General features: G+C 42.2%; 5 protein-coding genes and 1 pseudogene across 9 annotated transcripts; 3 read left to right on the top strand and 3 right to left on the bottom strand.

The window, feature by feature from the left end:
- Positions 1-9812: 9812 nt before the first annotated feature.
- On the bottom strand, positions 9813-12098 carry LOC117449549 (tripartite motif-containing protein 16-like). Its single transcript, XM_034087297.2, has one exon. It carries the CDS (start codon positions 12006-12008, stop codon positions 10338-10340), a length of 1671 nt encoding a protein of 556 aa, XP_033943188.1. The 5' UTR covers positions 12009-12098; the 3' UTR covers positions 9813-10337.
- A 6716-nt stretch (positions 12099-18814) lies between these two features.
- On the bottom strand, positions 18815-20739 carry LOC117449553 (tripartite motif-containing protein 16-like protein; annotated as a pseudogene).
- Positions 20740-27084: 6345 nt separating this feature from the next.
- LOC117449547 (tripartite motif-containing protein 16-like) lies at positions 27085-30158 on the bottom strand. The gene has a single exon (XM_034087296.2). It carries the CDS (start codon positions 29281-29283, stop codon positions 27610-27612), a length of 1674 nt encoding a protein of 557 aa, XP_033943187.1. The 5' UTR covers positions 29284-30158; the 3' UTR covers positions 27085-27609.
- Positions 30159-32149: 1991 nt separating this feature from the next.
- Positions 32150-37627, top strand: sarnp (SAP domain containing ribonucleoprotein). Of its 4 annotated transcripts, none has more exons than XM_034087322.2 (11): positions 32150-32260; positions 33646-33775; positions 33983-34026; positions 34120-34184; positions 34885-34936; positions 35132-35205; positions 36073-36116; positions 36286-36314; positions 36406-36474; positions 36560-36667; positions 36775-37627. In XM_034087322.2, exons 1-11 carry the CDS (start codon positions 32228-32230, stop codon positions 36814-36816), a joined length of 690 nt encoding a protein of 229 aa, XP_033943213.1. In that variant the 5' UTR covers positions 32150-32227; the 3' UTR covers positions 36817-37627. The 4 variants fall into 4 exon arrangements, with proteins under 4 accessions (XP_033943213.1, XP_033943214.1, XP_033943215.1 ...); XM_034087323.2 differs by having other exon boundaries at positions 36289-36314; XM_034087324.2 differs by having other exon boundaries at positions 33646-33745.
- Positions 37628-39284: 1657 nt separating this feature from the next.
- On the top strand, positions 39285-45778 carry ccnt1 (cyclin T1). Of its 2 annotated transcripts, none has more exons than XM_034087293.2 (9): positions 39285-39463; positions 40334-40415; positions 40500-40628; positions 41879-41939; positions 42609-42671; positions 42794-42839; positions 42987-43150; positions 43270-43340; positions 43450-45778. In XM_034087293.2, exons 1-9 carry the CDS (start codon positions 39291-39293, stop codon positions 44683-44685), a joined length of 2025 nt encoding a protein of 674 aa, XP_033943184.1. In that variant the 5' UTR covers positions 39285-39290; the 3' UTR covers positions 44686-45778. The 2 variants fall into 2 exon arrangements, with proteins under 2 accessions (XP_033943184.1, XP_071059816.1); XM_071203715.1 differs by having other exon boundaries at positions 39287-39463; positions 42609-42670; positions 42784-42839.
- A 1205-nt stretch (positions 45779-46983) lies between these two features.
- On the top strand, positions 46984-60669 carry kansl2 (KAT8 regulatory NSL complex subunit 2). The gene is made up of 9 exons (XM_034087304.2): positions 46984-47093; positions 48192-48450; positions 52364-52536; positions 56021-56135; positions 56723-56886; positions 57008-57171; positions 58441-58537; positions 59154-59407; positions 60330-60669. The coding sequence occupies exons 2-9, from the start codon at positions 48200-48202 to the stop codon at positions 60552-60554; spliced, it is 1443 nt and encodes a 480-aa protein (XP_033943195.1). The 5' UTR covers positions 46984-47093; positions 48192-48199; the 3' UTR covers positions 60555-60669.
- Positions 60670-60948: the final 279 nt, after the last annotated feature.

Raw genomic sequence — 60948 nt, forward strand, 5'->3', positions numbered from 1 at the left:
GCACCTTGGACATAATACAAGAGGAACATCCTTTTTTATTTTTGAAAGACAAACCTTTATTAATTATCCAAACATTTAATTTGATCACACATTCCATCAGTAAAGTCTGTTCAATGATTTCATGTTCAGATTCACTTCATCCACACCATACATGTGATTAATCTCAGCTATTTCAAACAGAATAATACATGATTTCCTTATTGATTGTTATCATGATAATTAATGTTCTATAAAACATCAGAGTACCCACTTTCTATTTGGATAACAACAACAACAAAAATTAGTCTGCAAAATAATAACTGTAATATTATACAAGTTATATCCCAAACAAAGACTCTAAGCTATTGACAGGAGAATAATAAATGATTTACTTATTGATTATGATCATGACAGTAAGTAATATCATTTTAAATAAACATGTTATGATGAAATAAGTGGTATAACCATCTGGGTACCTCATTTGTTAGTTAATTTGGGCAGCAACAATAATATTTAATCCGTCAAAATAATACATGTGATGATAAATGTCTCTATTGTTTTAGAAAGTGGCCAGAATAAAATATCTACAATGAAAGAAGCTCTGGTGCTTTCTCTCCTAAGACTCATGCTTTACAAGAGAAACAACAACATGAATCAAAAGAAATATCCAACAAATATTTAGAGCAAACTTTACATTTCCATGCAGAGAAATATGAGTTGAGGTGAACAGAAATCCTCCGGAGCAGTGACAGTCTCCATGGCTACACAGACACAGGAAGGAGCGCCGCCTGAAGAAACTCCAGCATCTACAGAACAACTCACGAGAAGAAGTTAAAGCACATCCCATCATGTTTGATTGACAGCTGATCTCTGTGCAGTGAAGACATGAACACTCAGCTCTCAGCTTCTTAAACTCTGTGTGTCCATCATTGTTGCTCGCTGACGTGACGGCGGCCCTGTCAGCAGTCAGAGACAAGCTACAGGACGTCCTGAGAGAGGAATGGACAAACGTCTCACCGACTGAAGTGGATGTGTTACCGTCAGCAGCAGAGCCCACCACCAGAGCTGGGTTCTTAAGATACTCACAGGAGATCACTCTGGATCCAAACACAGCATACACATGGCTGGTATTATCTGAGGGGAGCAGAAAAGCAACAGTCATGGAACCACAGTATTATTCTAGTCACCCAGACAGATTCACTGTACGGCCTCAGGTCCTGAGTAGAGAGAGTCTGACTGGACGTTGTTACTGGGAGGTGGAGTGGAGAGGGAGAGGAGTTTGTGTAGCAGTCGCATACAAGAATATCAGCAGAGCAGGGAGGGGGACTGAAAGTAGATTTGGATACAATGATAAATCTTGGTCCTTAGAGTGTGACCTAAACAGTTATTCATTTCGTTACAACAGTATCCAAACTCTCGTCTCAGGTCCTCTGTCCTCCAGAGTAGGAGTGTACCTGGATAACAGAGCAGGTGTTCTGTCCTTCTACAGCGTCTCTGAAACCATGACTCTCCTCCACAGAGTCCAGACCACGTTCACTCAGCCGCTGCATGCTGGAGTTTGGCTTGGTTATGTTGGAGACACAGCTGAGTTCTGTAAACTGAAATAGCCTGAAGTCATTTGAGGAACTCTTCTACTTCTTAAACTCTGTGTGTCCATCATTGTTGCTGAGAGCTGAGTGTTCATGTCTTCACTGCACTGAGATCAGCTGTCAATCAAACATGATGGGATGTGCTTTAACTTCTTCTTGTGAGTTGTTCTGTAGATGCTGGAGTTTCTTCAGGCGGCGCTCCTTCCTGTGTCTGTGTAGCCATGGAGACTGTCACTGCTCCGGAGGATTTCTGTTCACCTCAACTCATATTTCTCTGCATGGAAATGTAAAGTTTGCTCTAAATATTTGTTGAATATTTCCATTGATGCAGTTATATTGAGTTATTTCTCTTTGAATGCCTGAGTCTTTAGCAGAGCTTCTTTCATTGTAGATATTTTATTCTCACTGCTCTGGAAAAAACATTTATAATGACGTGTATTTTCACAGACTAAATGTTATTGCTGTTTCCAAATCGACTAACAAATGAGGAACTTTGATGTTAATAAAATGTGTTTGATCAGAAAATGTCCAGTCACAGTTTTTTTTAGTTGCTAACACACACATCTCACATAAAGCATAATCATTTGAACTCTCACTCAAAGAGCAAAACCTCAGCTCAAATCTCCAAATCTCTAAACACACTTTCAGCTCTGCACCCAGTTTGCAGTTCAACTCGGCACTTTGTGCAAAACACTGCACACGGTTCTCTATAAGACACAGACATCTGACATATTCACTTGTTTGCCATTTTCAAAACACTGCCATTAAAAATGCTACACACATGAACCAAGCAACAAATACACATGCCACATGACCGCAAACACCAAACTGCTTTATTGCTGATTCAGCAATCAGGATGTAAGCACTAGAAAAAGGCTTCATGTAAGAACTCTATAAAAACAACAACAATGGATATATGGACAGCAGCAAGAGGAAGAGAGAGAGGGAGGATAAGAGAGAGAGGGAGGATAAGAGAGAGAGGGAGGTTAAGAGAGAGAGGGAGGATAAGAGAGAGAGGGAGGTTAAGAGAGAGAGGGAGGATAAGAGAGAGAGGGAGGTTAAGAGAGAGAGGGAGGTTAAGAGAGAGAGAGGGAGGATAAGAGAGAGAGGGAGGATGAACTGAAGTCATTTGAATAGATATTTTCAGCATAACGGTTGAAGCTGTTTGACCGTCAGGCTTCAGGTGATGCTTCTTCTACATCTTGATAAAGGAGCTGAGGTCAGACCCAGTGAGGTGGTAAAATGCAGACTACGTATTTTTCTCTCCTCTGTTTTTTCTAAACATATTTTTTGTATTTCTTTTTCACCAAAGTTTTCATTTCCATTTACTGTATTTGACACAGGCATCATTTGTGTTCACACAACTATATGTGTTGTGCAGGAATGTTGCACCAATTAGTTTCGGAGAAAGAGAAAAGGATAACAACTGTATATTTGTGTTTCTGCACATATTTTTGTAGATTTGAATAATCTTTATATGCAGAATTCTCTACAGACAGATCACCATAAAAGATGAGTGTGTGTAGTTGGTTGGACAAAGAGTCGTGTACAGGGCTGGCCCTAGACTTTTTGGGGCCCTAAGCGAGCTTTGGCTTGGGGGCCCCTCTCCCTCTAGCGCAGGGGTGGCCAGCCCGCGGCTCTCGAGCCGCATGCGGCTCTTTGCCTAGTTTCATGCGGCTCTTCAGTTCATATCGAATTGTGTGAGTTTGGGGGAGAGACACTGACTCCTGACAAGTGTTGCACGGTGTACCGATACTTGAAAGGCACCGCGATACCCTGCCGTTAAAAATGTTACGATTCCTCCGTTTCATTCGTATCGGTACTTTAAGAATGATGGGGAAAAGTACTCCGATGAGAAAGCGCCGTTTTACTAAAGAGCCGTGTGTGTTCAGCGCTCTGCTTCCACTCCCTGCACTGTAGCCGTGCCTGCAGTCCCTCCCTCTCAAGCACGCTCTAAGTCCCTCCCCTCTCCAGTGCACGCGGCCACGCGCTAGCTGCCAGAGCATGTGAGAAAACGAGAAGCATGGCTGCAAGTGGGAGTGCAACTGCCGCTGCGCCTCAGCTTTTTGACAAAAAAAGACGCCAGAAGCGAAATGTGGAAGTATTTGAGCTATATCTCTGACAGTGAGGGCAAGCCTACGGACACCACGAGGCCTGTCTGTAAGACATGTATTAATTTTATTTAATACGAATTCTTGTCATTTATTTTATTTATTGTTCTAATTGTTTAAAAGTTTGTGTTAAGGTTCTGGTTCTGGTGTGAAATAAAGCACAATAATTACATTTAAGACTGTTTCCCTTTTTTTAAGAAAAGTATCAAAAAAGAATCGGAATCGCAATTCTTGACTTGGTATCGAAACCAAAATGTTGGTATCGTGACAACACTACTCCTGACAGTTAAACCTGATATTTAGTAGGTCTGTTAAGTATTGAGTGCTGATAATTCGGACGAATTTTGGCCGACACATTTTGTAGTAACAATGGATATATGGACAGCAGCAAGAGGAAGAGAGAGAGGGAGGATAGGAGAGAGAGGGAGGATACACTTAAATCAGTTGAAGAGTTACAGTTTTTTAAAATTGCTAAAACAAATGTTTTGCTCATTTTGTCAAAACCCTTAACACAAATCACAAAACCACAAACCCAAAGTGCAAAACACCTCATACATCTTGCAAAATGAAGCACTGCTCCCAGAACTACATAAACACTTACCAAAACCAAACTTCTGCACCAAATGGCACACACTTCACTTATAGTACACGACCAGAGCCGGCCCGACTCATTAAGCGACATAAGCGGCCGCTTGGGGCCCCTCAGTCACTAAGGGCCCCCTAGCAACAACAACAAAAATATGAAAAAAAAGAAATGATCTCAGTACACCGTCGCCGTGATAAGTATGTTTAATTAATGTTGTTAATATGTTGTTAATATATTGCCTACTCTCAAAGTCATGTATTATATTATTGAGTCAATAATATAATACATTAACCGTTATTTACCTGAACCTCATCATGACACTAGAGAGGACGGCAGGAATGTAATTTCCCTTGTTCAGTGAATGCAACAGAGGCAAGACACCAGACCAACCAGAGAGTTGAATGGAAATAAACATCCGTCTGACAGGTTCCCATCTCAGCGGCTGATAGCATTGCCTCTAAGGTAGCAAGCCACCTGGGTTCATTCAGTGGTAACATAAGGGCAAACATAAAAAACCTTGGTGTAATTTTCGATCAATCTGCTACTACACAAACACATCAAACTTCTGACCCGTACCTGTTTTTTCCATCTCAGGAACATTGCCAAGCTCAGAGGGGTTCTATCCAACGCAGAAATGGAGATGGCTATCCATGCCTTTTTTTCATCCCGGCTTGATTATTGTAATGCTCTGTTCTCCTGCCTCAACAAAACCGGTTACAACAGGTCCAAAATGCTGCAGCCAGATTACTCACTCACGCACAAAAAACATGCCACATCACTCCGATTCTTTCTGCCCTGCACTGGCTCCCTGTCCATCTCAGAACCCAATTCAAAGTATTGGTCTTCACATATAGAGCTGTCCATGGCCAAGCCCCAGCCTACATCAATGACCTGATCCACCCTCACATCACAAACCGGGCCCTGAGGTCCTCTGAGCAAGGCCTCCTAAGGGTGCCCCGAACCATGCAGGCTAAAGACTAAGGGGGACCGTGCCTTTGAGGTGGTGATCCCAAGGCTTTGGAACAAACTCGCCCAGATAATAAAAACCTCTGCCTCAATAGAGATGTTTAAGGGGCAGTTAAAGACCCACCTTTTCCGACAGGCTTTTGGGTCGTCAGAGGAGGTGAGTTAGTAGCTGTCTTTTATTGGTGTTTTATCCTATGTTTTATCCTATGTATTACCTGCTGCTGTTTTATGCCTTTTATTCTGCATTTTATAGTTGTACTTTGAATTGTGTCCTGTGTACTGTACTGTAAAGCACTTTGTACATCTGTGTTGAGAAGGGTGCTATATAAATAAAGTTGTGCTTACTTACCTATCCTATGAGCTGTGACAATGTATAAACTGTCAGTCGGACTCAGAGTTTTTGAAGATGGACATAAGAACATTTTTTCTTAAAAAAGACGAAAATTCTCAAGTGGTGGCTCACACAACAACCCCAGAGCCACCACCTGAGCCAGGTAAACAAGGTATGTAAATGTCAGTAAACTTCCAAGTTATGCGAACATGTAAGCAAAGCATAAATTACAGCTACGTTGACGTTACTTTGAATCGTGGGGTAAGCTAAACCGTTAGCAAGTAGCTATAGCTAGCCAGATATATTAAATAAACACTTTGTCATACAATCTAAATGTTATGTTTTTTAGCGTTACCTGGTGATTTCAAAGGAAGCTCTCTGGTAAATGTTGACTTACTGTTCAACATGAAGCTAGAAGCTACCTTACAGTGCACAGTTGTTCCGGAGTACTGTCAGTTAAAGTGTTTCATAGTTAGCTTAGCTAAGCATCAACCTCGCACTGAAATATGTGGATGTTATGTGACAGTATTTCTGAGAAAAAGTCAGCTGAAATGGTGGCATAGTTGCCAGTGCTTTACGTGTCGACAGCATGTTTGAACGTATTTGCAGCAGTAAATGTGGCTGTTTGGCCACTGACGTTGCCATAACAACACCTGAATTTAAATGTGCAACCTCTTTTTGTGACAGATTTTTGCATGAAATTATAATTCTTCTGAATGATATTCCTATTGACAGCTAGTTTCTATGTGAACTTTATGAGATGTACAGCCAGAGAGAATAAATGAAAAACGGATATGAAATACTATATGAGAAAACAAGAATACAGTTTTAAAGGGGAGTGATTTGTAAAATATCCATAAAGAAAAATCTGTTTACAGTTCTGTTTCATATAGGTCTTGAGAGATGTATCCATAGATCTCTTAATGTTGTTCTCAAAGTGCACCAGATTGATGCTTTTAACTTCCATATTTAAAAAAAATTAAAAATTAAAAAGGGTGAAACAAAACAACAAAAACAATAAAAAACGATTTAAAAACAATTAAAACAACATAATAAAAGCTGTGACATTCATGCCGGCATGGCATAATGTGGGGGATTTAAAAATCTAGTTAAAGGCTATTCTAAAAAGATGCGTTTTTAGGCCTTTTTTGAAAGCCTCCATAGTTTGTGGTGTCCTCAGCTGGCTTGGGAGGGCATTCCACAGTCTCGGAGCAGCGGAGCAGAAGGCTCGGTCTCCCATGGTCTTCAGTTTTGTCCTTGGTGGGATGAGGAGGTTTGCCTTTGCTGAACGTAGGTTCCTCGTGGAGGTTTGTGGGGAGAGCAATTCCTTGATGTAGGAGGGAGCATTTCCATATATGCACTGATGAGTAGGGTTGGGTATCGTTTGAATTTCCACGATTCCGATTCCGATTCCGATTCTACTTTTCGATTCCGGTTCTTAACGGTTCTCGATTCCGATTCTTTGAGGGGCAGGGTAAAAAAATGATACATGCTTCTTCCACCAAAAAAATTACATTTATTCGAGAAACTTTTACACAGGTTAGTTTAAAGTAATATTCACATTAATCAGTCTGTTTATATTCACTGCTATGTAACTTTAACCTGAGAACCACTGCTACAACAGTGCAACAGTCCAACTTTTAAAAACAGTTCTTGTTGAGAAAAACAAGCATATCTGCCTCTCAGGCATACCGGGAAGAAATGTTTGAACATTTTGAAGTAAAATGCTTCAATCTGGTGCACACGCAGAATTACTAGAGACTAGATCTAGGGGGTATAACTCTAAACACCCATATGAAAAAGATCGGTTTACATTTTAATAATTAAATAACAAATAGCCTACATGTAACGCATTTTATTTTTGTTGTTCATTCATATCTTATTTTACTATTTTATTTATGCATATGTTTTTATCTCTCCAGTTTAAAACGATGTGTCTGGTTTACTGTCCTATAGTATACATTGGAATGATTTCAAACCTGTTTTATCCCAATCATTATAAAAGAGTGCCTTGGAAATATGTGTTTACATAAATTGTGATCAAAACGTTTGAGACCCACTGAGATAACTTAGACTAAAGTGAACTATTTAAACCCTCAGAGTCCTTTACCTCACTGAGCTGTAGTTATCAGCCTCTCAGTATGACTGGAGAGGACTCTCCCTCCACATCATTGTAGAAACATCTTCTTCTTATATCCATCAGAGCAGCTAGCACCAGATGCTAATAACAACAGCGCCCTCCCTTTCTCCCTAGCTCACTCGCACTTTGGCTGTGAGCTGCGGTTGCCAGATAAGCCAACATCCCCCATTTTCATCACTTGCAGCGCCCATCGTACAGGGCAAATGAAAAGTGTAGCCGGGGTGAAAAGGGTGTTACATTTACTTAATTATGAATGTTGTTACATCAAGGCCGAAAATTAGGATGAGCACCAACGGTCAAAACATTTTTTTCTTCTCCCAGAGCTGTCAGCGCAGCGCCTCCACAGATCTGGCGCCCTAGGCGAACATCTATAACGCCAGTGCAACGGGCCGGCCCTGGTCTCAGGTTACACTGTAGGAAATGTCCCGCCCCGCTGCAGTCATGCAGTAGGCTACGGAGAGCGGCGAGAAACATTTCCTCAGGAATCGAAAAGCGGAACCGAAATTCACATTTCTAAATGATGCCGTTGGAATCGAAATGTTGGAACCGGTTCCGAACCGGAACCGGTTCTCGGTACCCAACCCTACTGATGAGTGAAGAGGGTGATTTTGTAGTCAATCCTGAGTGAGACCGGGAGCCAGTGCAGTGATTTGAGGATGGGTGTGATGTGTTCGTACTTCCGCACTCTCATCAGGATGATGTGTTTACATGCTTATTTATACAATATGTGTGCTTCTGCTAACATCATAAGATAAAGTTGGTTCCGTGTTGTGTGTAGTGAGAACGCGCTAGAGGGAGAGGGGCCCCCAAGCCAAAGCTCGCTTAGGGCCCCAAAAAGTCTAGGGCCGGCCCTGTACACGACTCTTTGTCCAACCAACTACACACTGTGGTGCTTTATCTAAAGCACACTTATCTTTTATGGGGATCTGTCTGTAGAGAATTCTGCATATAAAGATTATTCAAATCTACAAAAATATGTGCAGAAACACAAATATACAGTTGTTATCCTTTTCTCTTTCTCCCAAACTAATTGGTGCAACATTCCTGCACAACACATATAGTTGTGTGAACACAAATGATGCCTGTGTCAAATACAATAAATGGAAATGAAAACTTTGAGGACAAATAAATACATATAATCTTTTTAGAAAAAATAGAGGAGAGAAAAATACGTATCTGCATTTTACCACCTCACTGGGTCTGACCTCAGCTCCTTTATCAAGATGCAGAAGAAGCATCACCTGAAGCCTGACGGTCAAACAGCTTCAACCGTTATGCTGCAAATATCTATTCAAATGACTTCAGTTCATCCTCCCTCTCTCTCTTATCCTCCCTCTCTCTCTTATCCTCCCTCTCTCTCTTAACCTCCCTCTCTCTCTTAACCTCCCTCTCTCTCTTATCCCCCCTCTCTCTCTTATCCTCCCTCTCTCTCTTAACCTCCCTCTCTCTCTTATCCTCTCTCTCTTATCCTCCCTCTCTCTCTTAACCTCCCTCTCTCTCTTATCCTCTCTCTCTTATCCTCCCTCTCTCTCTTAACCTCCCTCTCTCTCTTATCCTCTCTCTCTCTTATCCTCCCTCTCTCTCTTAACCTCCCTCTCTCTCTTATCCTCCCTCTCCCTCTTAACCTCCCTCTCTCTCTTATCCTCTCTCTCTCTTATCCTCCCTCTCTCTCTTATCCTCCCTCTCTCTCTTATCCTCCCTCTCCCTCTTGCTGCTGTCCATATATCCATTGTTGTTGATAGAGTTCTCACATGAATCCTTTTTCTAGTGCTTACATCCTGATTGCTGAGTCAGCAATAAAGCAGTTTGGTGTTTAGGTCATGTGGCATGTGTATTTGTTGCTTGGTTCATGTGTTTAGCATTTTTAATGGCAGTGTTTTGAAAATGGAAAACAAGTGAATATGTCAGATGTCTGTGTCTCACTTAGAGAACCGTGTGCAGTGTTTTGCACAAAGTGCCGAGCTGAACTGCAAACTGGATGCAGAGCTGAAAGTGTGTTTAGAGTTTTGGAGATTTGAGCTGAGGTTTTGCTCTTTGAGTGAGAGTTCAAATGATTATGCTTTATGTGAGATGTGTGTGTTAGCAACTGAAAAAAAACTGTGACTGGACATTTTCTGATCAAACACATTTTATTAACATCAAAGTTCCTCATTTGTTAGTCGATTTGGAAACAGCAATAACATTTAGTCTGTGAAAATACACGTCATTATAAATGTGTCTTCTTTTTTCCAGAGCAGTGAGAATAAAATATCTACAATGAAAGAAGCTCTGCTGCTTTCTCTCTAAAGACTCAGGCATTCAAAGAGAAAGAACTCAATATAAATGTATCAATGGAAATATTCAGCAAATATTTAGAGCAAACTTTACATTTCCATGCAGAGAAATATGAGTTGAGGTGAACAGAAATCCTCCGGAGCAGTGACAGTCTCCATGGCTACACAGACACAGGAAGGAGCGCCGCCTGAAGAAACTCCAGCATCTACAGAACAACTCACGAGGAGAAGTTAAAGCACATCCCATCATGTTTGATTGACAGCTGATCTCAGTGCAGTGAAGACATGAACACTCAGCTCTCAGCAACAATGATGGACACACAGAGTTTAAGAAGTAGAAGAGTTCCTCAAATGACTTCAGGCTATTTCAGTTTACAGAACTCAGCTGTGTCTCCAACATAACCAAGCCGAACTCCAGCATGCAGCGGCTGAGTGAATGTGGTCTGGACTCTGTGGAGGAGAGTCATGGCTTCAGAGACGCTGTAGAAGGACAGAACACCTGCTCTGTGATCCAGGTACACTCCTACTCTGGAGGACAGAGGACCTGAGACGGGAGTTTGAATACTGTTGTAACAAAATGAATAACTGTTTAGGTAACAATCTAAAGACCAAGATTTGTCATTGAGTCCAAATCCACATTCAGTCTCCCTCCCTGCTCTGATGATATTCTTGTATGCGACTGCTACACGAACATATATCCCTCTCCACTCCACCTCCCAGTAACAACGTCCAGTCAGACTCTCTCTACTCAGGACCTGAGACCATCCAGTGAATCTGTCTGGGTGACTAGAATAAGACTGTTCTTGTCCCATGAGTGTTGCTTTTCTGCTCCCCTCAGATAATACCAGCTGTGTGTATGCTGTGTTTGGATCCAGTGTGATCTCCTGTGAGTATCTTAAGAACCCAGCTCTGGTGGTGGGCTCTGCTGCTGACAGTAAAACATCCACTTCAGTCGATGAGACGTTTGTCCATTCCTCTCTCAGGACGTCCTGTAGTTTGTCTCTGACTGCTGACAGGGCCGCCGTCACGTCCTCAAAGTAGCTCAGAGGCCGGATGTTGATGCTGGAGGAGTGTGTAGCTTCACTGAGGGGGGCTGGCAGTGAGGGGTAGCTGAGCAGAAACTGGTTGTGGTCCTCTGTGTGAGACAGCAGCTTGAGCTCAGCGTCTCTCCTCTTCAGCTCCCTGATCTCCTGCTCCAGCTTCTCCTGGAGCTCTCTGACTCGACTCACTTCTCTCTCCTGCTGGGATCTGAGCTGCTGCTTCACATCAGAGCTTCTCTTCTCCATGAGACGGATCAGCTCAGTGAACGTCTTCTCACTGTCCTCCACTGCTTTATCAGCAGAGCCATTGACGGCCTGCACCTCCTGCTGAAGCAGCTTCACCTCCTTCTCTCCGTCCTGGATCCTCTGCTGGATGTTCAGTCGACTCCCCTCCAGCTCTCTCTGCCTCTCAGTCCTCTCTGCTGCAGCTGACACCGTGTCGTGGCCTTTGTGTTCGTCCACAGAGCAGAGAGAACAGATACTCTGCTGATCAGTGCGGCAGAACAGCTTCTTCACCTCGTCGTGACGAGAGCAGATGTTCTCCTGGAGCTTCTTGGAGGGCTCCACCAGCTTGTGTTTTTTAAAGACAGGTAATTCATAATGAGGCTGGAGGTGTTTGTCACAATAAGAGGCCAGACACACGAGGCAGGACTTACAGGCTCTCAGCTTCCTCTCAGTGCAGACATCACAGGCCACATCTCCAGCTCCAGCATAGCAGAGGTCAGCAGGAGCAGCTGGGGGTCCAGTCTTCTTCAGCTCCTCCACTAAAGCTGCTAGCATGGTGTTCTTCAGCAGGACAGGCCTCGGTGTGAAGCTCTGCCTGCACTGAGGGCAGCTGTGGGTCTTCTTCTCATCCTCTCCATCCCAGAAGCCTTTAATACACTTCATACAGTAGCTGTGTCCACAGGTAGTCGTCACCGGATCCTTCAGTAGATCCAGACAGATGGGACAAGATAAGATTTCCCGGCCCAGCTGAACTCCTTTCTGCGCCATTTCAGCTCTCAGTGGGAGCGAGTGTGTGAGTTTCACTTCCTGAGAGCTGAAACTATGAGCTGTGATCTGAACAACACGTGTGTGGGCGGTGAATTTGGCTTATCAGCTCTTGTACTTTACCCGCATGTCGGTTACACCCAGTGTGGATCTAAAGGGGAGGAACCAGGACATACAGAGTGGAGCTGGCTGTGTCTGAGAGCAGGAAGAAGAGGGAGGGCTCATCAAACTCTGATTCATTCCAGGAGGAGGAGCAGACACTCTGAACTGTTTCCTCATTCACAAACGGAGCCTCGCTTACAACCTGCTCTACATTTGAAAACAGTCTTCAGCTGAAAAATATGTCCGGTCCCCTCAGGCTTTTGTAGCAGACAGCTCCGAACTACCAGTAAAGGTAGTACGTTACAGTTTCAGTTGCTAACACACACATCTCACATAAAGCATAATCATTTGAACTCTCACTCAAAGAGCAAAACCTCAGCTCAAATCTCCAAAACTCTAAACACACGTTCAGCTCTGCACCCAGTTTGCAGTTCAACTCGGCACTTTGTGCAAAACACTGCACACGGTTCTCTAAGTAAGACACAGACATCTGACATATTCACTTGTTTGCCATTTTCAAAACACTGCCATTAAAAATGCTACACACATGAACCAAGCAACACATACACATGCCACATGACCACACACACCAAACTGCTTTATTGCTGACTCAGCAATCAGGATGTAAGCACTAGAAGAAGACTTCATGTAAGAACTTTTTACAACAACAAATCAAATCAAATCAAGTTTTATTTATATAGCACATTTATAAACGATTTTTGGTCGAGCCAAAGTGCTGTACATAAAATAAAAATAGCCTACAGTAGAGACACTTTACAGCAAATACAACAGCACAGATTGTTCAGAATATCAGTATGAGAAAAACCACACCCTCTGTCCTTAGACCCTCACATCGTACAAGGAAAGACTTCCAGAGAAAACCCACAGTTTAAGGGAAAATGGGAGAAACCTCAGGGAGAGCAACAGAGGAGGGATCCCTCTCCCAGGACGGACAGACGTGCAATAGATGCCGTGTGTAAATTGAAGAGATAATACATTTTACAGCATATAGACCGAATGTTAGGAAATGCATGTGTCTGTAATGAGAAGATGAATCCACGAGGATGTCAGCTACAATCCTGTGGAAGCCATCAGGGAAGCAGCATGACGAGACCCAAGGCAGGACCGCAGAGACAGGACAACAATGGTTATATGGACAGCAGCAAGAGGAAGAGGGAGGACAAGAGAGAGAGGGAGGAATGTAATTTCCCTTGTTCAGTGAATGCAACAGAGGCAAGACACCAGACCAACCAGAGAGTTGAATGGAAATAAACATCCGTCTTATTGGCTGACAGGTACCTATCTCAGCGGCTGATAACATCGCCTCTAAGGTAGCAAGCCACCTGGGTTCATTCAGTGGTAACATAAGGGCAAACATAAAAAAACCTTGGTGTAATTTTCGATCAATCTATGCTACTACACAAACACATCAAACTTCTGACCCGTACCTGTTTTTTCCATCTCAGGAACATTGCCAAGCTCAGGGGGGTTCTATCCAACGCAGAAATGGAGATGGCTATCCATGCCTTCATTTCATCCCGGCTTGATTATTGTAATGCTCTGTTCTCCTGCCTCAACAAAACCGGTTACAACAGGTCCAAAATGCTGCAGCCAGATTACTCACTCGGTCCAAAAACACATGCCACATCACTCCGATTCTTTCTGCCCTGCACTGGCTCCCTGTCGATAACATATAGAGCTGTCCATGGCCAAGCCCCAGCCTACATCAATGACCTGATCCACCCTCACATCACAAACCGGGCCCTGAGGTCCTCTGAGCAAGGCCTCCTAAGGGTGCCCCGAACCATGCAGGCTAAAGACTAAGGGGGACCGTGCCTTTGAGGTGGTGGTCCCAAGGCTTTGGAACAAACTCCCCCAGATAATAAAAACCTCTGCCTCAATAGAGATGTTTAAGGGGCAGTTAAAGACCCACCTTTTCCGACAGGCTTTTGGGTCGTCAGAGGAGGTGAGTTAGTAGCTGTCTTTTATTGGTGTTTTATCCTATGTTTTATCCTATGTATTACCTGCTGCTGTTTTATGCCTTTTATTCTACATTTTATAGTTGTACTTTGAATTGTGTCCTGTGTACTGTACTGTAAAGCACTTTGTACATCTGTGTTGAGAAGGGTGCTATATAAATAAAGTTGTACTTACTTAACTATCCTATGAGCTGTGACAATGTATAAACTGTCAGTCGGACTCAGAGTTTTTGAAGATGGACATAAGAACATTTTTTCTTAAAAAAGACGAAAATTCTCAAGTGGTGGCTCACACAACAACCCCAGAGCCACCACCTGAGCCAGGTAAACAAGGTATGTAAATGTCAGTAAACTTCCAAGTTATGCGAACATGTAAGCAAAGCATAAATTACAGCTACGTTGACGTTACTTTGAATCGTGGGGTAAGCTAAACCGTTAGCAAGTAGCTATAGCTAGCCAGATATATTAAATAAACACTTTGTCATACAATCTAAATGTTATGTTTTTTAGCGTTACCTGGTGATTTCAAAGGAAGCTCTCTGGTAAATGTTGACTTACTGTTCAACATGAAGCTAGAAGCTACCTTACAGTGCACAGTTGTTCCGGAGTACTGTCAGTTAAAGTGTTTCATAGTTAGCTTAGCTAAGCATCAACCTCGCACTGAAATATGTGGATGTTATGTGACAGTATTTCTGAGAAAAAGTCAGCTGAAATGGTGGCATAGTTGCCACTGCTTTACGTGTCGACAGCATGTTTGAACGTATTTGCAGCAGTAAATGTGGCTGTTGGCCACTGACGTTGCCATAACAACACCTGAATTTAAATGTGCAACCTCTTTTTGTGACAGATTTTTGCATGAAATTATAATTCTTCTGAATGATATTCCTATTGACAGCTAGTTTCTATGTGAACTTTATGAGATGTACAGCCAGAGAGAATAAATGAAAAACGGATATGAAATACTATATGAGAAAACAAGAATACAGTTTTAAAGGGGAGTGATTTGTAAAATATCCATAAAGAAAAATCTGTTTACAGTTCTGTTTCATATAGGTCTTGAGAGATGTATCCATAGATCTCTTAATGTTGTTCTCAAAGTGCACCAGATTGATGCTTTTAACTTCCATATTTAAAAAAAATTAAAAATTAAAAAGGGTGAAACAAAACAACAAAAACAATAAAAAACGATTTAAAAACAATTAAAACAACATAATAAAAGCTGTGACATTCATGCCGGCATGGCATAATGTGGGGGATTTAAAAATCTAGTTAAAGGCTATTCTAAAAAGATGCGTTTTTAGGCCTTTTTTGAAAGCCTCCACAGTCTGTGGTGTCCTCAGCTGGCTTGGGAGGGCATTCCACAGTCTCGGAGCAGCGGAGCAGAAGGCTCGGTCTCCCATGGTCTTCAGTTTTGTCCTTGGTGGGATGAGGAGGTTTGCCTTTGCTGAACGTAGGTTCCTCGTGGAGGTTTGTGGGGAGAGCAATTCCTTGATGTAGGAGGGAGCATTTCCATATATGCACTGATGAGTAGGGTTGGGTATCGTTTGAATTTCCACGATTCCGATTCCGATTCCGATTCTACTTTTCGATTCCGGTTCTTAACGGTTCTCGATTCCGATTCTTTGAGGGGCAGGGTAAAAAAATGATACATGCTTCTTCCACCAAAAAATTACATTTATTCGAGAAACTTTTACACAGGTTAGTTTAAAGTAATATTCACATTAATCAGTCTGTTTATATTCACTGCTATGTAACTTTAACCTGAGAACCACTGCTACAACAGTGCAACAGTCCAACTTTTAAAAACAGTTCTTGTTGAGAAAAACAAGCATATCTGCCTCTCAGGCATACCGGGAAGAAATGTTTGAACATTTTGAAGTAAAATGCTTCAATCTGGTGCACACGCAGAATTACTAGAGACTAGATCTAGGGGGTATAACTCTAAACACCCATATGAAAAAGATCGGTTTACATTTTAATAATTAAATAACAAATAGCCTACATGTAACGCATTTTATTTTGTTGTTCATTCATATCTTATTTTACTATTTTATTTATGCATATGTTTTTATCTCTCCAGTTTAAAACGATGTGTCTGGTTTACTGTCCTATAGTATACATTGGAATGATTTCAAACCTGTTTTATCCCAATCATTATAAAAGAGTGCCTTGGAAATATGTGTTACATAAATTGTGATCAAAACGTTTGAGACCCACTGAGATAACTTAGACTAAAGTGAACTATTTAACCCTCAGAGTCCTTTACCTCACTGAGCTGTAGTTATCAGCCTCTCAGTATGACTGGAGAGGACTCTCCCTCCACATCATTGTAGAAACATCTTCTTCTTATATCCATCAGAGCAGCTAGCACCAGATGCTAATAACAACAGCGCCCTCCCTTTCTCCCTAGCTCACTCGCACTTTGGCTGTGAGCTGCGGTTGCCAGATAAGCCAACATCCCCCATTTTCATCACTTGCAGCGCCCATCGTACAGGGCAAATGAAAAGTGTAGCCGGGGTGAAAAGGGTGTTACATTTACTTAATTATGAATGTTGTTACATCAAGGCCGAAAATTAGGATGAGCACCAACGGTCAAAACATTTTTTTTTTCTCCCAGAGCTGTCAGCGCAGCGCCTCCACAGATCTGGCGCCCTAGGCGAACATCTATAACGCCAGTGCAACGGGCCGGCCCTGGTCTCAGGTTACACTGTAGGAAATGTCCCGCCCCGCTGCAGTCATGCAGTAGGCTACGGAGAGCGGCGAGAAACATTTCCTCAGGAATCGAAAAGCGGAACCGAAATTCACATTTCTAAATGATGCCGTTGGAATCGAAATGTTGGAACCGGTTCCGAACCGGAACCGGTTCTCGGTACCCAACCCTACTGATGAGTGAAGAGGGTGATTTTGTAGTCAATCCTGAGTGAGACCGGGAGCCAGTGCAGTGATTTGAGGATGGGTGTGATGTGTTCGTACTTCCGCACTCTCATCAGGATGATGTGTTTACATGCTTATTTATACAATATGTGTGCTTCTGCTAACATCATAAGATAAAGTTGGTTCCGTGTTGTGTGTAGTGAGAACGCGCTAGAGGGAGAGGGGCCCCCAAGCCAAAGCTCGCTTAGGGCCCCAAAAAGTCTAGGGCCGGCCCTGTACACGACTCTTTGTCCAACCAACTACACACTGTGGTGCTTTATCTAAAGCACACTTATCTTTTATGGGGATCTGTCTGTAGAGAATTCTGCATATAAAGATTATTCAAATCTACAAAAATATGTGCAGAAACACAAATATACAGTTGTTATCCTTTTCTCTTTCTCCCAAACTAATTGGTGCAACATTCCTGCACACACATATAGTTGTGTGAACACAAATGATGCCTGTGTCAAATACAATAAATGGAAATGAAAACTTGAGGACAAATAAATACATATAATCTTTTTAGAAAAAATAGAGGAGAGAAAAATACGTATCTGCATTTTACCACCTCACTGGGTCTGACCTCAGCTCCTTTATCAAGATGCAGAAGAAGCATCACCTGAAGCCTGACGGTCAAACAGCTTCAACCGTTATGCTGCAATATCTATTCAATGACTTCAGTTCATCCTCCCTCTCTCTCTTATCCTCCCCTCTCTCTCTTATCCTCCCTCTCTCTCTTAACCTCCCTCTCTCTCTTAACCTCCCTCTCTCTCTTATCCTCCCTCTCTCTCTTATCCTCCCTCTCTCTCTTAACCTCCCTCTCTCTCTTATCCTCTCTCTCTTATCCTCCCTCTCTCTCTTAACCTCCCTCTCTCTCTTATCCTCTCTCTCTTATCCTCCCTCTCTCTCTTAACCTCCCTCTCTCTCTTATCCTCTCTCTCTCTCTTATCCTCCCTCTCTCTTAACCTCCCTCTCTCTCTATCCTCCTCTCCCTCTTACCTCCTCTCTCTCTTATCCTCTCTCTCTTATCCTCCCTCTCTCTCTTATCCTTCTCTGCTGTCCATATATACATTGTTGTTATAAAAAGTTCTCACATGAAGACTTTTTCTAGTGCTTACATCCTGATTGCTGAGTCAGCAATAAAGCAGTTTGGTGTTTGAGGTCATGTGGCATGTGTATTTGTTGCTTGGTTCATGTGTGTAGCATTTTTAATGGCAGTGTTTTGAAAATGGCAAACAAGTGAATATGTCAGATGTCTGTGTCTTCACTGAGAGAACCGTGTGCAGTGTTTGCACAAAGTGCCGAGTCTGAACTGCAAACTGGGTGCAGAGCTGAAAGTGTGTTTAGAGTTTTGGAGATTTGAGCTGAGGTTTTGCTCTTTGAGTGAGAGTTCAAATGATTATGCTTTATGTGAGATGTGTGTGTTAGCAACTGAAAAAAACGGTGACTGGACATTTTCTGATCAAACACATTTTATTAACATCAAAGTTCCTCATTTGTTAGTCGATTTGGAAACAGCAATAACATTTAGTCTGTGAAAATACACGTCATTATAAATGTGTCTTCTTTTTTCCAGAGCAGTGAGAATAAAATATCTACAATGAAAGAAGCTCTGCTGCTTTCTCTCTAAAGACTCAGGCATTCAAAGAGAAAGAACTCAATATAAATGCATCAATGGAAATATTCAGCAAATATTAGAGCAAACTTTACATTTCCATGCAGAGAAATATGAGTTGAGGTGAACAGAAATCCTCCGGAGCAGTGACAGTCCTCCATGGCTACACAGACACAGGAAGGAGCGCCGCCTGAAGAAACTCCAGCATCTACAGAACAACTCACGAGGAAGAAGTTAAAGCACATCCCATCATGTTTGATTGACAGCTGATCTCAGTGCAGTGAAGACATGAACACTCAGCTCTCAGCAACAATGATGGACACACAATGAGTTTAAGAAGCAGAAGAGTTCCTCAAATGACTTCAGGCTATTTCAGTTTACAGAACTCAGCTGTGTCTCCAACATAACCAAGCCGAACTCCAGCATGCAGCGGCTGAGTGAATGTGGTCTGGACTCTGTGGAGGAGAGTCATGGCTTCAGAGACGCTGTAGAAGGACAGAACACCTGCTCTGTGATCCAGGTACACTCCTACTCTGGAGGACGGAGGACCTGAGACGGGAGTTTGGATATTGTTGTAACAAAATGAATACCTGTTTAGGTAACAATCTAAAGACCAAGATTTGTCATTGTTTCCAAATCCACTTTCATCCCCCCCTGCTCTGCTGATATTCTTGTCTGCGACTGCTACACAAACTGCTTCCCTCTCCACTCCACCTCCCAGTAACAACGTCCAGTCAGACTCTCTCTACTCAGGACCTGAGGATATATGAATCTGTCTGGGTGACTAGAATAAGAGTGATTGGTCCCATGAGTGTTGCTTTTCTGCTCCCCTCAGATAATAACAGCTGTGTGTGTGCTGTGTTTGGATCCAGAGTGATCTCCTGTGAATATTGTAAGAACCCAGCTCTGGAGGCGGGCTCTGCTGCTGACAGTAAAACATCCACTTCAGTCGATGAGACGTTGGTCCATTCCTCTCTCAGGGCGTCCTGTAGTTTGTCTCTGACTGCTGACAGGCCCGCCGTCACGGTCCTCAAAGTAGCTCAGAGGCCGGATGTTGATGCTGGAGGAGTGTGTAGCTCCACTGAGGGGGGCTGGCAGTGGAGGGGTAGCTGAGCAGAAACTGGTTGTGGTCCTCTTGTGTGAGACAGCAGCTTGAGCTCAGCGTCTCTCCTCTTCAGCTCCCTGATCTCCTGCTCCAGCTTCTCCTGGAGCTCTCTGACTCGACTCACTTCTCTCTCCTGCTGGGATCTGAGCTGCTGCTTCACATCAGAGCTTCTCTTCTTCTCCATGAGACGGATCAGCTCAGTGAACGTCTTCTCACTGTCCTCCACTGCTTTATCAGCAGAGGCCATTGACGGCCTGCACCTCCTGCTGAAGCAGCCTTCACCTCCTTCTCTCCGTCCTGGATTCTCTGCTGGATGTTCAGTCGACTCCCTCCAGCTCTCTCTGCCTCTCAGTCCTCTCTGCTGCAGCTGACACCTGTGTCGTGGCCTTTGTGTTCGTCCACAGAGAAGAGAGAACAGATACTCTGCTGATCAGTGCGGCAGAACAGCTTCTTCACCTCGTCGTGACGAGAGCAGATGTTCTCCTGGAGCTTCTTGGAGGGCTCCACCAGCTTGTGTTTTTAAAGACAGGTATTCATAATGAGGCTGGAGGTGTTTGTCACAATAGAGGCCAGACACCCGAGGCAGGACTTACAGGCTCTCAGCTTCCTCCCAGTGCAGACATCACAGGCCACATCTCCAGCTCCAGCATAGCAGAGGTCAGCAGGAGCAGCTGGGGGTCCAGTCTTCTTCAGCTCCTCCACTAAAGCTGCGAGCATGGTGTTCTTCAGCAGGACAGGCCTCGGTGTGAAGCTCTGCCTACACTGAGGGCAGCTGTGGGTCTTCTTCTCATCCTCTCCGTCCCAGAAGCCTTTAATACACTTCATGCAGTAGCTGTGTCCACAGGAAGTCGTCACCGGATCCTTCAGTAGATCCAGACAGATGGAACAAGAGATTTTGCGGCCCAGCTGAACTCCTTTCTGCGCCATTTCAGCTCTCAGTGGGAGCGAGTGTGTGAGTTTCACTTCCTGAGAGCTGAAACTATGAGCTGTGATCTGAACAACACGTGTGTGGGCGGTGAATTTGGCTTATCAGCTCTTGTACTTTACCCGCATGTCGGTTACACCCAGTGTGGATCTAAAGGGGAGGAACCAGACATACAGAGTGGAGCTGGCTGTGTCTGAGAGCAGGAAGAAGAGGGAGGGCTCATCAAACTCTGATTCATTCCAGGAGGAGGAGCACACTCTGAACTGTTTCCTCATTCACAAACGGAGCCTCGCTTACAACCTGCTCTACATTTGAAAACAGTCTTCAGCTGAAAAATATGTCCGGTCCCCTCAGGCTTTTGTAGCAGACAGCTCCGAACTACCAGTAAAGGTAGTACGTTACAGTTTCAGTTTGCTAACACACACATCTCACATAAAGCATAATCATTTGAACTCTCACTCAAAGAGCAAAACCTCAGCTCAAATCTCCAAAACTCTAAACACACGTTCAGCTCTGCACCCAGTTTGCAATTCAACTTGGCACTTTGTGCAAAACACTGCACACGGTTCTCTAAGTAAGACACAGAAATCTGACATATTCACTTGTTTGCCATTTTCAAAACACTGCTATTAAAAATGCTACACACATGAACCAAGCAACACTACACATGCCACATGACCACACACACCAAACTGCTTTATTGCTGACTCAGCAATCAGGATGTAAGCACTAGAAGAAGACTTCATGTAAGAACTTTTTACAACAACAAATCAAATCAAATCAAGTTTTATTTATATAGCACATTTAAACGATTTTTGGTCGAGCCAAAGTGCTGTACATAAAATAAAAATAGCCTACAGTAGAGACACTTTACAGCAAATACAACAGCACAGATTGTTTCAGAATATCAGTATGAGAAAAACCACACCCTCTGTCCTTAGAACCCTCACATCGTACAAGGAAAGACTTCCAGAGAAAACCCACAGTTTAAGGAAATGGGAGAAACCTCAGGAGAGCACAGAGGAGGGATCCCTCTCCCAGGACGGACAGACGTGCAATAGATGCCGTGTGTAAATTGAAGAGATAATCATTTTACAGCATATAGACCGAATGTTAGGAAATGCATGTGTCTGTAATGAGAAGATGAATCCACGAGGATGTCAGCTACAATCCTGTGGAAGCCATCAGGGAAGCAGCATGACGAGACCCAAGGCAGGACCGCAGAGACAGGACAACAATGGTTATATGGACAGCAGCAAGAGGAAGAGGGAGGACAGAGAGAGAGGGAGGAATGTAATTTCCCTTGTTCAGTGAATGCAACAGAGGCAAGACACCAGACCAAACCAGAAGAGTTGAATGGAAATAAACATCCGTCTTATTGGCTGACAGGTACCTATCTCGCGGCTGATAACACATCGCCTCTAAGGTAGCAAGCCACCTGGGTTCATTCAGTGGTAACATAAGGGCAAACATAAAAAAACCTTGGTGTAATTTTCGATCAATCTATGCTACTACCAAACACATCAAACTTCTGACCGTACCTGTGTTTTTTTCCATCTTCAGGAAACATTGCCAAGCTCAGGGGGGTTCTAGCCAACGCAGAATGGAGATGGCTATCCTGCCTTCATTCATCCCGGCTTGATTATGGTAATGCTCTGTTCTCCTGCCTCAACAAAACCGGTTACAACATGTCCAAAATGCTGCAGCCAGATTACTCACTCGGTCCAAAAACACATGCCACATCACTCCGATTCTTTCTGCCCTGCAACTGGCTCCTGTCGATAACATATAGAGCTGTCCATGGCCAAGCCCCAGCCTACATCAATGACCGATTCCACCCTCACAGTCACAAACCGGGCCCTGAGGTCCTCTGAGCAAGGCCTCCTAAGGGTGCCCCGAACCATGCAGGCTAAAGACTAAGGGGGACCGTGCCTTTGAGGTGGGTGGTCCCAAGGCTTTGGAACAAACTCCCCCAATAATAAAAACCTCTGCCTCATAGAGATGTTTTAAGGGGGCAGTTAAAGACCCACCTTTTCCGACAGGCTTTTGTGGTCGTCAGAGGAGGTGAGTTAGTAGCTGTCTTTTATTGGTGTTTTATCCTATGTTTTATCCTATGTATTACCTGCTGCTGTTTTTATGCCTTTTATTCTACATTTTATATTTACTTTGAATTGTGTCCTGTGTACTGTACTGTAAAGCACTTTGTACATCTGTGTTGAGAAGGGTGCTATATAAATAAAGTTGTACTTACTTAACTATCCTATGAGCTGTGACCATGTAATAAACTGTCAGTCGACTCAGAGTTTTTGAAGATGGACATAAGAACATTTTTCTTAAAAAAGACGAAAATTCCAAGTGGTGGCTCACACAACAACCCAGAGCCACCACCTGAGCCAGGTAACAAGGTATGAAAATGTCAGTAAACTTCCAAGTTTATGCGACATGTAAGCAAAGCATAAATTACAGCTACGTTGACGTACTTTGAATCGTGGGGTAAGCTAAACCGTTAGCAAGTAGCTATAGCTAGCCAGATATATTAATAAACACTTTGTACATACAATCTAAATGTTATGTTTTTTAGCGTTACCTGGTGATTTCAAAGGAAGCTCTCTGGTAAATGTTGACTTACTGTTCAACATGAAGCTAGAAGCTACCTTACAGTGCACAGTTGTTCCGGAGTACTGTCAGTTAAAGTGTTTCATAGTTAGCTTAGCTAAGCATCAACCTCGCACTGAAATATGTGGATGTTATGTGACAGTATTTCTGAGAAAAAGTCAGCTGAAATGGTGGCATAGTTGCCACTGCTTTACGTGTCGACAGCATGTTTGAACGTATTTGCAGCAGTAAATGTGGCTGTTTGGGCCACTGACGTTGCCATAACAACACCTGAATTTAAATGTGCACCTCTTTTTGTGACAGATTTTGCATGAAATTATAATTCTTCTGAATGATATTCCTATTGACAGCTAGTTTCTATGTGAACTTTATGAGATGTACAGCCAGAGAGAATAAATGAAAAACGGATATGAAATACTATATGAGAAAACAAGAATACAGTTTTAAAGGGGAGTGATTTGTAAAATATCCATAAAGAAAAATCTGTTTACAGTTCTGTTTCATATAGGTTCTTGAGAGATGTATCCATAGATCTCTTAATGTTGTTCTCAAAGTGCACCAGATTGATGCTTTTAACTTCCATATTTAAAAAAAATTAAAAATTAAAAAGGGTGAAACAAAAACAACAAAAACAATAAAAAACGATTTAAAAACAATTAAAACAACATAATAAAAGCTGTGACATTCATGCCGGCATGGCATAATGTGGGGGGATTTAAAAATCTAGTTAAAGGCTATTCTAAAAAGATGCGTTTTAGGCCTTTTTGAAAGCCTCCACAGTCTGTGGTGTCCTCAGCGGCTTGGAGGGCATTCCACAGTCTCGGAGCAGCGGAGCAGAAGGCTCGGTCTCCCATGGTCTTCAGTTTTGTCCTTGGTGGGATGAGGAGGTTTGCCTTTGCTGAACGTAGGTTCCTCGTGGAGGTTTGTGGGGAGAGCAATTCCTTGATGTAGGAGGGAGCATTTTCCATATATGCACTGATGAGTAGGGTTGGGTATCGTTGAATGTCCACGATTCCGATTCCGATTCCGATTCTACTTTTCGATTCCGGTTCTTAACGGTTCTCGATTCCGATTCTTTGAGGGGCAGGGGTAAAAAAAATGATACATGCTTCTTCCACCAAAAAAATTACATTTATTCGAGAAACTTTTACACAGGTTAGTTTAAAGTAATATTCACATTAATCAGTCTGTTTATATTCACTGCTATGTAACTTTAACCTGAGAACCACTGCTACAACAGTGCAACAGTCCAACTTTTAAAAACAGTTCTTGTTGAGAAAAACAAGCATATCTGCCTCTCAGGCATACCGGGAAGAAATGTTTGAACATTTTGAAGTAAAATGCTTCAATCTGGTGCACACGCAGAATTACTAGAGACTAGATCTAGGGGGTACAACTCTAAACACCCATATGAAAAAAGATCGGTTTACATTTTAATAATTAAATAACAAATAGCCTACATGTAACGCATTTTATTTTGTTGTTCATTCATATCTTATTTTACTATTTTATTTATGCATATGTTTTTATCTCTCCAGTTTAAAACGATGTGTCTGGTTTACTGTCCTATAGTATACATTGGAATGATTTCAAACCTGTTTTATCCCAATCATTATAAAAGAGTGCCTTGGAATATGTGTTTACATAAATTGTGATCAAAACGTTTGAGACCCACTGAGATAACTTAGACTAAAGTGAACTATTTAAACCCTCAGAGTCCTTTACCCTCACTGAGCTGTAGTTATCAGCCTCTCAGTATGACTGGAGAGGACTCTCCCTCCACATCATTGTAGAAACATCTTCTTCTTATATCCATCAGAGCAGCTAGCACCAGATGCTAATAACAACAGCGCCCTCCCTTTCTCCCCTAGCTCACTCGCACTTTGGCTGTGAGCTGCGGTTGCCAGATAAGCCAACATCCCCCATTTTCATCACTTGCAGCGCCCATCGTACAGGGCAAATGAAAAGTGTAGCCGGGGTGAAAAGGGTGTTTACATTTACTTAATTATGAATGTTGTTACATCAAGGCCGAAAATTAGGATGAGCACCAACGGTCAAAACATTTTTTTTTTCTCCCAGAGCTGTCAGCGCAGCGCCTCCACAGATCTGGCGCCCTAGGCAAACATCTATAACGCCAGTGCAACGGGCCGGCCCTGGTCTCAGGTTACACTGTAGGAAATGTCCCCGCCCCGCTGCAGTCATGCAGTAGGCTACGGAGAGCGGCGAGAAACATTTCCTCAGGAATCGAAAAGCGGAACCGAAATTCACATTTCTAAATGATGCCGTTGGAATCGAAATGTTGGAACCGGTTCCGAACCGGAACCGGTTCTCGGTACCCAACCCTACTGATGAGTGAAGAGGGTGATTTTGTAGTCAATCCTGAGTGAGACCGGGAGCCAGTGCAGTGATTTGAGGATGGGTGTGATGTGTTCGTACTTCCGCACTCTCATCAGGATGATGTGTTTACATGCTTATTTATACAATATGTGTGCTTCTGCTAACATCATAAGATAAAGTTGGTTCCGTGTTGTGTGTAGTGAGAACGCGCTAGAGGGAGAGGGGCCCCCAAGCCAAAGCTCGCTTAGGGCCCCAAAAAGTCTAGGGCCGGCCCTGTACACGACTCTTTGTCCAACCAACTACACACTGTGGTGCTTTATCTAAAGCACACTTATCTTTTATGGGGATCTGTCTGTAGAGAATTCTGCATATAAAGATTATTCAAATCTACAAAAATATGTGCAGAAACACAAATATACAGTTGTTATCCTTTTCTCTTTCTCCCAAACTAATTGGTGCAACATTCCTGCACAACACATATAGTTGTGTGAACACAAATGATGCCTGTGTCAAATACAATAAATGGAAATGAAAACTTTGAGGACAAATAAATACATATAATCTTTTTAGAAAAAATAGAGGAGAGAAAAATACGTATCTGCATTTTACCACCTCACTGGGTCTGACCTCAGCTCCTTTATCAAGATGCAGAAGAAGCATCACCTGAAGCCTGACGGTCAACAGCTTCAACCGTTATGCTGCAAATATCTATTCAAATGACTTCAGTTCATCCTCCCTCTCTCTCTTATCCTCCCTCTCTCTCTTATCCTCCCTCTCTCTCTTAACCTCCCTCTCTCTCTTAACCTCCCTCTCTCTCTTATCCCCCCTCTCTCTCTTATCCTCCCTCTCTCTCTTAACCTCCCTCTCTCTCTTATCCTCTCTCTCTTATCCTCCCTCTCTCTCTTATCCTCCCTCTCTCTCTTATCCTCTCTCTCTCTTATCCTCCCTCTCTCTCTTAACCTCCCTCTCTCTCTCTTATCCTCCCTCTCCCTCTTAACCTCCCTCTCTCTCTTATTCCTCTCTCTCTACTTATCCTCCCTCTCTCTCTTATCCTCCCTCTCTCTCTTATCCTCCCTCTCCCTCTTGCTGCTGTCCATATATCCATTGTTGTTGATAGAGTTCTCACATGAATCCTTTTTCTAGTGCTTACATCCTGATTGCTGAGTCAGCAATAAAGCAGTTTGGTGTTTAGGTCATGTGGCATGTGTATTTGTTGCTTGGTTCATGTGTTTAGCAGTTTTAATGGCAGTGTTTTGAAAATGGAAAACAAGTGAATATGTCAGATGTCTGTGTCTCACTTAGAGAACCGTGTGCAGTGTTTTGCACAAAGTGCCGAGCTGAACTGCAAACTGGATGCAGAGCTGAAAGTGTGTTTAGAGCTTTGGAGATTTGAGCTGAGGTTTTGCTCTTTGAGTGAGAGTTCAAATGATTATGCTTTATGTGAGATGTGTGTGTTAGCAACTGAAAAAAACTGTGACTGGACATTTTCTGATCAAACACATTTTATTAACATCAAAGTTCCTCATTTGTTAGTCGATTTGGAAACAGCAATAACATTTAGTCTGTGAAAATACACGTCATTATAAATGTGTCTTCTTTTTTCCAGAGCAGTGAGAATAAAATATCTACAATGAAAGAAGCTCTGCTGCTTTCTCTCTAAAGACTCAGGCATTCAAAGAGAAAGAACTCAATATAAATGCATCAATGGAAATATTCAGCAAATATTTAGAGCAAACTTTACATTTCCATGCAGAGAAATATCAGCTGAGGTGAACAGAAATCCTCCGGAGCAGTGACAGTCTCCATGGCTACACAGACACAGGAAGGAGCGCCGCCTGAAGAAACTCCAGCATCTACAGAACAACTCACGAGGAGAAGTTAAAGCACATCCCATCATGTTTGATTGACAGCTGATCTCAGTGCAGTGAAGACATGAACACTCAGCTCTCAGCAACAATGATGGACACACAGAGTTTAAGAAGTAGAAGAGTTCCTCAAATGACTTCAGGCTATTTCAGTTTACAGAACTCAGCTGTGTCTCCAACATAACCAAGCCGAACTCCAGCATGCAGCGGCTGAGTGAATGTGGTCTGGACTCTGTGGAGGAGAGTCATGGCTTCAGAGACGCTGTAGAAGGACAGAACACCTGCTCTGTGATCCAGGTACACTCCTACTCTGGAGGACAGAGGACCTGAGACGGGAGTTTGAATACTGTTGTAACAAAATGAATAACTGTTTAGGTAACAATCTAAAGACCAAGATTTGTCATTGAGTCCAAATCCACATTCAGTCTCCCTCCCTGCTCTGATGATATTCTTGTATGCGACTGCTACACGAACATATATCCCTCTCCACTCCACCTCCCAGTAACAACGTCCAGTCAGACTCTCTCTACTCAGGACCTGAGACCATCCAGTGAATCTGTCTGGGTGACTAGAATAAGACTGTTCTTGTCCCATGAGTGTTGCTTTTCTGCTCCCCTCAGATAATACCAGCTGTGTGTATGCTGTGTTTGGATCCAGTGTGATCTCCTGTGAGTATCTTAAGAACCCAGCTCTGGTGGTGGGCTCTGCTGCTGACAGTAAAACATCCACTTCAGTCGATGAGACGTTTGTCCATTCCTCTCTCAGGACGTCCTGTAGTTTGTCTCTGACTGCTGACAGGGCCGCCGTCACGTCCTCAAAGTAGCTCAGAGGCCGGATGTTGATGCTGGAGGAGTGTGTAGCTCCACTGAGGGGGGCTGGCAGTGAGGAGGGGTAGCTGAGCAGAAACTGGTTGTGGTCCTCTGTGTGAGACAGCAGCTTGAGCTCAGCGTCTCTCCTCTTCAGCTCCCTGATCTCCTGCTCCAGCTTCTCCTGGAGCTCTCTGACTCGACTCACTTCTCTCTCCTGCTGGGATCTGAGCTGCTGCTTCACATCAGAGCTTCTCTTCTCCATGAGACGGATCAGCTCAGTGAACGTCTTCTCACTGTCCTCCACTGCTTTATCAGCAGAGCCATTGACGGCCTGCACCTCCTGCTGAAGCAGCTTCACCTCCTTCTCTCCATCCTGGATTCTCTGCTGGATGTTCAGTCGACTCCCCTCCAGCTCTCTCTGCCTCTCAGTCCTCTCTGCTGCAGCTGACACTGTGTCGTGGCCTTTGTGTTCGTCCACAGAGCAGAGAGAACAGATACTCTGCTGATCAGTGCGGCAGAACAGCTTCTTCACCTCGTCGTGACGAGAGCAGATGTTCTCCTGGAGCTTCTTGGAGGGCTCCACCAGCTTGTGCTTTTTAAAGACAGGTAATTCATAATGAGGCTGGAGGTGTTTGTCACAATAAGAGGCCAGACACACGAGGCAGGACTTACAGGCTCTCAGCTTCCTCCCAGTGCAGACATCACAGGCCACATCTTCAGCTCCAGCATAGCAGAGGTCAGCAGGAGCAGCTGGGGGTCCAGTCTTCTTCAGCTCCTCCACTAAAGCTGCTAGCATGGTGTTCTTCAGCAGGACAGGCCTCGGTGTGAAGCTCTGCCTGCACTGAGGGCAGCTGTGGGTCTTCTTCTCATCCTCTCCATCCCAGAAGCCTTTAATACACTTCATACAGTAGCTGTGTCCACAGGTAGTCGTCACCGGATCCTTCAGTAGATCCAGACAGATGGAACAAGATAAGATTTCGCGGCCCAGCTGAACTCCTTTCTGCGCCATTTCAGCTCTCAGTGAGAGCGAGTGTGTGAGTTTCACTTCCTGAGAGCTGAAACTATGAGCTGTGATCTGAACAACACGTGTGTGGGCGGTGAATGTGGCCTATCAGCTCTTGTACTTTACGTTTGGGTTACACCCAGCCTCCTCTGTGTGGATCTAAAGGGGAGGAACCAGGACATACAGAGTGGAGCTGGCTGTGTCTGAGAGCAGGAAGAAGAGGGAGGGCTCATCAAACTCTGACTCATTCCAGGAGGAGGAGCAGACGCTCTGAACTGTTTCCTCATTCACAAACGGAGCCTCGCTTACAACCTGCTCTACATTTGAAAACAGTCTTCAGCTGAAAAATATGTCCTGTCCCCTCAGGCTTTTGTAGCAGACAGCTCCGAACTACTAATAAAGGTAGTACGTTACTATTTCAGTTGCTAACACACACATCTCACATAAAGCATACTCATTTAAACTCTCACTCAAAGAGAAAAACCTCAGCTCAAATCTCCAAACTCTAAACACACGTTCAGCTCTGCACCCAGTTTGCAGTTCAGCTCGGCACTTTGTGCAAAACACTGCACGCGGTTCTCTAAGTAAGACACAGACATCTGACATATTCACTTGTTTGCCATTTTCAAAACACTGCCATTAAAAATGCTACACACATGAACCAAGCAACAAATACACATGCCACATGACCACACACACCAAACTGCTTTATTGCTGACTCAGCAATCAGGATGTAACCACTAGAAAAAGGCTTCATGTAAGAACTCTATAAAAACAACAATGGATATATGGACAGCAGCAAGAGGAAGAGGGAGGATGAACTGAAGTCAGTTGAAGAGATATTTGAAGCATAACGGTTGAAGCTGTGGCCGTTTCTCAATCACGAGTACACCTGCTGCAGAGCAACTATTTCAAGTATACTACGTCATAGAGTGGAGCAGAATGCTGGGCATTTAACATGCATTTAAACAGTCCTTCAGCGCCACTCGATGACGTAGTATACTTGAAATAGTTGCTCTGCAGCAGTTTTACTTGCGATTGAGAAACGGCCCGAGTGACCGTCAGCAGGGCCGGCCCTTGGCATAGGCAGTATGGCGAATGCTAAGGGCGCATCAACCTGTGGGGGGCGCCGAAGAAAAAGAAAAAAGAAGTTAGTAATAAAAAAAAATATTATTATTTTTGATTTCATAACAACACAATTTCGCGATTTTGGATCAGCAAAATACATCTTATTATCTTATACTAACAGAACCACTCATATATTGCGTACAGCGCCCATAAACTATGGCGCACCCCCCCCCCAAATCAAAATCAAGCCCCAGTAAAAACCAGAGGTTTATGTGAAATAGTTCTTTTTGGAAATAATGGTTTTAGTGTGCAATTATAGGTTTTAATTTTGTATTTGTGTTCATTTAAAATAAATAAAACTCCCAAAAAACGTATACAGCTTTTATTAACATTGGAATGTACTGTGTAAGTAAGTGGGGGGAGAGCTTTGAGCTCTCTCCTGAAAGACTGAGAGGCTCTGATAACCTCAGCTCAGTGAGGTAAAGGCACACCTTTATATGATAGTTATAAAAAAATAAGAGTAGTATGAAAAACTATATGACAGTAAAAAACAGTTGTTATTAATAAACAAGAATACCGTTTAAAAAGGGAGTGATTTGTAAAATATCCATAAATAAAAACCCCCCTAGAGGAGGTTAGCCCCCCCCCCCCCCCCCACACTTAAATCATGTTCAAATGGATAGGATACTAAATAGATTTGCACAAATCTTGTGTTCATATCTTTCTGTTTTGGTGGTCATGCCACAACCGTGCACGTGCATGCTTGCGCGAGTCATAGTGAGTGTCTGCATTTGGGGGGGGGGGCGCCAGCTAAAATCTTGCCTAGGGCAGCAAATTGGTCAGGCCCGGCCTTCGCAAAAAAATATACGAAGGGATGGCCCACTCACTTGAGGTCTATTGCCTCGTAAGTTCTGTTCAAAGTTAGCAAACTCAATCAAATGTTGGTAAATTATTCTTGTGAGTGTTGGCAGCTCATCCCTTAGAAGCCTCAGACTGATTATAATAAGGAGAAATAGGAAGGGTCTATTTCAAGCTTGTTATGTAAATAAGTCATTGGGCTTTTTATCTTATCAACTAAGATATGTTAGAAAATGTTTCCAACTTTAATTGACTGAATTTATTTGAAAAGTGTTCTTATTAACACATGAATACTGTGTGATGTATTTTTTACATTTTTATTTAAAAAGTAAAATATAAGACAAGTTTCATTTGTGGGCCATATTCCATTGTACTTTTTGAATTTGCTGAGGGCCGATTCAAAATGGTCTGCGGGCCGCATTTGGTTCCCGGGCCATAGTTTGGACACCACATGCTTCTTCTGCATGGTTGATGAGGGGCTGTGGCCAGACCCAGATAGGTGGTGAAATGCAGACTAAGCACTCTTCTTTCCTCTTTTTTTCGGTAAAAATATTTGTTGTATTTCTTTTTCCTGAAAGTTTTCCGTTCAATTTACTGTATTTGACCCCGGCATCATTAGTGTACTGTTTACACAACTGTAACTATGTGTGGTGCATGAATATTGCACCTTTTCTCTTTTGAAGACAACTAAAAGTATAACAACAGTATATTTGTGTTTAATTTGCACATATTTGTGTAGACTTGATCAATCTTTATATGCAAAATCTCAACCTACAGAACACCATACTTTTCAAAAAGTGGTGGTGGGGACACAATTAGCCAGCCATTTCAAAATTAAAAAAGTTGTGGGGACATGTCCCCAGCGCAGATTACGCTGTTTAATAAACAACAACATGCAGTTCGTCAGTCCGTCCATCCGGTGGCGCTGTGAAATAAAGTGAGTCAGCGCCCAGGGGTTCAGAAGGAGAGACGCTGCACTCTGATTGGAGGAAGTGACCAGGAAGTGGTACATCAACAAAGAAAGATGGCTGAAGTGATCGAGCTCCAGAAACTTAAGGTAGGTACTGAGAATAAATGTGTAATTATTACAAACATTGAGTGCTTTTATTAGTTAGTAATATGTCGTAACAATCTTTAGTTGTAATTCCAGAGAAGAAGGATACGGATAAATAGGGTTTTTGAAGTATAAAATGTGCCCGGCTAACAACCGGCGTGTTGTTCATTCAGCTGCGGAGCTAGCCGAGCAAACCGCTCGGAGACACGCTACAAACACACCGTTGACAACAATAAGCTGTTGGGAACTAGTTGATATCAACACAAAGCGGTGTGGTATTTATTTAGAAACGGAAATGTATCTCCTGCGGTTGGATGTGAAGTGTCCCGCCATCTCTGCCTAATTAAATTCGCAACATCACGTTTGACCTCCCACGGTCATAATTCATGTTAGCCAAACATTAGCCGGCAAATTAAATGGCTACTCCTCTGGGATGCTATTTCAAAAGCTCTCTGAAAAACGATATACTGCAAAGCTAAGTCCTTAAAATGCTCACACAGTAATATTGAATATTACAATATTGAATATTTCATGCTTAAATCATTCAAAAAAATACCGTAGTATCCGCTTCGCAAATGTGAGTATTATCAGTTTTTCTTTGTCCACTCAGGTTTTACAAGGAGTTCCTCTTAGTGTTTTGGACTGTTTATCCCACAAAACAACTTCAAATGGTCCCGCTGTATTTATAATAGGACACATGATTGATAATAGAAATAATAGCCGCATTAAATTACAAGGAAAAAATGTTTCCTTGACCAAATAATTTCTTATTCGAATAATATTCATGGCATTTTGTCTACTGCATTTCCAGTATAGCTACTGAATGGACTTTGTTGTGATCTTGTCTTATAAACACTTGTGTTTAAAGTAAACCTCTATTAACTACACACTTTTTTTCTCATTTGGTGGTATCTCCATGTGGATAAAAATCACTTTAATTTCAACAAGTCAATTGTTTTAATATTTTCAAGAAACTTTGCGCAGGTTACCACCCAGCTCGTTAAAGGAAAGCAACTTCAAACCAGATGTGTTTGGTAAAATAAAGGTATTTATTAACAAGGAGCTTAGATATTTAATGCAAACTAAACTACATTTTCTGCGGGAGTGAAATCAGGTTTTATAACCGCTTTGCACAGTTCTCTGAAACCACCTTAAAACTAGATTTACAAAGCAATACAACACAAATAACCATTATCAGCTCAGAAATTATAACAACAGGCAAATTGAAAATCAATTTTCAAAAGAGCCAAGCTGTTCCAAACCCCCAAATGAGTCGGACTAGATAGCTCTGTGACAGACAGGGAGGAGATGGGCAGTCTCATGCAGGCGACGACACATCCTTATCAGCACACACTGAAATGAAAGTGCTGTTCCTCTTGTTGTCTCAGCTTGCTGAACTGAGGCAGGAGTGTGAGGCTCGAGGTCTGGACACCAAGGGAAACAAAGGAGAGCTCATCGCCCGACTGCAGGCGTACCTGGAGGAGCACGGTGAGACGACAGACTTCACACTTAGACATGGTATTTATACTTGGTTAACTTGGTGGATGGAGTGAAATCTGAAACGCATGGACTTGATTTTTTTTATTTTAATTTGCCTGCCTACATTTTTTATTTAAGATGGTGGTATCTCTTTTCTATTCCGATCAATATCACGGATATCTCTTAACTATTTTTTTTCCCTGCCCCCTGCTGGTTCTAAACGTCTCCTTCCCTTAATCCCAACAGAGGAAGATGTTGATGTCGACGATGTGCTGGCAGAGGACACGGAGGTAATGTGATGGCTGGTGTTTTCAGTCGCCCTTTAAAATCTGATCCGTTTATTTTGTGAAGTCGTTGTAAACGTTTACATTTCTTCTTTTTAGGAATTCACTAAGGTCGATGGTGGCGACGATTTGAAAAGCGAGAAGGAGCCTACTGAGGAAGAGACGTACGTTATTTTTGTATTTAGTTCAATACAGAGAAAATAAACCTTTTATATTACAATTATTTCATGCAACGTATGTATTATTTTTTTACCTGAACCCTATTTTGTGTGTGACTAAGGGCATCAAACACAAATCACATACCCCCAATGTGTTGCTGGAGTTTTGACTTTAAAATATATTTGAAGCTTCAACAACCAGAAACCCTCACTCTCTTCTAAGTGAATAACAAAGCACTTATATACTAATAAAGGACTGGCTTACCTAAAGCCAGTTGAGTAGCACTTGAAATGTTTTTGCTCTTTGAAACCTGATGTACTTATATGATTCTGTTTTCTTCAGGTTTGTATTTTGTTGGTCGAACGCACTTATTGTAAGTCGCTTTGGATAAAAGCGTCAGCTAAATGTAATGTAATGGGGACACTCATTTTTTGAAATTGATCTGCTGTGGAGTGAAAGCGCTGCGTCCGCTTTAAACAACAGTCTTCCATCTTGAATTGAAGATGTTTAAATGTAATGTTATGCCCAAAATGCATACATCTCATTGACATGACTTAATTTCGGGTATTATTAGTTATCAGGGTTTGTATTTAAATGTCTGACATAGTTAGCCCCATACTCATAAACACAGGTTTAAAACCAGTCTTTAGCTATCGCCACTAATACATGTTTGGTCCTCTAACTTCTTTGTGTCACTTCCTTCAGAGCTGAAGATAAGAAGGTGGTGAAAATCGTTCCTCCATCATCTACTGGTGAAGTACGTATGACAAGCTTTTAATCTGCACATTTTAATACATGTGGGAGTGATATCTGATCTTTAAAGACCAAGATAATCTATCCACGGTAACTTTCAGCACTCATGTGAAAGAAGAGAGAAAGTGTAAATATTGATCAGCAGAACCGGCAGCAGCAGCGTGTGTTCTGATTCAAACACTTCCCTTTTGTTGAGCAGAGACTACAGAAGAGAGCTGAACGCTTCAACCTGCCGGCCACAGCTGAAAGCAAAAAGGCTATCCGTGCAGCAAGGTAGGACGGGATGCTTCCGGCTTTTACTATTTTATTTCTGTGATGTGGCCGTTATTCTTACGGGTAATAATAACAATGGTCCTTCTTGAGATTAGAGGGGATGTGACGGAGGGTCTTTCTCAATGTCGAGTACGCTTGCTTGGTAGCACATGTCTTCGGAGTCACTTGCTTCAGTAGCGAGGCAAGAATACTTCCTGTACGCCGGGCATTCGGAAAACGAAGAGTGGAACAGGCGAGCAAGTGTGCAGGTGTGCGTTACACGAGAGGCCCCGCTACCGATTTGGGGAAATTGGTCTGTGCGCAAAGCATTGTGGGGATTTTAAGACCGCGGAGTCAACACATGTGCAGCCTCAACATTTCTCGCTACGAGGTACGCCGGGCTGGGTAGAGTTCCAAGTATGCTGGACATTGGAACAGTCCTTCGGTGGCACTCGATGACGTAGTATTCTTGAAATAGTGGCTTTGGAGCAGCTTTCCTCGACGTTGAGAAACACCCAGTTACTAAAAACTCCAAGGTTAACAAAACGTTCTTTAAACAGAAAACGCTTATGAGCAGTTACAGTGTTACAAATAAATACATACAAAAAACTGAAGTGAAGCATTCATGGGGTCTATCTAGCATGCACGCAGTAAATGCCCCATGCACTTTAAATAACTTCATGTCTTATTTGGGAATGTTTTCATGTTCTGCACGGCACCCTTTTTAAAAGTCTGCTAATACCACTCCTGGAAGCTTAGTACATACTTGAAATGTCACCCTGTACACTTCAAAATGAAAGTCTGCCCTCCACACACTGCGGGTCCACTGGATTTAAACTAGTAAATGTATTTAGCAATGTTAAAACAAGGATGCTCCTTTTTGTTTAGGTTTGGTGAAACCACGGAGAAGTCCGCTCCAGCTCCCACCGCAGGTTAGTCTTTTCCTCAACCGAATGTCCATCTTCTCAAGGAAGTGAAACAAAGTATGCATGTAGTTGACGCCTCGTGGAAGTTTTGTCATTTCACATTTTAACGTGTGAAGCTTCTGTTGGGGTATTTTCTTATCCTGTTTCCCACAACTGTATTTCCTTGTCTTCCAAGCAGGCGGTGTTGCGGCCGCTAAAGCTCCTGTAAGTGTTGCATCCTTTACCCGACACACTTCTTGCATTCCTCTGCTCAATGACACGATGTTGATTAAAACCTTTCTGATGTCTCGTGAAGGTGAACGTTGATCAGCTGAAGAAGAGAGCAGAACGATTTGGCATGAACGTCTCCTCCGTTTCACAAAAGGTGACGACGAGCTTCAATATGATCATGTTTCAACTCTTACATTTAGCATGGAAAGTGATGCTAAATATGTTGTTGTTTTTTAAAGATTGAAGAGGATGAGAAGCTGAAAAAGAGGAAGGAGCGGTTCGGGGTCACGGCAGCTTCAACAGGTGCAGTTGCTGCAGTCGCTGCAGCCGCTTCACCTGAAGTAGAGGTAGGTTTGATTAGCGTGTTACTGGTTGGACAGGATATCTTCCCACAATGCAACGAGTTAAACAAGAAATGGATATTGTGTATTAATGTCTTTCTCTTTTCCTGCAGGCGAAGAAAATGAAGCGCGCAGAAAGATTTGGGATTGTGTGAAAACATTTTAGAGCCCGTGGTTTTTTTTGTAAAGCATTTTCATTACTGCACAACCGAGATCCCGAAAGACAACAAATGTCTCCGATAGGACTCCTGTCAATCAAAAGTATAATTAGATGCAAAGATAAATGGATGGGTTAGATCCTCTAAAACAAACAAGAACATAATCTCAAAACGTTTAGTTCAAACCGACTGGAGCAACATTTCAGTCCCGCAGCTGAATTCATTTATCGGTATCTTCAGTCAAATTCTTCCAGCTGCTTGGGGGAAATAATTTGATCTCTAAGTCTCAGGAAATATGTGCTGTTCAATCTTAAATCATAACGGTGCACTCATCCACCAGATGGGTCCCGAATCAAATGAGGAAGTGGAGGCAAAACAAAAATGCGTTTACTGGGAGAATCTACAGGAAGCGTGAAGGCCACTTGATTAAAGTCCTCCTAAATGGTCATAACTTAAAACCGAGTCCTGACAAAGCATCATAAAGACCAGTGAGGCTCGAACTGATTGGATAGATACACATGAACTCAATCTGTGTCACATACTAGATTAAGCAGGAACTAAAAGCAAACTAGTATCTTAATATACTTATACATGCCACACGTAAATACAGAACTATGATTTTTCTGTCCAAGTGCTTTAACTCACTCATTTGTCTGTACCTGTGTATTTAATTGTACTTTTGATTTATCAGACAGCCTATTGTTTTTTTCTGTGTTTTATCTTTGGGGTTCCATTGGTACACTGCTTCAGTTATCTGTCCATTTTATAACATTTTGTGATTTAAAATAAATTGTTTTCAACTTTTGGATATCTGCTTCTTTTGACTCTTGGTTGTTGTTTTGGTGCAAATACTTGTTTATTGTATCTGTGTATTTTTATTCTATCCACAGTTTGCCATAGAGAGTCACTGACTGGACTTGATAAGTGACCGAAGATACAAATAATTAAATGCTTAAAGTTGTTCATAGTTTTTATAGTTAATATCTTGGATAGATAATATGCCCGGGTTTACAAAGCACCAATATGTCAAAAAGGAAGCCGGAGTAGCAATGTCAATTACAAATAATGTATCCAGATCACTTTTTTTAACCAAGCTTTAGCGATAGCGAACTTCGCTTTTTATTTCATTTCATATAGATATAATGAACTCTTAGGATACAACTGAAGAAAACGCGACTCATTCTCAATGTATCACAACTGTTTTCACTGGACGCACTACTGTCACTAAACATTAATCTGAGTAGCATACTTTGCAGACAGAATTCTAATAGTATGGAAACTATTTTAGAGTGGTGTTATTAATTAAGTAACTAAGTACATTTACTCTAGTACTGTATTTAAGTACAATTTGGAGATACTTGTACTTTACTTGAGTATTTCCATATTATGAATAGAATAGAATTCCTTTGTCATCGCACCAGGTACAACGACATTTTAAAAAGCTACCCTCGCAGTGCATTTCCACATAATACGAACAAAATATATATCTATATAAACATACACACTAAAACATATGCTCACACATCCATGCCTATATGCATACATGCCCGCCCATAATTTAAATACAGTTTACAATATAAAAAACACAGGGATGATATTTGGCATCTCTGATGTCGATCAGTTAATAAATTAATAAAACTATTAAAAAGTAGTGCAGTTGCAAACTGTTACTGTGTGTGTGCTAGTTCAGCGTTTGACGGTGTTCAGTTCTCGTATGGCTCTGGGGTAGAAACTGTTTTTCAGTCGGTTTGTTCTTGATTGAATTGACCTGTAGCGTCTACCGGAGGGCAGAAAAGCAAACAGGAAGTGTCCAGGGTGCGAAGAGTCTGCAATTATTTTTGCCTGTTCTGTTGAGGCTACTTTGTACTTCTACTCCATACCTTTACTTACTTTGAAGATTTTTGATTAATCAAAAATCAACTCTTAAATCAGACTTTAATGCATCAATAATAATAATCAGAACATTTAATATATATTATTCTGAAATTGGCCAATCTGCATAATGAGTACTTTTGATGCTAATACTTGTTACTTGAGTAACATTTGAATGCAGAACTTTTACTTGTAACATAGTATTCCTACACTCTGGTACTTCTCCCACCGTTGCTATTTTCTGATATATACTCATTTCCACATTCAGTCCTCACAATGCAAATATAGATATTACACATCTACATTAATTATTATTGTTTGCACTCAGGGTGACTATTTGTTCCATCCAAAAGAAAGAAACTTGAGTTTGTCTTTCATGTGCAGAAGAGCTGACTTATAAATCAAATATATTGTTGCCAAAGAATAGTAAAATAATTCCGCATACAACACATTACATTCACAGGTTCTCATTAATGTTTAAATGTGGTATTTTATCGCCCCCTGCTGGTCACTGGCAGAGCTGCACCGACCTTACTACCCGGGTTGTGACGTATGTTCCTGTGACGCGCAGAAATTTTAAACTATCGTCCTTCTCAGTGATGGCGGCTTCGTTTGGTTCTCTCCCTGCAAGCTGTAACAACAAATGGTACTACACCCGGGAACAGATCGACAACAACCCGTCTAAGCGAGCTGGACTTGATCCGGACAAGGAGCTGTCCTACAGACAACAGGCGGCCAACCTGCTGCAGGACATGGGACAGCGGCTCAATGTGTATCTTTTGTCGGAGGGACGACTTGCGTTCACATTAGCTTGTTTGTTAGCATCATTAGCTTGTTGGCTAGCGAACTTTAGCTTCCTGTGAAGCCGGTTCAGCGGAGAGCATGGCTGCTACTTGTTGTTGTGTCTAGTTCGAAGGTTTTTTAGTTTGTTTGTAGGTTTTACATCAGTTTCAAGCGGTGGTTTGTGGTTTTACAACATTAACGTTAGCTTGCAAGCGTTATCTAAGAGCGGCGTAGTTGGCTAAACCACGAAGGCCTGTGTGGTCGGCGGGCCTTCGGGACGTTAGCTTTAGCTTTACCTCTGACTGAATGCTAGTAAAGAACATGTGTAGCTAAAGTGGGTAAACAAGGTTAACACACATTATGTTTTAGTGTATTAATGTGTATACTTCACATTCGACCACTTCATTTGCAAAAACAACCGTTCTCGGCTAACATGTGAAGCTAGCTGTTGCTCTGCCACTGGTGTGTTATTGAGTTTTAAAAGTCATTAGCAGTATTAAAGCTCATTCACTTGTGTTATTACATTTGGACCCAGTTCCTATTTCCGATTTACATATAGAAATTGTGTTTGGTGTATTTATTAATACACTTATGTATGTTTTGATCTGTTATTGAGATTTAGTATGTATTGCATGAAATTGTGTAACTGCATCAGTTGAACTAGTTTTTGTTTTGACCTACCAAGGGGCTGGAGAAATAGTCCAGTACCTACATCAGGTACAATGCATGTATTTTCCTAGTGTGTAATTGATTTTGTCGTTAAGGACCCCTTAAGAACAAATGCTAAACTAGACCTAATGCCGGTGTTGTGATGCACTTGAACTCTTTGCTACATTATTCCTCAACTCCCATTTATCAGGTCCCAACTTACAATTAATACAGCCATTGTGTACATGCATCGATTCTACATGGTCCAGTCTTTCACCAGATTTCACAGAAATGTAAGTATTCTTTGTCTCTTTAAGCTCAGATACAGTGGCGAGTTAGTTCCTGTGTTGAACTTATTTTTGTTTTACCCTCACTAGGTTATTTCTCCAGCCGCACTCTTCCTCGCTGCAAAGGTTGAGGAGCAGCCCCGGAAGTTGGAACACGTTATCAAGGTTGCCCATGCATGCCTCAATCCTCAGGATCCTTCACCAGATGTACGCAGTGATGTAAGTATTGGGCTTTGGTCAACATCGCCAGCAATTGTGCTCTATCTCCTCCTAAGATTACCTGATGTGGTAGAGATGTAATCTCCACAGTATTACATCTTTAAAGGTCCCATGTCATGGCCATTTCTACTGATCATAATTCCATTGTTGAGGTCTACTAGAATATGTATAATGTACATTGTGCAATTTTCCAAACTCACATTGGTTTCTCAGCATCTCTGTATAGTATGTGTATTCACTCTCGGTCCTAAACGGCTTGTTGGAGCTCCTGCCCCCCCCTCCCTGTGAGCCCAGTGGCCGTCTGCGAGACAGCAAAACCCAGCCCGAACACACACACCCACAGCCTGGCTGGGAGTTTGTGTGTGTGCTCACACACCGACTCACAGCCTCGCCGCGTCCCATCGTCTCAGGGAGGAGAAATCGGCGGAGCTGCAGCTGAGAAAAGATTGAGTGTGTGTGAGGAAGTCCGCGGATTGGTCAATTTGGTTGTACCAATCCACGGACGTAACGTAACGGCTCCACGGATTGGGTCCATTTGGGTATGGGCACGTCACTGTACCCAGGAAGAAAACAATGGAATAAGAGAAATGTCCAACGAGGCGTTCTGGGGCAGCACAGACAGGTCTTCTCTGTTAGAGTTTTACTCGCTACAGGGTGCACTTTGAGGGTTTGTGACTCTGCAGACCGTTCACATGCAGAGAAACCTTCATAACACACAAGGGGACGGGTGATAACCGGAAAAGCGTGACATGGGACCTTTAAGTAGGAAATGTATTATTTTATCAGTAGAATTTGTGAAGATATTGTTTTGTGTTTTAGCGATTTTTGTGTTTGTTCAGAAGCAATGATTTGGCTGTAATGCTTCCTTGCGCTACCACTTTCAGTTTAATCCAAGAGAGAATCGTCTTTGTTCTCCTAGAAAATGTTGTTGCTTTAATAGCAGCTTTGATGCAGGTGCTCTTTTATGGGACTTTTGTCTGGCAATTACTTCACAACTGAAGTTCAGCTTTTTCTTCTTTTTTAAAATTGCATTTAAACTGTGTACAAATACTTTGTGAGGGTGTTTTGGTTTAAGCTTCCTCATGTGTTGTTCCTTCTCGACACATGGGTCACCTGTACTGCTCAGTGTGTAGCTTCTAATTGTCTCACCACTTATCTGTGAGGCTTCTTCAGCTCTATATGAAAGGTGGTTTAAATGTGTTTGGATGAAGGCCTCCTAGTGAGTAACGTGCCTGTCCTCTCAACTTCAGGCCTACCTGCAACAAGCCCAAGACCTGGTCATTCTTGAGAGCATAATACTCCAGACCTTGGGTAAGTTGGGATGGAAGAAACTGGGCCCTTTAAATTTCCCTCTAGAAACACATGTGATTTAAAAAACATACTGCTAACCTGTTTTACTTTGTCCACAGAAAGCCCATATACGATTAGCAGCACAGGAAAGAGACATTCAGGCTTCATATTAACAGCACTTTCTCACTGTTGCATTGCAGTGACGACGCTTTTGTTTCTATATGTCCATAACTTTTAACATTTCCACTCTCCCCTTTTTTCTTTTATCTACATATCTTTAAACCATTTCTTTAAGGAATATGTTGATGCATCATAAACAGAATCACTCCGGTCACATGTTCCCATTATTGTAGGCAGTTGAAGAAGATAAAAGTGCTTTTACTAAAACACCAACTTGTGTTTTTACTTTTTAAACAAGATTCAAGGTCATCAGACAAAGCGAGCGTTTTAATAATTGTACCGGCATGCCTTTAATGTTTTCCACACTCATCTGTTGTTTTCACATCGTCTAGGATGTTATTGGAAGAGCCCATGCAAAGTGATATTCCACGTTATTCTCCACAACACATAGTTTTGAATAACAGTATTCATTTTCTGGTTTTCAGGGAGAAATCTGTGTGGTGCAAATGTTAGTTTGACTTTTGCATTTCATTTATCGAGTCTCTTTTTGTCCTTTTTTTTTTATTACAGCTTTTGAAATCACCATTGATCATCCACATACTCATGTTGTCAAGTGCACTCAGCTTGTTAGAGGTGAGCATTAACTCTTCAATTTAGAGAATTTGATTTGTATATTTCACTATCGTTGTGTGTTTGCACGCTGAATCACTATCGCAGGTTTTAAGTGTGTTTTTTTTGTTCTATTGTTGTTCCAGCGAGTAAGGATCTGGCTCAAACATCCTACTTTATGGCCACAAACAGGTATATTCACAGTTCACTGCTGACACCTTTTATCATCATGTCTACCACCGCATTACTTGTGTATAATCCTCTAACTCGACATGTCTGTTCTCTCTCTTCTCCTGTTTCTGTTTTGTATTGCCTTCTGGGATGTATCCTGCCACGTAGTCTCCACTTGACCACGTTCTGCCTGCAGTACAGTCCGCCGGTCGTGGCCTGCGTGTGCATCCACCTCGCCTGCAAATGGTCCAACTGGGAGATCCCCGTGTCGACAGACGGCAAACACTGGTGGGAGTATGTCGATCCCACAGTTACCCTTGAGCTGCTGGATGGTATGTGCTGTTTATGACCCCGAAATTCACCTTATTTTGAATGTGCCTGGAAAGCAGTTACAGGTCAGTCTGAACTTTTACATTTCTCCAGCTAATCTTGTTTGTATATCTTCTTTCAGAGCTCACACACGAGTTCCTGCAGATTCTGGAGAAAACACCCAGCAGGTTGAAAAGGATTCGCAACTGGAAGGTACAGATTTATTTCTCATTTGCAACCAAAGGAGTGAAGCCAAGACATCTTGCATTGTACAGACATTTACTGATGACTGACCTCTCTGTAATTCTTTATTTGCTACCAGGCTGGAGGCTCAACACCAAAAGCCAAGCCCAAAGTCCAGGAGGAGGGTGACCAGAGGGACACCATGATGAGCATGATCTCCATGGCCTCATCAGAGAGCACCGTGGCAGGCTTGATGAGTCTCTCGGCTCCACCTGACGCCTCGTCTTCCTCGTCTGCCGGTGACAAGGACAGGGGGGACGCTGGCAGCGCCGCCACGTGGAGTGGAAAAGGTCAGCCTGCACCCGAGCTCAACAACGAGGTGCATGTTCCCGCTAAGGTGTCGCTGAGTGAATACCGGGCCAAGAATGCAGACGTCCTTGCCGCCCAAAAGAGGAAGCTGGAGAACATGGAGGCCAGCGTGAAGAGGGACTATGCCAACGCTGCTCAGGCTCTCATCGGACAGCAGCAGAGGAAGGATAAGCAGCATCACCAGCAGTCCAGCTCCTCTTCCTCGGACAACCCTTCGCCCATTATCCTGAAAATCCCCCTGGAGAAGGAGAGGCACGAGAGGTCGTCTCTGAAAATGCGCTTCCCCTTAGCCGGGGGAGGAGGAGGGGGCGTCAAGGGTCAGGAACAGGACATCAAGGTCAGAATACGAGTGCCTGAGAAGCAGAGGGGGAGTTCAGGAGAGGAGGGCAAGAGCAGAGACAAACACAAGGACCGCTCGAACCACCACCATCATCACCACCACCACCATTCCTCCTCCACCAGTGCCTCTCTCTCCACCTCACACAAACACTCATCTAACTCTAGCGGGGCAGTCGGAGGTAGCAAAAAGGTCCCGAGCGACTCCTCTAGAACAAGCTCCTCGTCTTCTTCGGCGTCTCGCAAGAGGACGCATTCCCAGGAGCCCACAGCAGGTGCTAACCCTGCCTCCAAAGTCAACAAGTCCACCAGGAACGCTTACCAGATACCGTCCCTGTCTTCCTCCTCTGGGCAAACTCTGGGGCACAACGCTGACATTCTCCCCGCCCTGGGCCTCTCCCACCACCAAGGGAGCTTCTCGAAAGGCGACAAAACGGACACGAACGGGCACGGTGCGGCGGGCGGGCCCCAGTCGAACGAGTACCAAGACACTTTTGAAATGCTAAACTCTCTTCTGAGCGCACAGGGGGTCCAGCCAGCCCAGCCGTCCATGTTTGACTACAGAACCCAGTTTGGGGAGTACCGGTTCAGCGGGGGCACCCGAGGAAACGGCAGGCCACCACCCCTCCCTTCAGAACCGCCTCCCCAACTGCCTCCGCTGCCCAAATAACTTCCTGATCAGGAGGCTTATTATGTACATTGTACTTTGACATCTTGTTACATATGGTATTTTATTTTTTTCAACTCGCCCAGCATTTTGAATCGGTTTCTGTGTGACAGCAGTGAAATGTACTGGCGTGCGTGATACATCATTACTATTTTTTCCACTTCACACAGGGGCAATAATGAAAGGCTTTTAAAGCTTGCAACATGTGAGAGAAAAGATACAGGAAGGTGTAGATACAATGCTTTCTGTTTAACTCAAATTAAATGTGATGAGGGGACCTGGTATTTTTTTTAGCAACACTGTCATTGTCTTGAAATCATGGGGGAACTGAAAGATGTTGGGCCTCATTACCGATTGTGTTTTTATAATGTTTTTATAGTATGTTATTTATTCATTGAATGCTTTTTTAAGAAAAAGAAAAAAACAATCCCCTTTTCTACCTTTTTTTTTAAGGTTTCCCCTCTTCTTTTTTTAGGCGGAGGGATATTTCTTCATCAAGACTGTACAGGCTAGTGCATGTCTCCAAAGCCATCTTTTCAATATTTTTTTGAAACAGCCATAACCCCCCAAAAAAGGTGCCCGCCCCCCCCTGTATTTTATTTTCTTCATTATTTGGCAAAACCTGTACAAAGACTGTAAAATGTTTAAAACAAACATCAAATATTTTTTACTTTTATTGTGAAAAAACTCAAAAAAATATGTCGATTACTGACGCTTGTTTTTTTTAGATTTTTTTGGGTGTTGCAGTCATTGTTTTAAATGGTTGTAAAATATTCATATATTCAGTTCTCTAATAATTACACTAATGGGCAACGTTCATACCAAGGATGTACATCTATGGTTTTATCAAAAGGGTTCAAACATATCTACGGTATCGTCACAATGAAGGAATTGCAACAAAGAATCGAGTCTTTGTGTGGTTTAATGCAGAGAAACAAATAGGCAGATTCAATACAACATTTTTAGTTGTGTTATCTGCGGAGCCCTGAAACTGTCGGGATTTAAGAAAACACTTTTTTCTGCTGGTGCTCACTTTGTAGTGACCATATTGAGCACAATCTACAATAAAAGTATTCACAATACACTATATCAAAAAGTAATCAAACGCCATGTGTCTGTTTTTTTATAGTCTTTCATTTATGCAGTTTCCTTTGAAAATGTCTGAACTCCAGTGTACACTTGTCAATTCATGCACGTCTGGTTTAATCATGTTGAAGCTGTCTATAATTTCATACTTTTAAAACAAAACAAAGTGGATATTAAGCTTCAGATTGTTGTTTATAATCCATGTGTAAGCCATGATTAAACAAAAGTTTGTACGTGTTCTTTAGTTGTGTAAATCAAATGCGTCAATCTGATTATCGACATACCTCCACTACATGGTCATGAGCATGAAATAAATGAATTATGTGAAAAGTATAGTGGAGGAGGGGCCACTTGTTGGCAAAGATTCGGGTATCATCTGTACATTTAATTCATTATCTTTGTGGTTTTGATTGTATAGTATTACTGCTCTTTACCTGCTATTTTTAACAGTTTGTAATCCACAATTCATTTGTTTTAGGCAGTCTACAGTAATGCAGTACAACAAATCATCAGCCATACAATTGTAAAATATGTGTGTGCCCTTCATTGTATGAAATATAAGTTTAATATGGTACAGCCCTTCGCTCAGGCAGCAGAGGTTTTATTGGTTTTTCAACTCTTGTAAAAGGGAAACAGTAAATGCACTGAATATTTATCAGTAGGTTTGCCTACAATGCAATTGACAAAGTGTTACATGTATAACAGTTGGACTATTAGATTAGAAGACCTTAAATATATTGCCCTCTGAAAGTATTTTTATTTGATCCCAACACATCTTCAAATTTAGGTTTCAACGTTATGCTTTGAGGAAAGTCATAAAAAAGGACACATTTCAATAAAACCTGAATGTGAAACAAATGAAAGACACTCATGCAACCTAACAATGCAAAGTCACATAGCTCCAATGAGTTTAATGTTTTGTTATTTTTCACGTCTTGGTGTTTAAGTGACACTCAGGTCTGGAAATGAAACGTTTTGGAATTTTAGTTTTCTGTTAAAACGTTATATGTGAACCCTTTTCTTTTTTATATAATGTGGTTGCTTTATTCTCAAATAAAAAGACAATAAATATTTTAAGAAAACTCCCGCTTCGTTACGTGTTTCATAAAACTTCACTTCTGCAGGACTGTGGGTGTAAAATGATTGCAGCTGATGCCACTTGCGTTGGCTGATTAATTGACCAATGAAATGCCCTGAGCTTCGACAAATCAGAGCTCTCGGTGGGCGGGATCTGTGAAGATTCTGCAGAGGCTGTTGTGTGGCAGTTGGACAAACCGACGTAGTGTGCCACGGAAGCTAAATCCTGTAGGACCGTCGTGAAGAAGGTAAGCCATTCTGAGCAAAAAATGCAGATGGTTGCATATTCTTGTAAAGAGCATTGTGTACAATGTGAAGAGAACGACCGTGTATTACTATCGGTCAGTAAAACTCACTTATTGGCCACAAATTGTGAGAAACGGCGGTTGGCTAATATTAGCAACTGCTAACAAAGATGGCGACGCCATAACTGAAAGAGGGCAGAGTGACGCAGTAAATAGAGGCGGGCTGAACGCTGCTGTGGCGCCTGCTTAGAATTCTCAAAGACAGAGAAATGTACTTATGCTACATTTGTAATATTAGCTAAAAATAATTGTTTATAATTTATTTTACGTATTTACTTTTTTGCGATGTATGGAAGTTTTGTATGTAAATAAACAATATTAACCTATAGCAAGTTAACACACGTTAATCATAGTCGTCTCTGACAAGCCACCTGACCTGCCAACGCCTTCTCTAACGTTAACAATAATATTGTAATTGGACCAGGTATTCTTACCACTGCTTTTGATATTGTGTTTATGTAGTTATGTTAGCCATCTGCGTTTCTTAATTGGTTTACTTTCAACATCTGTTAGCTCTCCCCCCAATTTGTGACTTAAGGGAAATGTGGGCATGAAAGACACTTTTTTTTTTTGCACACACTCATTTAGTCTAGTCAGTTTTATTGGCAATTAGTGACAATAGTGTACCCCAAGCCTCCATTTTATTAAAGGCAAGGCATGTTTATTTATATAGCACCTTTTCAACACTAGGCACACACAGAATGAGACATTCTCACATTTCTGTTTTTTTATTGTGGGAATGGCAGCAGCTGTCAAAAGATTTTTGATTCTAAAAAATAAATAAATACTTGTTTAATTAAATGTGTCGGCCACTTAACTAATATCTAGTAGTTTGCCAGTTCTAGTCTCCATTTTTGTATCTTAATATTTGTCTTCTATTAAATGTCAGAAAATATCTGGTTATTTAAAGTATGGGTTTACTGATATTACAACTCCCTGAACAGGAAATCTTCACAATAGAGAAGTCCAAGAAAAGATGGTGTTACCCACTAAAATTAAACGCCTCGTTGTTTTAACCTTATTTTCCTTTTATTCCCCCAGACTTTGTAATGAATAGGATACGAATCCACGTGTTACCTTCAAGTCGGAACCGGGTGACCCAGACTCCTCGTCCCCAGGAGCCCCAGGCCTGCTCCTTCACACAGCGACCATGCTCTCAGCCTCGCCTGGAGGGCCTGGACTTCTGCGTCAAACACATCCTGGAGGATAAGAACTCTCCGTACAAGCAGTGCAGCTATGTCTCTGCAAAGAACGGCAAGCGCTGCCCCAACGCTGCACCAAAAGTCGAGAGGAAAGACGGGTGTGTGGACAACCTACAATTCTTCTGCTTTTAACAAGTCAGAAAAAGTAGAACCTCAGCTTTATTATCAACTAGAACTCTTACTATGGAAGACACGAACACACATTAACCTGTTAAGCCCCAAGGTCCCCCTTGGCGGGTACTTTTTTTTTTTCACGACAGTCTCAGGGGATCTTAATATTTAAGAACCTATTAATTTATACCAGATTAACGGGAATAATCTCAGCTAACTGACGACACAAAACACAAGTCTCATTAGAAGCATCTAAATTACCCCTGAGCGAAAAATGCTAACGCACTTTGGCACAGAACTCAAGATAAAAGATACCCTTATTACTAGGGATGCACGATATTGGTTTTTTTAAACCGATACCGATAACTTCCTGCTTCTCAAGACCAATACTGATAATAATGTAATATCAGTGTTTCCCACAGATCTGAAATATACTTGGGCAGGCGGGGGGGGGGTGCCCGAAAAAAGAAAAAAAAAAGTTTTAACAACATGTTTATTTATTGACTTTTCATTCCTGTATAATCATTTTGCGCAAAGATGGCACTGTTTGTCAGAGCACTTCATCCTTCTGGGATTTCATGAAGAACAGCTCCAACGCCTGTGTATGGGAACACCTCTGGTGCTGGTCCATTAACTGCCAGTGTTTCCCACATATCTGAAATATACTTGGGGGGGGGGTGGTGGTGGTGGTAGCTTGGTCGCAGCTTGGTCGCTTGTTAGCAGACCCGTCACGCGATGGCAGAGCGAACAGGTACAGGCAGGGCCCATAATGATAACCCTATAGTTTAAATCTACTACTCACACATGAACATATGGAAATGGATTACTATTTTAAAAAATAAATGTATTTATAAATGTATTTAGGAACCTATCCATGTGATTTTTAGTGGGGGTCGACCTCAAATCCTCTAAGGGGTCCCGGGGCATGCCTCCCGGTAAGATATTATTTTTTATTTTGGAGTTAAATGCATCAATCTGGTGCATTTTGAGGGGAAAATAAAGAGACTAGATCTATGGAAATTAAACAGAACTGTATACATTTCAATAATTGTAAAATCATGGCCATAACCAATAACATGCCATTTCCAATATGAAAAAAACACTGAAACTTGTTTATTAATTTATTTTTGGTTCATTTATAGTTGTGAGTGTGTCTGTGCTCCTGAATCAGCCTCTCCTGTCTCCTTCCTCTCCCCCCTGCTCCTCTTTGAGGCAGCAGCAAAGACTAGTTTTCTCTCAACAAGTTTTAAAAGTGTATCTTACCTTTTTTCACCCAGTTAACTTTTTATTTATTTATTTATGCATATTTTAATAATCACATTACATTTCATTTAGCTGACGCTTTTATCCAAAGCGACTTATAATGACCGATTACAGGGACATTCTCCCTGGAGTAACTAAGGGCTAAGTGCCTTACTCAAAGGCACACTAGTGGTGGTGTTCCTGGCGGGATTTGAACCCACAGCCTTCCGATCTTCAGCCCACCTCACTATCCATTAGACCAATCACTACCCTCTCAAATGGAAATATGTGTTTACATAAATGGTGACCACACCGTTTGAGACCCACTGAGAACTTAGACTAAGTTAACTATCTAAACACTCAGAGAGTCCTTTACCTAACCTGAGCTGAGCTTATCCCGAGCTTGAATGACACACAGACCAATCAAGGGCTTGGATTTATGATTTGTAGGACAGTGGCCATGCCGGCAGGCCACATCATGTGGACAGCCAGTCACCCTGTGTGAGGCAGGCCACTTAACAGGCCAGAAGGAGGCGAGATCAGTGCAAGGGAGCGAGGGATCATTGTCCACAAGTTAATCGATCGCAGATGGCGTCGTGGTCACGGACGAATACAAAAAAAAATAATACAAAAAAAAATACCTAAATGGGTCGCAAATTATACTTGAGCGGCCGTTAATATACCTGGGCGGCCCGCCCAAGTATAGTCTGTGTGGGAAACCCTGAATATATATATATTAAATGTACCTGTAGTTTTTTCACACCTGGTGGTAAAAAAAAGACTAGTAGTGAGCAAATGACATGAGCATTACTACTATTAACAAAACAAAGCCAAGAACAGTTTTGACTCAAAGTGACCATATTTATTTTCCCAAATAAACTTCTTGCCTTTTTCAAAAGCCTCGTCGATGGGTAAAAGCCCCGGTGCCTTTGCAGCTGGCTTTGGATTCGCCGCTAGTTTAGCAGCGCAGGCGTCTTCGTACGCTTTAACACACCATCGTAGCGATGGCGATGTTTCAGGTGACTCATCAGGCTGGAAGTATTATAGCTCGTTGCCCTCCTCGTGGAACTTCTGCATTGCATTTGTTAAGACAAATAGCAAGCGAACTATCTAACTCTGAAACTTTGAAATAGTCCCATACTGCCGACGACATGTTTGTTTACTGTCCTGGCTTCACGGCCGCACACCATTTACGTCACAGCCAGGCATGAGTTAGGGAGCGCTGGATTGGTGAAGAACTCCCCTCTTCCTAAACCACTAATACCACAGTACTGGAAAACGGGAGGAGCCGAGTGAAAAACAAATATCCGATTAAAGCTGAGGTTCCACAGATTATTTAGGTATATCATCACTGAGTAATCCGAACTCGCGACAGGGGAAGCAAACTCAGACATCACAACACGTACCTTTACGTAGCTTTTACGGGAGATCGTCTCACCGTAGCTGTCAATCTGATCAAAAGACTTGTTCAATGGCATTAAAACGAGAAATGCGGCTGAATCGGTTAATCGATAGGTTGATAATGTTTCTGTGGAATATTTTTTTTTAATTTATAATCCATAATTCCATTTTATGTAAAAATCGGAGAGTAAAAGTTAGCTGCTAATGGTAGCCACCAGTTATCGCAGCTTCTGGTTTTGGCTATGCGTCAGTCTCACACACACACACACACACACACACACACACACACACACACACACACACACACACACACACACACACACACACACACACACACACACACACACACACACATTACCAAATAAGGAGTATGTGGGAGTTCCCCTCAATTCCATTGGCTCTGACGGTTAGAAAGAGATGTCAATCAGCAAAATCGAGCAAGGGGGGCCAGAGATGGGTCAAATCCACCCAAATGACCCCAGAAGTGTTTTTTTGCAAAATCTCTCTAAAAAAAGTCAAATTTCACATGTTTTGCATCAATCTTGATACAGGGTACTTATTATATGTTGTAGTTTGGATTCCTAAAGCTTTTAGTCTACCATCCCATCATTCAAGGGTGGTTTTCACTAGAAGTAATTTTTTCAATCTGAATTTACTTTAAAATAAAAACATCTATATTGATTCTGACACTTCTACATCCAACTCACAGGTGTAACCTTGCTTTGAGAAAAAAGATTATTAATTTAACCCTTTTTAGAAGGGAAGATATGGTCATTTGTTCTGGGAATGTCATTTTCGAGCCTGAGACATGAAAAACAGGCTCGGGGCTTAAAGGTGGGGTAGTTAAGTTTGAGAAACTGGCTCGAGATCGCTAGAATTTGAAAATACACAACCGGAGAAAAGCTGCCACTTTCTTATAGAGCCCCTCCAACACACACGAACACATGACCAATGAGGGCACAAGAGAAGTTTGTGCCCCGATAGAAGACTGACAGGCAGGGCCCGGCTAAACGGATTGGTTGTACTTTTTACAGTATTACGGCTTCTACAGATGACATCTTTTTATGGATTTTTTTGTCAAAGCACTTCAGATATTCATTGCTATCGGGATGTTAAGAGCATTCCATGGAATATAACAAAAAGTGTATCGAGCCGGTTTCTGAAACTTACCTACCCCACCTTTAACAGGTTAACAAATCCAAGCTGCTTGGTCAAATCTCTCTTTTCCATTGACTGTATTTCTTCTGTGTTCTTTAGAGTGACATTCTGCGCAGAGCATGCTCGCAGGAACGCCATGGCCCTTCGAGCTCAGATGAGAAAGGCGTCTTCTGGTCCTTCCCCAGAGTCTCTGTTGTCTCAGCTCAGTGGATACAACCGTGCAGAGACTCACAGCGCTGACGGGGGCCGCTCTGAAGCTAGCCGGATTCTAGGTAAATGATCTGGACAGAGGTTTATCCCATCTGCAATGACTTGCATCAGCACTTTGTAAAGAGACACTGACTGTTCATTAGTGTCATATTCCAATTTTTTTGTTTATTTTGAAACAGTCATATTTATACATGCACATTACATCCAGTTGTTTTTGAAATTGTAAATCCTGCACATGTCTTCTCCACACTACCTATTTTAAATCACCACAGCACTCAGCATTCATATGTAAATATTGTTAATTCACCTCGGCCCCGATCAAGACGTGCTGCTTGCCGTAGCTGCAGGTTTCAAAGGGCGCCAACATGAACTCCTTCCTGTGGTCTGTTGATTTCTCCCAGAGAAACAAAGGGGCTAATCATTTCAGTTGGAAGGAACAAAATCCCATAACTTAACCCCAAATCATTAAGGGCAGTTTAATGCTTTTTATATATTTTTTATTTAACATGATTTAAATCGTATACTTTTCTTTATCGGCTGACGACAAGAACAAATATTATTGCATTAAACTGTCTGCTGCACTGTGAGCTGTAAAAACCCTGCAAAGTAGCAAAGCTCAGACATAATGACCAACTCGTGGTGTCAGCTACTCGGGAATATCATTAGTACAGTTCAGCCTTTTGTGATTTACCATAACCCGCCTCGTATGTTGAGAAATGATTACAGAATTATTCTTGTATAGGAAAAACTCACTCTTATGGTTTTAAGTTATGAGGCTGTTTCTTGATCAGTTTGACTCATATTTATACATGCACATCATGCTATCTTGTTCTTTTTAAAATTGTAAATCCTGCACATGTTGCACATTTCTTCTCCACACTACCTCTTTTAAATCACCACGTGCATGATGGTTTTATGTTGCATGCACAGGAAAACTGGCCCGTATCTAATCTGTTAATCATGCACACAGTTGCATCTGCGGTAGGCACTAAAGCCACACGCATAATGGTGTTGGTTTTGGAAGTTCTTAGTGTGAGTAAAAGATAATGCCTGTAGTTTGTAACATCTACGCGTCCAAAATAGCCCACAAAGGAACAAGGTTATGCAAACAAGAATGTCCTTTTTAACTTGTACCAGTTTTGGAGAAAATGTAAATTGATTTAAGGCGAGACACACCAGGTGAATAGGGAATTTTTTTTTAACTTAAAGGTATCAGCTAGACATTTCTCCAGTTAATTACTTACAATAAGGCAATTGTCTTTTGTATTACAAGTTTTCTGAAATAGCATGTTTCAATATGCAAATAACCATTATCTCATTTAAATATGCACATATTTTAACACATTTCAGGAATCGAAATCTGAACTTTGGATAAAGCCAGGTTAAAAATTCTTGTTTCATTTTGTAGTCATATTGGTATCTAAGGCTTTTACAGAAGGGATATTGGATATCTCTTTTTATCACTCCATAAATCAGAAAATACTGTCAACAGCCCTAAAATATCAATTTTCGCCATGTTTTTAGGTATACAATGTTGTATAATTCAGGCTATGAATTATATATGAACAAACCCTTCTGTAAAAGCCTTCATAATATTGATAGGAATATAACTGGAAGGTTTGGTGTCTCTACGTGCTACTGAAGTTGACATTTCGAACTCAGAGTAGGAGAAAAAACTAATTTTGAGAAAACGACCTTTAAAGATTGCAGTGAGGCGCTAGCTAAACCTCCTGTTCTCTGGATGACAGCTTGCGCATCGACGCACTCCGTGAAGGTATTTCATGTTCGAGGTCATTTGGTTTTTGTATAACCTTGCTTCGTGCAAGTGACAATTGTTGTCGTCTTCTCTGTGAACGTTTTTTTCGCCAGTCTTTTGCCATTTTGAGATTTCAATTTCTAGCGGAATGCTAACCAGGAAGTGTGTTAGCACACCACGTGACGCATCTGAACGAATCACGTTGTCAGAAATTTACACCAGCCAATGAGATTTAGTTTCTTGGTTTAAGACCCCTTTGTGCTTTCACGATTGGTTGCTGATACAAAGGAAATGCCCATATTTGGATCCGATGAGATTGTGCAGGAGAAACGGAGCTTTCCAGCGATATCTGTTGACATGGTGCACACAGTGGTCGCGGTACTTTATGTTACGTTAGAATTAGGGGTCGACCGATTATCGGCCAGGCCGATTATCGGGGCCGATATTCATCATTTGACCGATTATCGGTATCGGCCTTTTTTTTTATAAAATTGCCGATAACACTTTGGCTCTGATGCGGCCGTTTCTCTGTCTGCAGTCACCACTCTCTGTACACGAGCAATGTCCCGCCCACAGCGCTATCTGATAGGCTATTACTGAAGTGTCAATCAACACTGAAGATTTTCTTGGCGGGAGCCAGCCAGAGAGGCGGGACCTTCTCAGATTACAGGCAGGTGCGAAGAACGCAGACACAGATAGAGGCAAGCAGCAGCGCTGAGCGGCAGAGCCATACATGTGTTTCGAAGGTAAATCAGTTGAAAGCCGAATTTCAATAAACATCCCAATCCCCTATGCTGAAGTTGCAAAAACAGCACGATCTATTGATCCAATTCTATCAGCTTCCCAGTTACACAGGGACGCGGGAAGTCAGTCAGCGTGCAGCGTCTCACAGCGGAACTGTGGTGCGGAGGGGGGGCTGCGAGTGAAGCCTCGCAGTTTTTCAGGTTGATATGTGAAGCTCATTAGCTAATGTATTTAGCAAATGTTTAGCAACATATTAGAAGTGAGGCTACTAGTCTAACGTTAGGTCTACTGTAATAGCCTCACTTTTAATAGTTTGCAAAACATTAGCTAGCATAGTGTTTTGCAGTTGCTAGCAGCTTATTGGGATTTTATGCTAGACAGACAGGCATTGTTTTGATATAATAAATTAAGCATTATTGTTAAGCATGTCAGCCTGCTGCCCCACTTCTTGTCTCTCTCTAACTCATAGCAGATGGCTGCACTAAAGAAAAGGGCACGGAGAGGAAACCAGTTGTAAGATGTTTAAAAGTTCATTAAACATAATATAGGCTTAAATGCATTTCAAAGAAGTTGTGTTGAGTTGTGTTGGAGTTTGTGTTATTCTACATTTTGACACCAAGATTTTCTGATTTTACTGCAAATGTATATCGGTTCCAAATATCGGTTATTGGTCTCCTTGATTACTAATAATCGGTATCGGCCTTGAAAAAGCCATATCGGTCGATCCCTAGTTAGAATGCTAACTTTTGGTGAATTTAGGAGAAACCTACAGACGCAAATAGACAAACTATAGTCAAATAAACACTTAAATGTGTATTTTGTACGTTTTCCTTCCAAAAGCCTGAAAGAAAACATGTTATAGAATCAAAATAGCACAAAATTGACCAGTACTTGAAAAACGATGTTTCTGCCTGCCGTGTCTCGCCTTAATGGTCAATGTTTTTAATACGAGAACATTGAATTCAATGCAGCTCTGATGGTATGGTGTGCTCATTTCTCCTCCATGATGAGATGTTTGACGAGGATTTTAACCTCTCTCTCGACAGATGAGGACAGTCTGAGTGAGGAGGAGCAGGGTCCTTTGGTACTAGACCAAACGTGGAGAGGAGACCCTGACAGTGAAGCAGACAGCGTTGACAGTGATCACGACGATCCTCTGAAGTAAGCCAAACATTTTCCCTTTGTTTAAAATGTTATGTGAACTCTGTGGTCCATTACCCACTCATTGTGCTTACAGGTGGGGTAGGTAATTCACTTCAGAAACACTTTCTGTTATATTCCATGGAATGCTCTTAACATTCCGATAGCAATGAATACATTAAATGCTTTGACAATAAATACATACAAAATGTCATCTCTGGAAGCCGTGTCGCTGTAAAAAGCACGACCAATCATCTGAGCCGGCCCGGCTAAAGTAACTGGATGGCCTACCTGCCTGTCAGCCTTCCATCTGGGCACACACTTATCTCGTGCCCTCATTGGTCATGTGCGCGTCTGTATGTGTTGGAGGAGGGGCTCTGTAAGGAAGTCTGAAGGAAGGGGCAGATTTTTTCCCGTTGTGTATTTTCAAATTCTAGAGCACTCCAGCTGGTTTCTCCATTCTTACCTACCCTACCTTTAAGATCAGTGATTTTCCAGTCACATTGGTTGGAGCTAGTTTGAAGACATGAGTACAGCTGTAACGGAACTCTTTTCCTTTCTGAACTTTATGGTGACTTAATACATTTTTTTGTTTTTTGAAATCGCAGACATGCAGGTGTATACACAGCCGAGGAAGTGGCACTTATTACTCGAGAAAAGCTCATCCGGCTCCAGTCCCTCTACATCGACCAGTTCAAGCGTCTGCAGCACCTGCTTAAGGAGAAAAAGCGCAGATACCTGCACAACCGCAAGGTGGAGCATGAAACTCTAGGTAATGGCAACTACTATCTGACTACGTGTTGATTACGTACCAGTTCTTTGTTGGAAATCCTCCCACACCTTTCTATGTTTATTTACTGAGCATTATCTGAACTTGCTTGTGTTGCTCTCAGGGAGCAGTCTGCTGACGGGGCCTGAAGGTCTGTCCATGAAGGAGAGGGAGAACCTGAAGAAGCTCAAAGCTCTGCGCCGATACCGTCGTCGGTACGGCGTGGAAGCCCTGCTGCACCGGCGCCTCAGGGAGAGGAGGCAGGCGGTGACAGAAGGAGCTCTTCAGGTGTGTTTAACACCTAAACCCAATGTTAAAGGGTCGGTTTACCGACCCTTTAACATACCTCCCAAACTCTGGTGATATCCAGCCATGAGATTTGGTTCAAGATTCCCATGTCTGCAACATATGTGGCCGTCGCACTGTGCACGTTGAGGGGAAATGTTTTTGAGGTTTTAAACCCAAGAGCAGTTTGTCTTTCCAGAGCCGTTCAGACTCAACTGTAAAATCCTTGTTTTGTAAAAAAAAAAAGATTAACAAGACAAACATGTCGCTGATGACCTAATGTTTTATATTATATATGTTAGAGGGGGTAAGCTTCTTCTTGCCCCTGTTGAACATGAACAGAGACTATCTGAAAATTATCATTTTTTATTTTTTTTTTGGTTTGTTATTATTATTTTTTTTTGGTACTTTGTTATAATTATTAATATGAGTGAAAAAAAGAGAATATATATATATTGTTATATTTTTTGGTTTCTGACCTGTTCAATAAATTGACTAAACTATCTAACTGGGTTTTGATAGATACAAAATAAATAACGCCTGCAACTCCTTTTGAACACACAGGCTACACAATAACAACGTTTAAAGTGCTTTAGTGTTACCCTGAGTTTAGGCTCCACAGCGTTACTTTAGGAAAGGTCTGTTTCACTGGCGGTGCAAAATCCAAGACGTCAAACACCTTGTACATTACGGTGCCAGGCTTTCACAATAGTAGAAAAAATACAATATTATTTGCAGATTTATTCAATAAAAAACTACGACATTGTTATTTCTGATTGGTCAGGAAATGTAGTCGCTGTACATTTATTTTGTACCCTTCTCACAACATGGGGAAGGACTTTAGTGAATGCTACAGAAAATGCTTTTATTTTCCACTGAACTGCAGTGAGCCGTACATTTCTGAAGTCTGCATGTCTAGATGCCAGTAGAATGGATGTTCTGTTTCTCTTTGTGGGTTACCTGGTTCCTGTTTCATGTCCTACAATCCAGTGCACTGCGGCACAGAGCCAACACATGCAGGATGTTGAGTGTAAGACGTTGTTTCTAATGTTTGACTTGGTGTGAAGTTATTTTTTCCTACAAAGAGAACATGCCTCGTTTTTAAAATGTCAATGTTGGCTCTCAGGACTGTTTGATATTTTTGCTCAACATATTTGTGTGCAGCAGAGTGGATTTTTATCTCCATTTTGTGGCATCCAGGAATGTTAAAAAGGATAATTATAGCTAGTATGGTTCTGTTTGGATGTTATCTAACACTTCTTTCCTCTGTAGACACATTCGAGAACGGTGCATGAGAAGTGCACCTCCTTTGTGGAGGGATCCCGATGTACCAACCCCTGCCTGCCCATGACCCGGCACTGCGTCTCACGTATCCTCAAAGATGTTTTCAGCACATGAGTTATCTCTTTATATATAAAAGTTCCCGAGTGTTCTTCACCTCGGCCCCGATCAAGACGTGCTGCTTGCCGTAGCTGCAGGTTTCAAAGGGCGCCAACATGAACTCCTTCCTGTGGTCTGTTGATTTCTCCCAGAGAAACAAAGGGGCTAATCATTTCAGTTGGAAGGAACAAAATCCCTTAATCTTATCCCCAAATCATTAAGGGCAGTTTAATGCTTTTAATATATTTTTTATTTAACATGATTTAAATCGTATACACTTCTTTATCTGCTGACGACAAGAAAAAATATTATTGCAAGTACTTTCATTAAACTGTCTGCTGCTGCTGCACTGAGCTGTACAAACCCTGCAAAGCTCAGACATAATGACCAACTCGTGGTGTCGGCCTATCATTAGTACAGTTCAGCCTTTCGTAATTTACCATAACCCGCCTCGTATGTTGAGAAATGATTACAGGATTATTCTTGTATAGGAAAAAGTCACACTCTTATGGTTTTAAGTTGGGGGGCAGTTTCTTGATCCGTTTGACTCTTGTTGTCACTATTTTTCTGTCTGTCATGATTTGTCCCTAACCCCCGCTGCTCAGACATCTTCCAGGACAGCAACCAGGTGCTCTTCCAGATGTGTCCGGGCCTGAAAGATGTCCCGTGTGGACGCACAGTGCACATGGGACAGTCTGAGGACCCCCGCTGCCCGCTGCACCTCACCCTGCCGCCCCCCATGTTCCAGCCTGAGCAGGAGCCCCCCCCACAGGAGCCCATCACCACCGCAAGCAGAGACATGTACCTGAGTGCAGCAGAGCTGCAGCCCACAGAGAGCATGCCCCTAGAGTTCAGTGATGTACGTAGAAGTGATGATCTCCTACCACTGTCCTATAGCACATATTCATTTTATTAAGAATATCATGTTCCAAACTTATCAATGGAAATGATTCCTGCAGTTTTGGGGTGCTTTTACAACCACTGTAGCTTCTTTAGGTGCAGTTAAAATGATATAACATTACTTTGAGGAGGTAAGATTAATTCCAGGGTTAGTTTTTCCCCTTATCATGCATTTAAAGCTGATATAAAAAAAAGTAAATGCTAACATTTTGTTCCTTATTTGCCTTTGGAAGAAAAAACCAGCCCCAGGCCACTATTGGAAACAGAGGATCTCAGATCGCTTTGTGATGGTCGATATATATTATTGACATTTGAAATGGGATTAATATCGTTGTTTCTTTCCAATGATTGTGAATTACAAGATTGAGATGTATGCCCATTATCAGTAGTGAAGTCGGTCTCTCGGGGTCTGTGTGCGAGCGCCAGAACCATAAAAGGCAAACATTATAATCCCTTTTATTGTCTCCATCCTCTGGAAAATGCACCAAACTACAGACGTGAAAGCACCCACATAATGTTATGGCGGGCGTCTTAAGTAGACGCTGTAGTGAGTATTTGTAACTCTAAACAAGCCCTTGGGGAAATGCTGCTGAGAGATTCAGATGTGATCTTGTGAATGCAAAAAAGCTGATGATCAAAAGTTCAGATTGACTACACAGCTCACCATCGGCTGTTAGTATTGTGCAATGTTCTATGTAAAGCATAAACTCTAAATGTGGCTTCCTGGCAGCAGTTGCACCTGAAGCTGATTTCCTAACCAAATCTGCATTTACATAAATAACACTGCCTGGTGGTATGAGGTGTAAAAGGAAACAAACATACCATTTAAAATGGCCCCCACAAGTTTTGCGTTGAGATTTAGATTTCCTCCTGTTACACAGGACCTGGATGTGGAAGGGGACGGGATGCAGGGTCCGCCCTCCCCCCTACAGTTTGACACAGCCCTGGCCCTGGAGGACCACACCATCAGAGCCATCGCTGAGGCCCCCATGGACATCCTGATGGGAGGAGACCTGGACCTAGACGCCTCGGGACACGAGCTCTCAGAGAGAGACATGGCTGCCATCATGCATGAGCAGGTTAACTCTCGATCAGGGGCATCTTGAATATCACAAAACTCTCTTTTAAAGATGGCACCCATACACTGAGATGACAACAATCTGTATAATTGTGTGGGTCTAATAAAAATGCCACAATCTGTCAATACAAGATCCATTTTAAGGCGTGTCGGTTTGTGAATCATGGTGCTGCGATATAATTGGAGGGGTGGGGAAGCAAAAAACAAAATGCTTTAATCTCAATATTTACATTCAAACGGTTTAATTTATTACAATGATTCCTCCTGATCATACTCGAGTTTATTTCCTAACTGCTTGTATTGTTGGTGATGGAGAACACAATCTGATTTATCGGAGTAAACGACGCTTTAGAAATCTGCATCCAATTAAGTTGATTTCTTACAAACTAAATTAGGAACAAAAATCCATCTGTGTTAATGTC

The sequence above is a fragment of the Pseudochaenichthys georgianus genome, chromosome 7 (genome assembly GCF_902827115.2).
Source record: "Pseudochaenichthys georgianus chromosome 7, fPseGeo1.2, whole genome shotgun sequence".
Lineage (NCBI taxonomy): Eukaryota > Metazoa > Chordata > Actinopteri > Perciformes > Channichthyidae > Pseudochaenichthys > Pseudochaenichthys georgianus.

What these genes read in the sequence shown, in the direction of transcription:
- ccnt1 (XM_071203715.1), top strand. Translation starts at nt 39,291, where the DNA reads ATGGCGGCTTCGTTTGGTTCTCTCCCTGCAAGCTGTAACAACAAATGG. An exon ending in ATGGGACAGCGGCTCAATGT is followed by an intron (nt 39,464 to 40,333) that starts GTATCTTTTGTC and finishes CCCATTTATCAG; the next exon opens with GTCCCAACTTACAATTAATA. An exon ending in CATAATACTCCAGACCTTGG is followed by an intron (nt 41,940 to 42,608) that starts GTAAGTTGGGAT and finishes TTTTTATTACAG; the next exon opens with CTTTTGAAATCACCATTGAT.
- kansl2 (XM_034087304.2), top strand. Translation starts at nt 48,200, where the DNA reads ATGAATAGGATACGAATCCACGTGTTACCTTCAAGTCGGAACCGGGTG. An exon ending in AAAGTCGAGAGGAAAGACGG is followed by an intron (nt 48,451 to 52,363) that starts GTGTGTGGACAA and finishes TGTGTTCTTTAG; the next exon opens with AGTGACATTCTGCGCAGAGC. An exon ending in TGAAGCTAGCCGGATTCTAG is followed by an intron (nt 52,537 to 56,020) that starts GTAAATGATCTG and finishes CTCTCTCGACAG; the next exon opens with ATGAGGACAGTCTGAGTGAG.
- LOC117449547 (XM_034087296.2), bottom strand. Translation starts at nt 29,283, where the DNA reads ATGGCGCAGAAAGGAGTTCAGCTGGGCCGCGAAATCTTATCTTGTTCC.
- LOC117449549 (XM_034087297.2), bottom strand. Translation starts at nt 12,008, where the DNA reads ATGGCGCAGAAAGGAGTTCAGCTGGGCCGGGAAATCTTATCTTGTCCC.
- sarnp (XM_034087322.2), top strand. Translation starts at nt 32,228, where the DNA reads ATGGCTGAAGTGATCGAGCTCCAGAAACTTAAG. An exon ending in TGCTGGCAGAGGACACGGAG is followed by an intron (nt 34,027 to 34,119) that starts GTAATGTGATGG and finishes TCTTCTTTTTAG; the next exon opens with GAATTCACTAAGGTCGATGG. An exon ending in TTGCGGCCGCTAAAGCTCCT is followed by an intron (nt 36,315 to 36,405) that starts GTAAGTGTTGCA and finishes TGTCTCGTGAAG; the next exon opens with GTGAACGTTGATCAGCTGAA.